The sequence below is a fragment of the Dama dama genome, chromosome 28 (assembly GCF_033118175.1).
Source record: "Dama dama isolate Ldn47 chromosome 28, ASM3311817v1, whole genome shotgun sequence".
NCBI lineage: Eukaryota > Metazoa > Chordata > Mammalia > Artiodactyla > Cervidae > Dama > Dama dama.
The window spans coordinates 34330667-34402755 of record NC_083708.1 but is presented as its reverse complement, the minus strand read 5'-3'; the positions used below and the strand labels follow the sequence as shown (position 1 = coordinate 34402755).

General features: G+C 37.0%; 1 pseudogene; it reads right to left on the bottom strand.

Annotated features, from left to right (window-relative positions):
• Positions 1 to 50008: 50008 nt before the first annotated feature.
• On the bottom strand, positions 50009 to 64941 carry LOC133047999 (ralBP1-associated Eps domain-containing protein 1-like; annotated as a pseudogene).
• Positions 64942 to 72089: the final 7148 nt, after the last annotated feature.

Sequence of the window (72089 nt, the reverse complement as noted above, 5' to 3'; positions counted from 1 at the left end):
ATTATCTATGCCTCAACTAGATTATAAATGCCATGAGTTCATAATAAATGTTCTGTAAGTACTCATTTAAATTTGATTTTGAGGTTGCAGCATATTAATACTTATACCCACCAGTCCTGTTGACCACTTATTCATCCTCTATTGCCCTACAATTATTCATCCTTTATTTAAAATTTTAAAATAATCTGAAATGAGATTAATGAAAATAATATTTGACAGACCCTCATTAATAATTAGAATGTGTAGAGCTATAAATACTGAATCAATGATCAACTGGATGTGGTTATTATGAAATATACACTATGGATAGAGATTTATTTTCTACTCTATCATGAAACACATTCGAATAATGCTGTTAGAAAAAAAATATATTGAGCTGAAACTTTAATAAAAATCAGTAATATTTATCAAACATTTTAATTACCACTTAGAAAATATTATGTAAAAATCTACCTTGAAGAGTTATAATTTTAAGTAGAAAGAGAGTAAAAGAGAGAGAGAGAAAAGAGCTGATCATGTCCCTATGTCCTTGGGTCAAATGAATTTTGAATTACTCACCATTTTAGATAATTTGTATCAGCCAAAATCTCCACCCATATCAGTAATGATATGATGTTAGACATACATGAATTTGGAGCTGCACACTGGGGTGCATGTAACTCAGGGATTAACAACCGATCTGTGTCTGTCTATTCTAGAAGTACAGGAAAAGAGGGGACCATAGTGGAAACAAAGAAGGGTCTCTAGACACTAGAGTAGCCCCTTCAGTCAAAATCAACTCCCTACGTAGCCTGCCAACAGAAATCCAGAGGAAGTAAAAGTATCTCTTTCTAAATGAAAATTAGCCCTGATAAGATTAAGCACTGGCTTAAATATATCCATGCTGACTGTGACCTGGAGCTGACGGTGGCTCAGATCATCAGCTTCTTATAGCAAAATTTCATTTCAGTCAGTTCAGTCACTCAGTCATATCCAACACTTTGTGACCCCATGGACTGCAGCATGCCAGGCTTCCCTGTCCGTCTCTAACACACAGAGCCTACTCAAACTCATGTTCATTGAGTCTGTGAAGCCATCCAACTCTCTAGTCCTCTGTCGTCCCCTTCTCCTCCTGCCTTCAATCTTTCCCAGCATCAGGGTCTTTACCAGTGAGTCAGTTCTTCACATTAGGTGGCCAAATTATTGGAGTTTCAGCTTCAGCAACAGTCCTTTCAATGAATATTCAGGACTGATTTCCTTTATAATGGACTGGTTGGATCTGCATGCAGTCGAAGGGACTCTCAACAGTCTTCTCCAACAACAGAGTAAAAAAGCGTCGTCTATGGTGCTCAGCTTTCCTTGTGGTCCAATTCTCATATCCATACGTTATGAAGTCATTTCTAATCCAGGTGAGAGATGATAGTAGCTCAGCATAGGTAATAGTGGGGCTGGTGAGAAGGTGTCAAGATAGAATTTGAAGGTGGGGTTGAAGTAGTTTACTGATGGATTGGCTAGATCTATGAGTTACACAGGTATATGCAATTTCTAAAACTCAATGAGCTGTATACTTATGATCTGTGTATTTCACCATATGAAAATTATGTCTCAATAAAAATAAAAGCAAAAGCACTGTGCAGGACAATTTTTATGATAAGCCCCCATGTGTGAAGAATAAAAGGGGGGAGCTTTCTTATTTAAACACTCTATTATGTATGAAATAATAATTTCCAGAAGAATACACAAGATACAGATAGCAATGTTAACCTGTACAAGGGCTGGTTGGATCAGGAAATGAGCAGAAATAGAGAATTATTCTCTGAAGACATTTTTATAATTTCAAAATTTCTAACAATGTAAAACATTACCTAATAACCTGATAAATATACTTAAATTATTTTATTTATTGACACATATTTTGAAAGATTCCATCATCCAGTGTAAAGAGAATACAATATTTTTAAGCACTTTTAGCAGCAAAAAATGAATGTTTAGTCTGGGGTGGCACCAGGTATTAGCAACCATGTTCTGCAGTGTTCTGACTCCATGAAATTCACAGTACCTACCCATGACAAGAGCAAAGAAAATGTTCCTTTTTAAACCATCCCTTTTGAAAAAGGAAGCAAAGAGACTTAATCAAGTATAATAAGGCACAGGGAATCAGAAAGTTGTATGCTGTCTTTGGCAAAAATTCAAAGAGGACAAATAAAGGAATAATTTCTGAAGATGGATAGAATATGGACCAAAAGAAGTATAAGGACAGTCACCACTCAAGGGAGAGAATATCTGATCTAAGTTAACAAAAGCAGACAGCATGTGCCAGGGCAGAGAATAAATGCACCATCCATTCTGCTTGGACCAAACACCTCGTGTCTCATGTGGCCAGACTGCAGCCATCTTCCCATTGCTCTTTCCAGCCTCATGCTTGCTTGCTCTGACTGTTTGCTACCACATAGAAGAACATTTTAAAAATATAAGGCAAAACATTTTGCTTTATTGCTTAAATCCCCTCCAAAGTGTAAAACAGTCAACAACGATCTAGTCAATGTCTCTCTCTCCATCCCCGACCTGTTGTCACTTTATTTTGCATCGCCTAGGAACATGGCCTTATTCATCTTTCTGTTGCCCAGGATCCTTGCACATGCTCTTTCCTCTGTATCTAATGCTCTTCTTTGTATAATGCTTTTTCCTGGTTAACTCCTAATCACACTTCAGTTCTTCAACCAATGTTCTTGCCTCATAGATGCCATCCATGACCTTCCTTTTTATTTAAATTGAGGTATAGTTAATGTACAGTATTATACAAGTTTCAAGTATATGACGTAGTGATTCACAAATATTAAAGATCATATTCCATTTATACTTATAAAATATTGGCTATATTCCCTGTGTGGTACACTATATCCTTGTAGCTTATTTGTTTTATACATAGTAGTTTGTACCTCTTAATTTCTTACTTTTATCTTACCCCAATGTGAACCACTAGTTTGTTCTCTATATCTGCGAGTCTGTTTCTTTTTCATTATATTCACTAGTTTTATATTTTAGATTCCATATATAAGTGATATCAGGTAGTATTTATTTTTCTCTGACTGACATTTCATAAGATGTTACAGAAAATCCCAAACAAATACCTTTACCTTCCATGACCAAGCAATGGAATCCAATACCTTCCATGACTTTCTGATCTAGACTGGTAGCCTCTGTTATAGTCTTTCTATTACTTTTACTTAATGATGCTTATCAAAATGTCAAATTTTACAATTATTCATTTAGCTTCTATCCCCTGAAGACACTGTTGACACTGTCAGTTCAGGAAATGTGTCTGTTTCATTCACAGTTATTTATCCAACACCTGGCTCAATGCCTGACTTAGAGAAGAAGCTCAGTTAATAGTTATGGAATGAATTATAACCCAGTGTTAACCCCAGCTCCTTCCCTTCAAAAATTTTCCTCTTTTAGATTAATATTGTCCAATATGAGCCACATGCTGTACTGTGCTAAGTCACTTCATTTGTGTCCAACCCCTTGAGACCTTATGGACTGTAGCCCGCCAGGCTCCTTTGTCCATGAGATTCTCCAGACAAGAATACTGGAGTGGATTGCCGTGCCCTGCTCTAGGGGATCTTCCCAACCCAGGGATGGAACCCCCATCTCTTAAGTCTCCATCTCCTGCATAGGCAGGCCAGTTCTTTATCACTAGTATCACCTGGGAAGCCCATTAAGTGTTCTAGTAGCCACAATTCACAAGTACAATATGACAGGTGAAATTAGTTTTTTTAATAATACATTTTACTTAACCCAGTATATCAACATACTGTCATGTTAACATGAAATCAATGACAACTATTAATGAGATAATTTTCATCTTTATTTTCATAGTAAGACTCTGAAATTCTATGTGTGTTTTACACACAAGAGCATCTCAATTTCAATTAGCCATATTTTAAGTGCCCCAAAGCCTTTGTAGCTTCCTGGCCCCCACATTGGACAGAATAGGACCTAGAACTTTCGGGATGAGTTTTGTCTCCCATCTGCCCATAGTCCTTGACTTGACAGCTCCTTTTCCAACCATGTGCTCTTCCCTACTCCTTCTGAGCCACCTCTCATTTCATGCTGGTCACCAAGCAGAATGTTGGCATATTAGTCCTCAATAACATGCAGTCAACTTCCCCTGAACCTCAGGGGAGGGGAGTATGTGGAATGAGATGCTTTTCCTTTTCTTCACTAGCTTTCCTACCCACTCTATATAAGTCTGTTATGCGTCTATCTTTAATGGCGAGGGAGAGAATTAAAATCACCAGGCTATGATTAATGAAGTCAAAGTTTGAGTTGACTAAAGAAAATAACCTATACAAAAGGGTAAATTTAATATTGCCTAACCCTGACTGCTTACCATCCCATTTCAACCCTGATGATTTAAGAGAAAATCACAGACACAAAGAGCAAATCCTTCAAAAAGGATCCTCCCTGCATGCTCCCCTGTAGAAGAGAATGGTAACCCACTCCAGTATTCTTGCCTGGAGAATCCCATGGACAGAGGAACCTTGAGGGTCACAAAGAGTCAGACACAACTAAATGACTAACACTCACTTTGCATGCTTCAGTCAGACCTTGGCTCCACTTCCCTGACCTTGGGCTCACTTTTGCCTCCGAGAGTATTTCCTTCTTAGTACTCCACAGTGTGTCCACGTGCCCTTAGGAAAATTACACCCCAATGTCCAAGTTTAAAACAATAGTTCTTGATAGAGAATACCCACTAAGGGAATTTGCAGGAGGTTTTTTGATTGTCAACTGATTGGCATTTAGTGGGCAGAAGCTGAAAGCTGGACTCCCTGCAAATGTATTGTTTGAAAATAACTGAAAGAATCGCCCCCAATCCAGCAGATTTTCTGGTGAGTAACTGGAACCGGATATTCATATAGACATGAGGGTAAAGAATGGCTGGAGAGAAGTGACATTTTTAATTAAAAGGAGGGATACTATATAAAAATGATGACTGATTATATATACCTGATTGTAGAAAACCAAAGAAAACAATTTCTAAATAATGTTTTTTTTCTTATAATCTAATTTTAAATGAGGTTTATATCTAGGTTTGGTAAACTGCCCTTTTAAAAAAATTTTTGAATAAGTTTAGATTTCTGTTTAATAAAAATTAAAAAAGCTATGAAGAATAAGGACTGTTTGATGAAATAGGCAGCTGGGTGGAGAAGAGAGTAGGGAAGACCCAAACTGGTTATTTTTTGCATCATAAACACAAACATGTACACACTTTACTACTCTCTAGATTTTCAAGTAATTATTCTCTGCCATTAGGTGAACATGCATAAAATCCCTCTGTTGTCCTCGAATGATTTGAAGCAATTATAAATAAATATAAAATTTTTTTGACACATATTGTAGTCTTCCTATTGAAAACAATGGAGAGAAGTGTTCCTGTGTGTGTGAGGTTTTAAGTGCTTTGTTAAAGCAAAGCACCTTTTCGTAAAGCGTCCTCACCCGAATCATCCTGATCTCAACTTGCATATTTAGGAGGAACATCAAATTCACTTGCTAATCCAGTGAGGGTCAAAAGGATGGGAGAGGAAAAGAAGAGGAAAAAATGAGAAGAGGCATGTGGGGACTTTCTAAGTTATTTCTCTGATATTGCCCATCAGGCAGAGTCAAGAAAGGAGCCTAATATCCTGAATTCATCACATTTCATCCTGCTCCAGCTTACGGTGACCTGTTTAAACTAGGAAGTACATTTCTAATGACCAATAAGGTCGACTAGCTCCTTTACTAGCTTTCTGCAGGCAGGTGGTCTGAGGATGGATGCAATGGCAATGTCACCTGAGTGTGTCAAGCTTCTGTTGCACACCGTGCTGCTGAGAGGGTAGAGACTGGAAAATGAAAAGAAGGACATAAAGCAGCAGGACTTCGAAGTTCTGACTCCACAGAGCCTGCCAGCCATATGGCCCTCCCCGTGCCCCAGAGCACACCCATGCATGCATGCACTAGCATATTTCATGGGACCTCATTATTTCAGTTTCTCTTCTGTTGATGTATATTGACAGAAACTGAAGTTGTCTACAACTTTTCATATTTAATAAGCTTATTAAAGAAAAGGTTGAGAACTATTAACAAACCAATGGTGTTGTTATTGTTGTTGTTTTAAAAAAATGGGTCTAGGGACCTCCCTGGTAGTCCAGTGGCTAAGACTCCACACTCCTAATGAGTTTGATCCCTGGTTAGGAAACTAGATCCCACATACCACAACTAAAGAACCTGCATGCCACAATGAAAATCAAAGATCTCACGTGCCGCAACTAAGACCTGGTGCAGCCAAATAAATAATATGTACTTTTTAAAAACTGGGTCTAAACTATCAATGAAAAGACAGTAAGTAGGAAACTCAAGAGAGTCAGAATAAAAGACCATGAAGATAATCTTTAATCATGGAAGCTTTGATGGTTAGATTTAGGAATGGACTAAATACCACCTAACCAATGCTTTCTCTTTATGACAAAATAAACCATGAAGTTCTAAGACATTGAAAGACTTTTCTGAGATCCCAGGATCATGAGAAGAGGAATGGAACTGACAGGACTAGAACTGGGACCACTTTACCCCCAATCTTGGACCCTGTCTACAGACCAGAAGATTCATGGCCACTGAAGAGAACAACTGAACTTCTTGGAAAAGGACACAGAAGACAATACAATTGCAGAGCTTGGGATAATAGTATACATACCCTGTTTATGTGAAATGTGAATGATCTTTCACCATGCCAGATGGGACTTATTAAAGTACCCTAAATGTTTTCAGAACCCATTTACTTTAAATAATGTCAAGTGATAGTAAAGAATTTCAAGAGTATTTAGGAAGTTTTTAAAATACCAACAATTATGAGAAAAATAACTCATATTTGTGTGGTTCTTAGCTCATTTAGACCATGATGTTTGCAATTCTGTTTATAAATAATGGTTCAATGTTTTGTGTGTAATATATAATTTTTTTTTACAAAACTCTTCCAATTTGTGTTTACTTCATTGCTCTTTCTTAGAGAAATTAAAAATACAAAGAATGCATATGAATATTAGGAAAGATGATAAGAAATCCTCTGTGCCCTCTCTAGCTTGACAGAACATCTGGATTAAATAAAAATGCAACCTGTCCCATTTGCAAACAAAGATCCCATACACTTTACCTGTCTCTGTAAGCTTGTATAATTCACACTGATCTAAAGTTTCCTTTATAAAATCAATATGATACATACATTCAAAGAATAAAGACAATTTTTAGATGTGTAAATCCTATACCTTTAAGATATCAATGTTAAAACTTAGACTATATATTAAATTTCTGATATAAATGCCTCGATGTCCAAAATCTCTGAAGTGCCACATCTTTGTAATTTAAATTAATAATGTAATTTGGAAGCATCTGTGCTCTGAACTCAGTCATGTCCTACTCTTTGGGACCCCATGGATTATAGCTCACCAGGCTCCTCTGTCCATGGAATTTTTCAGGCAAGAATATTGGAGTCAATTACTATTTCCTCTCCCAGGGGACCTTCCTGACCCAGGGTTTGAACTCGAGTTTCCTGTGTCTCCCGCATTGGCAGGTGGGTTCTTTATCACTGAGCTACCTGGGAAGCCCATGTAAATATCTAGGCCGTATAATCTTTGATATTATTTCTTTAAGAATTGCCAAGCAACCTTCCAAGTTTCATAGGCTAGTGATATTTTTTTTCCTCATTTCTATTTATATAAAACCTTGAGAACAAATCTCCATTTACATTTACTACAAGTCATACTTCTTTTTCATCTGGGAGGCATGGAACATAACAGAACATATGTTCAGAATTTCACAAGAGAAAAGAAATTGTAAATATGGCAATCAAACCATAAGAATGCAGCTAAAAAAACTCCTTTTCTGAATTTTAGTCTCACAGTGAGACTAGCTATTTGGATGGCTTGGAGGTTATTTTATTTTGTACCTTTAAAAAAAGTAATTTGTTCTGAGTAATCATTTCCCTCTTTGTCTATCAGCTAAAACACAAGATAGTTTTTTTTTTTTGTAGTATATGTATCTTCAAATTTTTATGATAAAAACTTTTGGATATATGTATGTAAATTTCATGCCCCAGCTAAACAAACAGTTTGACTTAGAAAAATAAATGTTGGACAAGAAAAGCGATAATCCAATTGACAATCTGCACTCAAGAGATAACTTCTGCCTGGTCCATATCTGCCAGACAGGGATCTTCTGGGCCCTATTGGACCTCTGCAGACTTAGGCCTACACTCCCTGATTCAGGGACACAGAATCAAATAGCATGATGTCCAGCCACCACAACCTAACATTGCCTTTCCTTTTTGGCTTTGGCTGTTTGCTGTATACTTGTACATTAAGTTGAAATATTTACAAGTAAAATTAGACCTCACATATTTATTGTCCTTTCATCTGCCCCCCAAAATTACTAAAGCCTTCACATTCATTCATTGACCCCTTTTGGACTTCTCTTCTTAGAATTTCCCAGTGTTTTCTCCTTCCCTCCATTCCTGCCACTGTAACTCAGAGAAGACCCTCATTGTTTCTCAGCCAGAGCAGTCAGAACTGGGCAGCTTTCTAAATGGCACACCTGCCTTTTTGTAAAAAACATTTTGGCTGCACTATGCACCATGCAAGATCTTAGTTTTCTCAATCAGAGATTGAAACTGTACCCCCTGCATTGGAAGTACAGAGTCCTAACCACTGGATGGCCAGGAAGGTCCCACACCTGCTTTTAATCTCATCTGCACCGCATCCTTTTCCCACTGCCCAGAAAGGAACATTCCTAAGATGTTAATGAAGCATAAAGCTCTGCTTGTGATTGTTCACTTTTTCCTCTGAGATTAAATTTCCTTGAGATTAAATTTCGTGTTTGATATTAAATTCCAATTCTTTAGTGTGATAAGGATTGATGCTGAAACTGAAACTCCAATCTTTTGGCCACCTGATGCGAAGAACTGATTCATTGGAAAAGACCTAGATGCTGGGAAAGATTGAAGGCAGGAGGAAAAGGGGATGACAGAGGATGAGATGGTTGGAGGGCATCACCGACACAATGGACATGAGTTTGAGTAGGCTCCGGGAGTTGGTGATGGACAGGGAAGCCTGGTGTGTTGCAGTGCATGGTATTGCAGAGAGTCAGACATGACTGAGCGACTGAACCGAACTAAGTGTGATATTCAGATCTTTTTCAGGAATCTTCCATCCCAGTTTATTTCTCCAGCATCATTGTCACCTCTCAACTTCCTCAAATTCTCAAGCCCAACTGCTCTAATTAGCAGCCCTCAGATGCATCATGTTTGTCCATTTTTGCCCTCTCACCTTCCTCTGCTTGCCATTCTTTTAGCCTGGTGCTCTTTTTTTTGTTTGTTTGCTTTCAGTACTTTATTTATTTTTCCCCCCATTTATTTTTATTAGTTGGAGGCTAATTACTTTACAATATTGTAGTGGTTTTTGTCATACATTGACATGAATCAGCCATGAATTTACATGTGTTCCCCATCCCGATCCCCCCTCCAACCTCCCTCTCTACCTGATCCCTCTGGGTCTTCCCAGTGCACCAGGCCCAAGCACTTGTCTCATGCATCCAACCTGGGCTGGTGATCTGTTTCACCCTTGATAATATACATGTTTTGATGCTGTTCTATTGAAACATCCCACCCTCGCCTTCTCCCACAGAGTCCAAAATTCTGTTCTGTACATCTGTGTCTCTTTTTCTGTTTTACATACAGGATTATCATTACCATCTTTCTAAATTCCATATATATGCATTAGTATACTGTATTGGTCTTTATCTTTCTGGCTTACCTTATACTCTGTATAATGGGCTCCAGTTTCATCCATCTCATTAGAACTCATTCAAATGAATTCTTTTCAATGGCTGAGTAATATTCCATGGTGTATATGTACCACAGCTTCCTTATCCATTCGTCTACTGATTAGCCTGGTGCTCTTAATCTACATTAAGTACTCCTGATTCCCTGAAACCCAATTTGAGTTAGAAACCCTGGTTTTGTGTCCTCAATACACATGGTGATTCACTCACATCTAGCCACTCTCTAGATTTTAAAATTATCTGTTTACTTGTTGATTTCCTCTCTATAGGCACTGATTCTTTGAATTTAGAAACTGAAACATTTTTACCTTTTCTTCTAGTTTCTGAATCCTCAATATCTAGCATAACACGTGGTGCATGATAAATAGCCAGTAAGGGCTTATTGAATGAGCAAATGAAAACATTGTTCTTCTGAACTCCCTAAAGTATTCTAAAGAAAAGCTACATTTATAAGAACATACTGCAACTATCAAGCACACCCCTTTAGCAGAGTCATAACAGTTTCTGAGAAGAAAGTCAGTGGAGAGTATGAATGGGGTTTTGGAGTCTGGGAATCAAGTGATTTAATGTGAATCTTTCAAGATGAAAGACTGACTGGAATTGGGAAAAGATTGTAATGTTATCGATTAATCAAAATAGCAAAGCAAGGGTCTAGAAGCAAGTCATATTAAGTGAATTGATGCTTGATAAGTGAGCTGTTGTCCTGGTTATCTTAAATTGATTTTCAGAAAATGACTGAATAAAACTGAAGTTGTTTATTGGTTTACAGAATTCTTAATCCTAACAACAATGTCATTTTGATGCTAGTGGTGCCAGTTTTTAGTCTTTGCATCCCTTTGCCCCTAAAACTTCATTCTTCTCTGTTAAGATGGCTCTTAAAGTCCTTCCAAGTAAGAATAGAAATGGCACCACTGAGTACTACCCCATCTGCTGTATAAACTTTGCTAACACTAGACATTCCATAATACTTTGCCATTAGGAATTCTTCCTCCCTTCATGGAGCCGATACAAATGTCACGAAGCCAAAGGTACATGAAGTACAATTGATATAGCAAAAATTAAAACAGAACAAAACAAGCTAGTTCTGATTATCCTTCCAATTCTATCCTTATAACAGCCACACATTGGTTGGTTGGTTCTGCTGCGTCATCTCTTCCTTGAGACAGTAAATCCCAATGCCCTAATGGATGCCTAACCTATGAAGACTCAGAGAATAGGAAAAAATACTAAAGATGAAGAAAAAAATATTAGCTAATATGTCAAAAAACTACCCCAGTGAGTTTTAAATTATCTGGTTCTCTCCAAAATGTCACCATAGGCAGCCAGCTCCTCCCTCTATTTCATCTTCTGCTTTGTGTCCTCTCTTCTGAATTCTGAGACTTCAACATCCTTGCCAGTGAGCTGCAAATGTTACAGCACCATCAAATTGAAGTCCACTGACTTGTGTCATTGATTTTAAGAATAAACATCTAAAATTTCACAGGTTGCAAGAAGTTCTTATGCTAAAACCATATTACCTTACATATTAAAGGTTATATCTTAGTTTCATCTTCAATTTATATGTCTTCAATGTCATACTTTTAGGGAAAAAAATAGGCATTGCTGAGGTTACCTTAAAATTAGAAAAAATGTTAGCTCTAAAAAGTTATAGTATGAAATAGAGATCCAAAACAATCACTCTCCTTGGTATGATGCAGTGATTCTTAAAATGTGGTTCCCAGACCAACCCATCAGTATCAACTGGGAACTTTCTAGAAATGCACATTTTGGGCACCTCCCCAGATTATTGAATCAGAACTGTGGGTTTCAGCAATTTGTGTTTTAATAATCCTTCTAGATGATTATACATGTTAAACTTTGACAACAATTGACCTAATATCAGTACTCTTAAAGTTGGACTCTGAGACTTGAGTAAAGCAAAACCTAGTTTGGAGTTATTTCACTGTAGATTCCTCATTGCTTGTAGAAAATCCCTCCCAATGTCAGTTCCCTTCAGATTTCCATCTATATGCTTTTCACACACAGCAAAGACTTTTAAGTTTTAATTTCAATTTTTACCTTTCTTTTCAGGCTTGTCATGCATTTCTGCCCATCTTTTTTTGCAGAAAGAGTGGGGATTTTTACTAAAGTAACCTGATGATATGAGAGAGTAATTTGTTAATCTAAGAAGTAATCTAAAACTTACTTGGGTAGTTTTTTGACATATCAGCTATATTTGTTTTTTCTTCATCTTTAGTATTTCTTCCTATTCTGTGAGTCTTCACATATTAGGCATCAGTTAGGGCACTGGGGTTTACTGGCTCAAGGAAGAGATGACACAGCAGAGCCAAATAATCAATTTGTGGCTGTTATAGAATTGGAAGGATAAAGTTATTTAATTTTGAGATGAAAGTGAGTAAAGGGCTTTGTAAATACTGGGCAACACAAGAGTTCTGAGAGGACTAACCTAGAGCTTTCTAGCGAGCAGTTGTTAGTCAACAAGCCTAAAGTATCGAAATCATTTGAGACAATTGGTAAAAACACATTTCTTTACTTCACAAAAATCAGTTTGAAGGTCAAGCTACAGAATCCTTATTATTTATAGAATACTGTCTTATTATTTTATTATCTATTCGCATTTACAGAATACCCTATGTTGCAATTACCAGGCCTACTAGTGCTGGAGAATATTAGACCAGAGCAATAATTGGGGATTTGGACACTGTGGCCAACTTGCAAAGCAACATTCTTGGGATCATTCAGTGCAAAAATTAACAAGTTAACTTGTGTAACTGTCTCACACAAAAAATATTTGCACTTCCATGCGTCTTAAAATTTCTTTTCTTTTTTTATCCTGAGATGTCACCCTCAAACAAAATGGTATGCAGTGTCTCATTAGAGACACATCAATTGTATAAAAGTGAAAAGCATGACTCAAGATTACAAAATTGTAGGAGTTGAAACAACTGCTACCCTAAGTTTCCCTATTCACAGGTACATAATGTATATATATGTTAAAAGACTTCAAACTATGCCCACTTCTGACATGCTCAGTGACAAATTCTTTATAGGTCTGTACCTGTGAAAGATGAGGTTAGATATTCAGAGCCCTAATTAAATATAGAATAATTTAATTAGGGGATGAATAAGGAAATAATAACAAAAAGATGTGGTATTTAGAGATTTTTAAAATTATAAACAGTGGATGATCAACCTAATTACACTTAATCCTAAAACAAAATATAAATACATGTTAGTGACCGTCCCGTATAAATATGTGTTTTTCTCCTATAGAGTCATCAAATCCTTGATCAACTAGCCCATTCAAAGCATGTCAGTCTAGATGACTGTTTTATAAATATCTCTTGAAATAAATTATTTAAATAGAATATTTTATAAATAATACTTCCAAAATCTATCAATGAGTATTTTACCACATTTAATTCTCAAAGTAGAAATGTATCTAAGCTTTTGCTTATTGCCAACAATCATGGATATAATGGTATTATATAGAAAGGCACAGAGTAATCTACTCAGGACATATTGAGGAATTAAGAACTATCTTCCCCAAAGCTTCCCTGTGGCTCAGATGGAAAAGCATCTGCCTGCAATGTGGGAGACCGGGGTTCAATCCCTGGGTTAAAGAACTAAACAGACATTTCTCCAAAGAAGACATACAGATGGCTAACAAACACATGAAAAGATGCTCAACATCACTCATTATCAGGGAAATGCAAATCAAAACCACAATGAGGTACCATTACACACCAGTCAGGATGGCTGCTATCCAAAAGTCTACAAGCAATAAATGCTGGAGAGGGTGTGGAGAAAAGGGAACCCTCTTACACTGTTGGTGGGAATGCAAACTAGTACAGCCACTATGGAGAACAGTGTGGAGATTCCTTAAAAAACTGGAAATAGAACTGCCATATGACCCAGCAATCCCACTTCTGGGCATACACACTGAGGAAACCAGATCTGAAAGAGACATGTGCACCCCAATGTTCATCGCAGCACTGTTTATAATTGCCAGGACACGGAAGCAACCTAGATGCCCATTAGCAGACGAATGGATAAGGAAGCTGTGGTACATATACACCATGGAATATTACTCAGCCATTAAAAAGAATTCATTTGAATCAGTTCTGATGAGATGGATGAAACTGGAGCCCACTGTACAGAGTGAAGTAAGCCAGAAAGATAAACACCAATACAGTATACTAATGCATATATATGGAATTTAGAAAGATGGTAACAACAACCCTATATGCAAAACAGAAAAAGAGACACAGATATACAGAACAGACTTTTGGACTCTGTGGGAGAAGGCGAGGGTAGGATGTTTCAAGAGAACAGCATCGAAATATATATATTATCAAGGGTGAAACAGATCACCAGCCCAGGTTGGATGCATGAGACAAGTGCTTGGGGCTGGTGCACTGGGAAGACCCAGAGGGAGGGGATGGGGAGGGAGGTTGGAGGGGGGATCGGGATGGGGAACACATGTAAATCCATGGCTGATTCATGTCAATGTATGACCTAACGCACTACAATATTGTAAAGTAATTAGCTTCCAACTAATAAAAATAAATGGGAAAAATAAAAAATAAAAATAATAAATAAATAAATAAATAAATGTGATGTGATACTGTGTAAGAGACCCTGAAACATAAAAAAGAAATTAGGCAAAAACTATGGGAATCTTAATAAATTATGAACTTTTGTTAATAAAAAAAAAAAAAAAGAAGATCCACTGGAGAAGGAAATGACAACCCACTCCAGTGTTCTTGCCTGGAGAATCCCATGGACAGAGGAGCCAGGTGGGCTACAGTCCATGGGATCACAAAGAGTCGGACACGACTAAGTGAGTTCACTTTCGTTCTTTCCCCAAAGCATATAGCTCTATTCTGCTGAGGTTCTTGTTTGGGTTGTCAATCTGTAGTACAACTCAGTATGTATAAACTGGATAACTGTAGTCTTGAGTATGTGACTAAGAAAACTGCTGGTGATCTCAGTACTAAACCTAGCATCTTCCTCCTTTCTTTCTGTGGATGTCTATGCATATGCATGAGCATAATATGTGTGAGTGTGTGTGTGTGTGTGTGTGTCCTCTGTCATAGTTCTTTATCCTGCCTGATGGATTGGCACTTCTGCTGGCAGTAGGCATATCTCTCCACAGAACCTCTTTAATCTAAAAAACTCATTAGAATTACACATAAGGTAGAAGGATAGTTCTATAGTCCTGACTTTGTGATTTTTATACAGAAGAGGAAATCAAAACTTTCAGAGCTAATTAGTGTAAGGTTGGAGTGTAACTGTAGGTTTCTACACATTTGAATTCACAACCTCTTCTACAGCAGAGGGTTGGGGTGTGGACGACAACATTTTACATGCAATTGTGATTACATCCTGAAAACAACTGAAAACCATTTCCAGAGAGGCCTGGAAAGGGTCTCCTCTGAATCATACACATCTGTTTAGTGGGTTTTTAAAAGGTGATATTTGTTTTGCTTTGTTTTTCCCTCCTGCTTGTGCCCAAATAGATTTGTTCGTGAAATGGCAACTTTGAATCTAGAAACCTGTCCACAAGTTTAAAAAACTGAAATTACAGAATACCAAGAGGCCAAAAAGAGGATGTGGTTGCACTTTCTGTGGAAACAGCCTTGCAAATAAATGTCATCCACATAGTTCATTAGAGAACTAAATAAAATCTTAAACTGATGAGTTATCAGAAGGAAAAGAAATATACTGTAAAATCATGATGTATCAGAAAACATATATTGCACTGTTCTGAAGTATATCATTTAAGTCTCTTTTCATCTCAGTTTCCTCATCCATCAACTGAGAACAGCATTTTCCACCTCAAAGAACTGTTATCAAGAGTAAATTGAAAAACATTTTTTTATTAAAAAAAAAGGGATAAATCTACCCTGAGGTCCTGCTACACTCTTTGTGAATTATTCATCAGTAGTACAGGTACTGAAAACAAACAAAAAAAAGTCTCCTCAATTCATATCTTTTCATGGGCTATTGATGTTCATGCCACATCATTCTAAATGAAGAGAAGGTATAGAATAAGTTGAAATTTGACTGATTTAAAAAATGTATTTTGGCATGGTTTCTGCATTCTATATCAAAACAAGATAAAGCAAAATCTAGGTAAAACAGTCTTTTCATTGTGATTCTCTCTATTTTGGCGTTTGGTCAGGTAGTATTAATATTCTAAAAAGCAACTGTAATTCAAAAGGCATCTTATGACAATCCATTGTACTTCTTCTTCCAACTCACAGTGAGTCATTTATCATCATGATGAGCAGTTCCAGGTACTTTCAGGAACTATAATGCTTGTCTGATCCTTCATTCAGAATTTGAGTTCATTTCCACCATCTAATACCACTAAATGTCACTGAATAAAAGGAAACATTATGTCCAACTATTGCATGAAAAGCAAGAAAAATGATAAATGTTTCCATAGCTACAGATTTGAAAGGAACAGAACATGCTGAGATGTAAACCATAATAAAGGTGGTGGACAAAGCTCATTGGGGCATCCTATTTTTTTTTTTCCTAAAGGCAAATAGGGTAAAGCACAAATGGCTAATAGGTAGTCAGGACACTATTCTCTTAACCAGTGGATTCAAGAAAGTGTTGGGGGAGGAGGCACAGAGTGATAAAAGATTGCAGGCATGCACACACACACACACACACACACACACACACACACACACACACACCTTTTCACATTCATATTTGCACCAATAAAACTCTCAGGAAATAAGTACCAAATGATACCTTAACAGGAAGAGACCATCAAAGGAGAGAAGTTAGAATCTTGCCCACGTTCTCTTGATTGTTGATGTTTTAAGACCTCTAGCAGTGTGGGAACAAAATTAACACAAGTATCATCTAGTTAGCACCAACTGCAGACCACCTTTCCTCTCTACTTGAAGAACCCATTTTTTCCCCCTCAGCATTGACTTATTAAGATCTTACCAAGTCAAAACTAGAGCACTGGACCATTTTGGGATGGTTTTGCCCATGGGATACCCTGTAGTAGCTCATACAGGTCCCTAGTAAAGAGATGAGATGAGGATGGACTGTAGGATGTACGGACTGTATGGGTGTGCGATAGGCCAGCTTAGAGCAAATGACAGTTTAACTCAGTTTGCATTTTTCTACAACTATTACATATCATATATGTGGACATATAGCATAACAAAGGAAAATGTCCTCAAATGGAAAACCTCAGTTCCAATAAGTAATGCTGAAAAAAATAAAGAAAAAATATTTGTGAGATCTAAAAAGCTTTTATAAAAAAAAAATAACAATCTTTTTAATGAGATTTAAAATAAGGGTGGAAACATAATAATAAACTGCAATAACTAAAGGTACTCGGGGTTAATCTAAGATAAAGCATTTTAAAGCCCCTATATTGTTTGTAGGTATGAGTAGGTTAAATTACTGGTTGATTCATAGTTTGCTATATTAAATATAAACATATTAAATAAACATTACAATTTCAAGGGTAAACACTAACTGTATAGTTATTTACCTTTCCACCAGACATAACTTCCTTTTCTCCACTACCTCTCTCTTAAAATCAGTGAAGTGTCAAATATGCTCATCTTTGCCAACAGAGTAAGTCAAAAATTGGGGTCTCCCTATAGTTAGTTACACCTTTCTTTTGATGAATATCATTGTTAGTATGCTTAAGAACCAACTAAATATATATATTTTTTCTCTTTTCGACAACTTACACAATCTTTACTGGGCTATAGCATTTTCTCTTATTGATTTATAAGAACTCTTTCCTATAGATGAGGCCATAAAATAAGAAAGAGTAATAAAATTCAGTAAACAAGGAATTTGCCTTAGAAGAAAGCAAGATGAAATTCCCAGAAAGGTAAAAGAAAAGGGAAGTCTTTCTGCAACTAGCCTATTGCAGAGAAAACAACACAAACTGGGTGCAGAATGTCAAGGGCAATGGGGACAGTGTTGGGAAGAAAGAAGACAGATCCGGCAGATCATCCAGTATGTTTGGTCCCAGTGAGAAATCCCTCCAGACAGCTTGTGGATCAATCAGAAACAGTTACAACAAAACTTAAACAACTGAAAAAATCAAGGCCCTTTTCTTCTCCAAGAGAAGAAAACGTATAAGAAACAATATAATGATATAATATGATTAAACTAAAAGTTAATTAACAATAAAAATGAACATAGATTTAATAAAAATGTGAAATAAACATTAAGAAGACAAAATGGAAGTATTTGTATGTGCATGCATGCATGCTAAGTCGCTTCAGTTGTGTCTGATTCTTTGCGATGCTATGGACAGTAGCCTGCTGGGCTCCTTGGTCCACATGATTCTCCAGACGAGAATACTGGAACCACTTCCTCCTCCATGGGATCTTCCTGACCCAGGGATCAAACCTGTGTCTCTCACAAATCCTGCATTGGCAGGAGGGCTCTTTACCACTAGCACCACCATTATTTATAGTAAATATATAGATATAATATTTCTCTCAATATTGTACTAATTTTCATCTCTCTTCAGCATACATATTAACACAAAGTTTAATTTTTTGTCTCCTGTTTCAGCAAGATAATTCTTGCTCATTTTATAGAATAACAAATGAGCTGGCTTCAAGTGTGATGTGCAGAAGTAAAGGCAGGAACATGTGTAAAAAGCTCTGCTAAAGTTACTGCCTCAGCCCAGTTTCTTGGCATATTTGAAGAACAACAAATGAATAATGCAATCAAGTGAGCTATTTGGATACAATCTTTAAAAGTCAACTTGAGTTCATGACCCAAGATAAAAATGTAGATTTAGCAATTCTTATAAATTTCACCATGCAGGAGATGGGAAGTTGTCTGAGTTGTCTGTATTCAATGAGCAAATATAGGAAAAATGATTGACTTTTGAAATATACTTGTTGATTCAGACCAAAAAACCTAAACATTCAACTGTGATATTACTTACTACTATCTGAAAGACTACATGACATGAAAAGATGATATCTGATTCCCTGAGTAAGCAGGAAAGAGGAGATTGTACAATGATGTCACTGTTCCAAACATAAAAGTTCTCTACACGTCTCCTTTTTCTCACATAAGTACAGGGCTGGATTTCAACTCAGATTCTTCTCTTACTGTGAAACACTTTTAGTTTCTTTTCAAGACAAATGAAAGGAAATGTGAACTCAGATTTAAGGACAAAGATTCCATTTTATAACAACTACTCATTGCAGGCCCAGCAATTGACCTCCAACTATTTATTGATATGGATGGTGGCTATAAAAGTCCTCAAGATGAACAGATGTCCTGTGAAAGGAAATTTCTAATTTTAACATTAACTCTGTTAATTAGAACTGATAATTGTTTTTACATTGCCACTGGTATCTGGTTTCTTACCTTTATTGGATCCCTCATGGATAAAGGACACTTGGAGTAGGAAATGGCAACCCACTCCAGTATACTTGCATGGAGAATTCCATGGATAGAGAAGCCTGGCAGACTAGTCCATGGAGTCACAAAGAGACATGACTGAGTATGTATGCATGGGTAGAAGGGTGAATTGGAGACCGCTTCTCATATGTGCAAAACATATAGAGCCACACAGACACTGGAAAAGGAAGTTGTTACAGATGAGAATTTAATCGATGATGATAGATGAAAAACAGGTTTAGAAAAATAAAGGGACTTTACCAGGGTTATACTATAAGCTCTCTTCACCTGACTCAGATAAATTTCAAACTAATCAGTTGAGTTCTGTGGTAGCCATTTCCTATTAGAAGTTATGTACATTCAAAGCAGCAGTTCTTGACCCTGGCTGTACACTAGAATCATACATATCATAGTGAGACCCTGACCCCACCTAGTCCAGTCAGAACCTCTGGGGGTAAAGCCCTAGGAGCTATATATTTTTCAACTCCCCAGGTAAGTCCTAGGTATATCCATGTTGAGAATGATGATTCAGAAAAATGTTTTATTAACAAAATATTTTGAATGGTGTATATTAAGACAAGCCAGAATATTACATTCTCACAGATTAGGTAAAGGTTTTAACTTGAATTAAGTTTATATTTTCACATTAACTTGAATGAAGTTTATATTACTCACATTTTACCAATAAAAAATTAACATATATGCAAAACTTGCCTTCATACAGCAGGGAGAGGATTCTGAACGGTGAGAAGCTCCTTCCTAGCCTATCTTTATCAGTCAGGATAGAAGAAATTTTGTTAAAGTAACTAACAATCCAACATTCCAAGGGCTAACACAAAACCATTGATAAACTCAGGCTACATGTTTATCATTGGCTGGCAAGAGGGGGTTGACAGAAAATCCAGACACAAGCTTTGGTGATCACAGAGGCTGAGAGAAGAGTGTGGCTGTATAGTGGATCTTAAGTTATGTTCAGAAACAGAACCACGTATCAGTCCTCCTTATGTTTCCTTGGTCTAAGTGAGTTACATGGGTGCAAGTGGTTTCAAGCACATGAAAGACTGAAGTCCTCCCATGCATTTAGAACCAGAGAACTGACATTTATAAATAGTTCTGAGCACTACTTCACTATTCTAACTAGCCCCATGTCTCCCAGCAGGTAGCAAACAGAAATGCAGAGTATAGTCACCAAAACCAGTGCTCACTTACATCAGCTAAACACCTAATAAGCACCAGGTATTGAGGACAAAAATGTATGGAAGCCATGGAGATATCAAACATAAGGGAAAGTACGTGCAAGCCTTTGGTGGCTCACAGGCAGGTAAAGAATCCCCCTGCAGCGCAGAAGACCTGGGTTCAATCGCTGGGTTGGGAAGATGCCCTGGAGAAGGCAATGGCAACCCACTCCAGTTATTCTTGCCTGGAGATTTCCATGGGTAGAGGAAAGAGTTGAACATGACCGAGCGACTGACAATTTCATTTTCACAAAAATGAGGACGGCATGGTAGTCAGGGGCTGTTATCACAGCTATGATATATTGAGCATATACCAGGTGCCAGAAATTTCTTAAGTAATCTCTATGTTTTATTTATCCTTACAATGATGCTATGAGGTTTGCACTGGTGTTATTTTCTTTTCTTTTCTTTTTTTTTTTAGGTAATGAGATTGAAGTATTGAGAAAGAAAACAACTTCTCGAGGTCGTGACCTCACAAGTAGCAGAGGTAGGATTGAATCTACATTGTCTGGATCTGTCTTAATGTTTAACCACACAGTGTGGGGTTAAGAAGGTAGGATTTTAAATCTGGAAGTAGCCTAAGATTTACCCAACTCAAGATTTTCACGTCACAGGTAACACTATTAGGCAGTAGCTAAGCTAGAACTAGACCCTGTGAAATATTTCTGGCCACATAGGTGGGCAAAAAAGTCACAATTATCAATGATTTCTAGCCTCCTAATGTGAATGCGGGAGACCTGTATTTGATCTCTTGGGTCGGGAAGATCCCCTAGAGGAGGGCATGGCAACCCACTCCAGTATTCTTGCCTGGAGAATCCCCATGAACAGAGGTGCCTGGCGGGCTACAGTCCATGGGGCCACAAAGAGTCAGGACACAACCGAGAGACTAAACACACAGCACTCACAATGTGAATGAGGGTTCCCAAAAGAGAACACAATGCCTGTGATCCAGCAGCTGCTTCCACCCCTCCAGATTGCTGAGGAGCTGGGGCGGGGGGATGCAAGAAGCAGCCATCTGCCATACCTGCCTCCCCTAAGGGTGGCAGGAAACAGGATTTGATTCTAGACAGCTCAGATGCATGTGAGAGGAATTAATCCAGTGAGCCCAGAGGCTTGCATCTTCCCATACACAGAAGAACGCTAATTTCCTTAGCTTGATATCTGGGTTTCCTTAGTTTGCTGTTGTTGTGATAGCCGCTTGGTGGAGTCCGACGCTTTGTAGACCCCACAGACTATAGCCTGCCAGGCTCCTCAGTCCATGAACTTCTCCAGCAAGAATACTGGAGTGGGTTGCCATGCCCTTCTCTAGGGGATCTTCCTGACCCAGGGATCAAATCTAGGTCCCCTGCGTTGCAGGCAGATTCCTTAACGTCTGAGCCACCAAGGAAGCCCGTTTTCCTTACTACTGAACAGTAATCTTTGATGTTCAGACTGCCCTTCCCCTTTGTTGCAAAGTGGTACAGAGCCTGACTCCCTCTCCTGCCTCCTCAAAGCATTTTTCTCAGGGGTATTGAGATGTTGCCTGCTGGGCTTAACATTCCCACCAAATAAAATAACTCTCTATTTACAGGTTGTGACTAAGATGTTTTAGTCAACAGCCCAAAGTCAACTGACAACTATTCCAGGGTTTTTCCACTGCACAGTTAGTGCCTTTACTGGTGAAGTATTTTAACTTTTTGAAGCTATTATGAAACAATTGCCTTCCTATAATTAATCTAGAAGCACAAGGTGATGAGAGCCAGTTCCCGTGCACATCTTTCAAGGTGTGCGCTATACGTGGGCACCTGTTTAAATGTGTAAACTGAGGGAGAACCCAACCAGTGTTCCACTTGCCAAGATCTGTCATCTAGGTTACTGAAGGTAGTGGAAAGGATGCCTTTTCCTAATTTTAAGAAAGCAGGGATTCTCAACTTCAGGGCTATTGACATCTCTAGCCAGAATGTTCTTTGTTGCGGAGGGCTATCCTGCACAATACAAACATCCTTAGTCTCTATATACTAGGTGTTAGTAACATCCCCTCATCCCCAATTATGATAGAACAATATCTCTAGACATTGCCAAATGTCCCTGAGGTATGTGTGTATGGGGGGGGGGGGGGGCGGGGGATAGTATAATTGCCCTGGGTTGAAAACCACTGCTAATAGAGGCTTGATCTTCTCGCTAAGTTGTATACCCCAGGGGCTCTCTCTCTCTCCCTTACTTTTTTTTCATTCCCTGAATACAAGATTTCTGTAAGAGCTGGCAAACAAATTATCTCTTTTTAAAATTTATGTTGGCTGCTTCTCAACCAGACTTGCAGCAGCAGCACTAACATTTATTTCCTGAAATAAAAATACGCATCTGGAAAATTAAATAAATTCAAAGAGAACCTTCTCCTGGTCTTAATGATGAATATTATTCTTGATAAACACTATAAGATTTACAGGATGGAATCTCTCAAGAATGTTAGCAAGAATGTTCTCTACAGCTGTGATTGCAAAATTGAAGTACTGAAAAGCGACTGACATTTCCCATCAATAAGGAAGTGGTTAGGTAAAATGTGGTGCATTGTTACTACGTAAAAAGAAATATCCATTTAAAAAGGAACATGGACATATACTGCCATTGATAGAATGTGAATTGAAGAGGCAAGTTACAGAACAATACATACAATATGATCCAATTTATGTTTAAAGTATACATTATGTTTGTGCTCATGGAAATGTAGAGGAACATGTCTGTGAAGGGAAGTGAGATTGAGAATCAAATGGGTGTGTGTGTGTGTGTGTGTGTGTGTGTGTGTGTGTGTGTGTGGTGTATGCGTGTGTGTGTGGTATGTGTGTTTTTGTATGTGTGTGTGGTGTGTGTGTGTGTATGTGTGTGTGTGTGAGTGTGTGGTGTGTGTGGTGTGTTTGTGTGTGTGTGTGAGTGTGTGGTGTGTGTGTGTGTGTATGTGTGTGTGTGGTATGTGTGTGTAGGGGTGTGTGTGGTATGTGTGTGTAGGGGTGTGTGTGTGTGTGGTATGTGTGTGTGTGTATGTGTGTGTGGTATGTGTGTGTGTGTATGTGTGTGTAGGGGTGTGTGTGTGTGTGTGTGGTGTGTGTGTGTGTGTGTGTGTGTGTGTGGTATGTGTGTGTGTGTGTGTGTGTGTGTGTGTGTAGGGGGTGTATTTTGACCCATCACACTGCTTTGTTTTTGTATTTAACAGTAACAAAATTTCACAAAACATGTGAAACAGCATCTTTGTGCGCCAGAAGGCAGTTTTACAGGTGATTTAGAAAGGCCCTATTTAGTTTCATAAAATAAGTATTTTAAAGTTTAATAAGACATAAGCTTTAACTTCTCCATCCCTTGAAGGAAATGGACAGTCATTGTAATTAACCAAAGAGTATTCTCAAAGGTTATCGTTTTCAGAAGATGGTTTATTGCAGAATGGCGTTTTAGCTTTCTTTTGCTAACAAAATGCATTTTTCTTACCAAAATTATGAGAATGTGGGAATTTTATTGTTCACTTTAGTTCAGTTCAGTCGCTGAGTCGTGTCCGACTCTTTGCGACCCCATGAACCACAGCATGCCAGGCCTCCCTGTCCATCACCAACTCCTGGAGTCCACCCAGACCCATCTCCATTGAGTCAGTGATGCCATCCAACCATCTCATCCTCTGTCGTCTCCTTCTCCTCCTGCCCTCAATCTTTCCCAGCATCAGGGTCTTTTCAAATGAGTCAGCTCTTTGCATCAGGTGGCCAAAGTATTGGAGTTTCAGCTTCCAATGAATATTCAGGACTGTATTTTATTTCAATTCCAGATATTTTTAAAATATTATTTTGACAGATATAAGGTCAGTTTCTAAGTGAAGGTAGAATTGACCAGCATAGCGTAATAGTGTATGTAGTCTTCAATACTAGACAAAGAAGATTTCAATTGAGCTTAAAAATATGATGAAAACTACATATTAAACAAAATGAATACATATGTTATTTATTTTTAGTGAATTATAATTGCCTAGGAGATAGGCATTGATAAACTAAAATGTTTATTTTAGCTCTATCATCAGGCATTATTTTTGCAGAATTTTAAAAACATGGTAATTAGTACCACAATGCTGAGACAAATGAGTATTTTTAAAATAACAAAGCAGTTTTAATAGTAAAATTTATTCAAGATTCAATTTTTTAAAGCAGGGGAATGCTTCTTTTCTTTTGGATGCATTATTTACTCTTCAACAAAAATAGCTAATCATTTTCTATTCCAACACCTTTTTACTGGATGGACACAAAATGGTTATTCATCTGAGCTTTCTCTGTACTTGATAATCAGTTGAGTCATCTGAGTTCTCCCTATTCATGGAAAGCTGTGGAAAGATCACTTGTTGAGACTGTGTCATGTTCTCTATCCCCTTTTCTCTCTTTATGGTTCTTGTTAGGTTTATTAGCCTTGAAAATGTAATACTACGGCTATGGATATGTTTGTCTTCCTGGATAACTCAAGCATACAATTGGGAAAACAAAGTTCACACATTCTTTTTCTACTTCAATTAACAACTATATTCTAAACTGACAGATAACTAATGAAAAATAAGGGGTTATGAAAACATAATGGCTTAACCGAATGGGTTGCAATTAAAAGCTTATCAATGCCCACTTTCATCATTGTGTGGTGCTCTGAAACCTCTAGAATATAATTAATATTTCATACAATTCACAGCTTCTAAATGAATTTTTGCATTACATCAATGGGTAAAAATTAATTAAAAATCAACGACAGACTGCAAAGGAATGTCTTGTTTACACAAAGATTATTGTCCAACTCAACTTTAGAAAAATAATTACCTGCTACACACCAGGGAGAATTTTACATTGTTATAGAGACCTTCACATGAATGACTTTTTGAGTGAATTATTGTTAAACAACTGTTGGAGAGTTGAAAACCCTTGTCCTACATGTTATAGCAATTAGGAGAGTTAATGGATATTCTGCTTAGAATTCTGAGAGGAATACAGTTTATATGGTTTTACTGCTGCAATGAAGAATGTGTTGAAGTTTTGCTGTAACAGTTCAGCATAGTGTTATCACTCTATTTGTTAAATAACATTTTTTTCTCTAGAGAGAAGCAAAGAACTGTTATAATTATTTATTGCTTCTAAACCTCTTAATTACTCAATATCTGATTTTTCTTTTAAAATATTGCCTCTTTAAGGTGGAACTGTTCTAATGACAGGCAAATACAACCTATTCAAATATAACCTATTACCACTAGTGCCATCTGGGAAGCCCCAAGATCAGTGTTTAAGAAAATACAGATATTAGTTTCCAGTTTTAAAGTTCCTACTGGAGACACCCGCCATAGGATATTAAGTTCAAATTTATAGGCTGCCGAATTGTATGTTATTTCCCCAAGTATGCATCAAAGACCCAAACTAAATTGAGTATGGCAAAAGTCAATAGATAGAGACAAATATTAATAGATAGTGATATTAATTCCATTACTAGAATGCTGAAAGGTAGATTATAGACTCTTCCCACTTTCCTCAAGACAGCATCTTTGATCTAAGATGCAAAATTAAAGATGCAATCCAAAAAGAAAAAAATCACAAGTTTATAACTGCATGGCTGTATAACTTCTCTTCCTGCTATATCTAGAGAAATAAAATTAATTAAGCTCTGTATCATTGACATATGTATGTAAAAGAATACACTCTACTGTAGTTAATTCTTCAGTACTGTTAATCTTTTAATCTAGTTCAAAGCATTTGGCAATTGATTATTTCTGTTTGAATTTATGAACTTAGTATCCTATGGCTAATGTCTCCACTAAAAACTTTAAAACTGAAAAACAGTATCTGTATTTTCTTAAACATTGATCTTTGAAGTAGTTGGGTGTAAATCTGATTCCCATGTGAATTTGAGGTATTCCATTTCAAGAATTTATAAAATCTCAAAACTGTACTTACTCTTGTTTGAACAACTATTATGGGACCCACAAGACTTTACCTTTGAACTTGTAGGATACTGTGCTCCATGTGTATCTCACAACTGACTCTCAAAGTTGTAGTCAGAATTAATAAAGTTTTTCCCCTGAGCCTTGGCATATGTGGAAATATTAATACATGTATAGCATTCATGGCACCTTTCAGGCCCTGTCTAGATGCTCTGTGGCAGAAGTATTAGAAAATAATTCTCTCCTTGAGTCCAACCAATCAGCCACAACTAATTTACATGACAGTATAATTACAGGCATCCATAAGTATTAGTTGTTTCAATTACAACCCCATGTAGATACGCTAAGGCTGACTAGTTTGATAAAAGCATACAGAGGAAAACATTGTAAAACTTCTGCCTCTAAACAGGAAGACAGTTTCACTCACTTAACTTCCTACTTGGCTTTTTGCTTTGTATCAAATTCTCACACCTAATTTATAATTTTGTCATAGATTATAAAATCAAATTCTTCACTAAGACCAAGTGAAATTGTAGCCAGCACTTGTCTTGATCTACACGGCTTGTCACTCCATCATTGGAGATTAATTTAAATTTATCTGATTCACTGTGTTCTCTAAAACGTCATGCAGATTTTAACCAGGAACCCACTTGTCTTTAAGATGTTGGTAAATGGATTTCTCTAAGCCATAGCTATCACTTTTTCTTATTTAAATGGTAAATAAATCAAATGCATAAGCCTCTCTCTCTTTCATTCTCTCCTTCTGTCTCTCTCAATATAGGACATTAAGTGATAATGAATAAAGAGTGTGGCTAAATCCATGTATCTGCCTAGATTTAACTGTGAAATACATTAAAATCTTATTTCCTTTTCTTAGGTACCCTAGAAAAATCCCCATTAGGCCAACAAGCTACAGGTTTAACAATTCCATTATCATCAAAAGTTGATTACTTATTGAGTGTTTACTATGTGCTAAATACTTTTAAGCTTTCCTGATTATATATAAGAAGTAAGGTTATTAAAGCTTTTATGAAGGAAATGACACTCTAAATAGGAAGCCACTATAGATATCTTCTGTTTTCTAGAAAAGGAGTTCTCCCAACCTTATGTTAATCTTATGCTTTTTCATTTTTATGTCATATGGTATCAACAGAACTAGCCTCCCCAGGGGCATCAGGCACTGGCTGGGTTGTGGGAAAGCACAGCCTTGAGCCTTATTTAAACCTGTAAGGAAACTGCCATGTCTTCTAACTTTAGGTACCCTAGGCATGGACCTGAAAGAGTCCTACTGTCTTTTTTCTGGCTCTTGTTAACAGTAGTTCTATATTTTTGATGTTTCTGAGAGATTTCCCTTTAAGGTACCCATTTTTTTTATTGATTGAGTTCTTATTCTTTGACATGGAGGTTTTCAAACTTTAGCAAATATACACATCCCTGAAGAGCTTTTGTTCAAAACAATGACTGACAGTCTCTACCCAGAAAGATTCAACCGTGACCTGAAGGAGCAGGAATCTGCATTTTAAACAAATATTGATAAATGTTACAGACAAAGTGGAATGGACTTTTTGGCCAAACCAATGTTTCTTGTGATTCTTATGTAGGTGTCTTTCAGATCATGCTTAGAGACATACAGCTTTGGAACCTTTGATACAGAATTTTTAATCTAATATTTCTACTTTGAGGAGCCATTGTTGACTGCTTCTCTATCAATGGCTTTATCATGTCCCACCTCAAATCCTATTACCTGTTTGGGCAACTACCCACATTCATACCATAAGAATAGAAACTTAAATGACACTTAGACTGAAAGGACTAAGGATGCCCAGTACCCAGTGATCTGAGGGAGATGGTCTGGGACAAGCACCTAGGGATGGATTCAATGGTGGGTTGGAGGGAGACAGTGCAGACATTCAGACAGAGCCCATCGGGCCAGTCGGTGAATAAAACAGTTCTCACAGCAGTGGTGAGCACCTGTCCATCAAAAACACTCCTCAGAGTGATATTTCACACCTTATCCTACTGTCCTGTTCTTATTATATATAGACTTGTTTACTGTTAATCTGTACCCACCAACTCCTCCCAAACAGGGTAAACTTTAATGGAGCCTTAACTTATTCATTGCTATATCTTCAAATGCTTAGAAATTTACATAAAATATAGTATTTGATTAGCAAAATAGCAGAATGGATTTATATTAATAAGTAGTAAGGATTCCAAATGCTGTCCAAAATAACAGATGTTTAGTCTTATAATGGACCTTATAATCACTTACTATGACTAGCAACTAGACTGCAACTTGTAGTCACTTACTACAACTATTCACTAGAGATGATTCAGAGGTTGAATGATCTATCACCAATGTTTTCCTATTGTCATTTCTCCAAGGATATGAACCCGTTATTTGCTGATGAAACATTTAATGTTTGGAATTTCTGAGTACTAGATAGATCTTTCTTCTAGTTAGTAATTCTCTGTCTCCTGGTACATGGTACACTTTGGCCCTAGTTCAGCCTCTTAGATCAACACTCCTGGCATGTCTCTCTATAAGCATCTGTTCACATCTTGGAAGCTGACTATTAAGTTCTATCATCCCTTACCTTCAAAAGTAAACCTCCCAATTATTTTATTCATTCTTTATAAAATGTGATTAACATTTTGAAATCACCCTTATGACTTGCTTCTAGAAAGGCTCAATTTTTGATATTTATATAAACTCCAGGCATCCAGAATTTGACTCAGTTATTCAAGTATGGTCTGAGAATTACCCTGAGTAAAACGGGATTCTCACTAACTACTTCAGACAGCCTGCTTATGTTAATGCAGCTTACATTTGCATTAGTTTCATTTGTTTAACTTTTTCTCCATGAAAATCATAACATAGAATTGTATTTAGCTAATTGTTAATTAAAATTAAATTTTCACCCCTCTTTTAGATTATAAATGTTTTTAAGCATTTGTGAGATAATATTATATATAGATATATTTAAAATATGTAAGTCTTTGCCTGTAAGAGCAATCAAAAGAAATTTAAGGAAGCCTGGCATGCTGCAGTCCATGGGGTCACAAAGATTTGGACACAACTGAGCAACTGAACAATAATCCAAGGGCTATTCAAGCCATCCATTTCTTCAGATACTCCAAAGATTATCCCCAGATGAATTGTGATTATCAGTAAACTATATTCGTGGAGTTCTTATCCTGAATTTATTTTTTTTAATGCAGTACCATTGTTTCATACAAGAAACTCTGTATATAACTCAAGGATATATTTTTTTAAAGACATTATTGAGAATATCATCTATTACATTGCACACTCCCTTCTTTTAGATGTGACTTGAATTTATCTGGAAGGGGAGTACTTGATTCTTAGAATAGTAATTCTGCTTATTAATTATCTTCAGCTTGCCTTATAATAGAGTTCTGTCATTGTAGAACTGATTATATTTCCATTTTCCCATTGGCTGTTAGAAGGTGTATTACCAAATTTATAGTCCAATTTTAACAAATAAAGGCAATTTCATCACATGCATTTGTAATGCTGGCCTAATTCCTGGTGCCATTTCCTGTCCTTATCTTTTTTCTCCAATTCCCCCCTATTATTAGAGCAAACTGCCTCCGGAACCCTGTGTCTCATCACCTCAACTTATCTCTGATTTCTGCTGGAGCTTCAGTAGACACTTGCTAAGAAATTTAGAATCTCCTGGTGTCACACATCTTTCTCCTTGCTGCCCTGAGGTCTTCATGCGGACTAGAGATTGACTTGAAGGTAGATACGATTGACCCAAGTCAGTTGAATCAAAGTGAATTTTGGGATTTTGATGGGAAGGCTGGGATGAAGATACTCCCTCTTCTCTGCTGGATACAAAGCATGGAAGATTAGAGATCCTGGCAGTTCTCTTTGATCTCCAGGTGAGTCAGGATTAGAATGAAGCCAATAATACAGAAGAATAATAGAATGAGACAAAGAAATAATGATCTTTGTCACTCTTCTGAGATACTGTATCTCTCCCATGTAAAGCTGTATCTACACTTTTATATTTTCTATGTAGCTTATCCTGTTGGAATTCGATTTTCTGACATTTTTATGAGAAAGTATCTTAAATGTCTCCTTTAAAACTAGGTATTATCACTGTCACAATGGAGACAGAAATTGAGCAAATATGATAAAATTATGAGAATTTTGTAAAGGTCATAAATATAATGAATGTAACACAGTGTTTGGCACAGACTAATTCTTCATAAATATTAAATTTATCAATTAGTATAAAAGAGTCCCATTACTTGAAACACCATATAAGATTCATAATTTTCAAACTGATCTCTATCCAGACCTCTTTCCCAAATTGCTGACATACATATTTAATTGTCTATCATATATTCTTCCTCAGAAAAACAAAACTAAGATTTTAAATTTAGATAGTCCAGAACTATTCTAATTACTTCACCTACTAAGTTTCTCTGACCTTTATAATTATCCAGTTCAGTAAACAGCAGTAATATACACATGTGACAATGATGAAACTTAGGATCATCATTTCATCCATATATATCTTTATTCAAGTCCAATTTCTCAGCAAGCTCTCACATTCCCATAGATGAAATCTACCTCAGTACTCACTTCTATTTATCTTTTTAGACATCTTCCTACTCCATAAGTTACCAGAAATTTTTGCCCAGACTATGGCAATAGCTATCTGCCTACTTAGTCTTTTTAAGCAGTTGAAGGAATCTCTTAAGAACATGACTTCATGATACAGACCTGCTTAAAAAGCCATCAACAGTTTCCCACAACTGATGTGGAATTCAAACAGAAGCAGAGATGGCAGTGACTTCTCTACAAGCCAAGAATCACCAAAGATTGCCAGTAACCACTGACAAAGACAGCTTTAACATTTCCCTCACCTTAGCTAAACTTTAGATAAGTTTCTTCCTGACTATAAACCCTGGACCTCTTTTTTTTTGAGCATTTACTTTAGTCTCAGTCTCTATGGAATAGTAGGAGCCTATCTTTGATATGCCAGTTAACAAGCACAGATGGTCTCATGATATTGACCAACCTCTTAACCCAGTATATTCAAATATAGCTCCACTAGCTCACCCCAGGGCTTAAAAGCTAGTCTGCCTTTTGTCTCAGCAGAGTTACAATCTTTTTTTTTTTTTTTTTTTTTTGGTTCATTCACTCATTCATTCAACCATTTTCCACCTGATCAATGGCAGGTGCTATGCTGGGCACTAGAGATAGGAAAATAGACATAAAATGAAACATAATAATTGCTATAAAAATACAGGCAGGAGACTTAGTGGTGACTCACTACTAAGGTTATCCCTATAATAATGTTACTCTTACTAATTTGGGAGAGGAAGAGGTAGGCTCACAGCCAGTACTCAGGAACTCAGCAGAGTTACATTCATTCTATCACTTCTATTGAAATAGTCCTGACTTCTATTGCAAGTCTTGAAGAAAGACTTCTTACCTAGCCAACTGTCCAGTGTGTGCATGAAAAATATTGTCTGTCATATCAGTAAACAAAGGATGAAACCATCAAGCCGTTACATCCATCCCCAGTGGTGCACCCTTAGGAGACTCAGGGTGGGAAAGCACAGGATACTGGCCCCAGATGGCTAAGGTGCTTATCAAAAGAGTGCTTGCAGTAAGCTCAAACTCTTGCATCTTTCCATACATAGAAAAGTGCTAAATTAATTAACTTGAGATACCTGGTATTCTTTAAGTGACAGTAATCTTTTGAAGTCTGACAACCTGGTCTTTCTGATGCAAAAACTCCTCTATATCATGTCTCCTCCCTTACCTCTTCAGAGCAGTTCCTCAGAGCTATCTGAGAGACTGTGTCTCTGGCTTAAGTCCTCGGTTCTGTCCACCAAATAAAACGTAACTCTCAACTTTTAGGCTGTGTGTTTTTTCTCTTTCATTCACCAGGTGCAATTTGTCTTTGATACCACCATAAAGGTAGGAAGGAAAAGTCCTCACTTAGAGACTTTAGAGACAGCATGGCCCAGATGACACATTTGATTTCAGATTTCTAGCCTCCACAATTGTGAGATACTGAGCTTCTGTGTTTTAAGCCACTGTTTGTCATTCTGTTTTGTGGCAGACATAGAAAATAAACCCCTGGAGAAGGGAAAGACTACCCACTCCAGTATTCTGGCCTGGAGAATTCCATGAACTGTATAGTCCATGGGGTCGCAAAGAGTTGGACACAACTGAGCGATTTTCACTCACTGGGAAATAAATGCAACATGTACATGTGCAGCCTTTTTCTAATGATAAACTATTTTCTAAGTTGATTATAAGAAGACTTCACAATATATTATATATATATTTAGTATTTATTTCCTTATGTATGTCTTTGTTGCAGCATGTGGGGATCTTTAGTTGCAGCATGTGGGATCTAGTTCCCTGACCAAGGATTGAACCAGGGTGCCCTACATTGGGAGTGCAGAGTCTCAGCCACTAGACCACCAGAGAAGTCCTCACAATATCTTACACTGATTAAGTAATTACTTCCTGTTTTCATCACCGTCAAATATATGTGACATTTGAAATCTCCAAGAATTTTTATTAAGGAAATTGTATTTTTCCAATATTTAAAATGGCACTCAACTATAGATCAACAATTCAAAGGAAACATTTGAAGACTCAACCCTTTTTAATTAAAGTTTTAAAATAAGACTTTAATACTGACATGATATTGAGACATTTAAGAAATGATTCACCACATGACTTATCCACATTACAACTATACTATAGTTTCTAAATTTTCTGTGATCATTTGGTAAATCCCTTAGAAATAGCTTGATATTATATTATGTTCATATTATCCTTCTAACAAAACTTTTAAAAATGTTTCTTAAAGTTCACTGATGATCAAAGATAAATTTGAATTATTTGAACCCCCAAAGAAGGTCTGACTTATTATTCAGACCCCAAACCAAGGTTCTCAAGAAATATTCCATTTTAATATTTTTCTTTAAATTATTTATAGTCCATTTTGTAGTCACTGTTGAGTTCTGTTGCACACTGTTGCACCGTGTTGTGAGCAATTTTAGAGACTATGGGAAAGTAGAAAATGGACCTATACTCTCCATTGGGAAGTGGTAATTTGACCTCCAGTACATCATTGTTAGCCTTCCCTGGTGCCTCAGTGGTAAAGAATCTGCCTTCCATTGCAGGAGATGTGGGTTCGATCCCTGTGTCAGGAAGATCCCCTGGAGAAGGAAACGGCAACCCACACCAGTATCCTTGCCTAGAAAACCCCATGGATAGCGGAGCCTGGCAGGCTACAGCCCATGGGGTAACAAGAGTCAGATACGATTTAGCAACTAAACAACCCCAACAGCATCATTGTTAGCACTGACATGTTTCAAGCTTACAGCGGTCCGTTGGACTCCTGTGCTTTCCTATATCTCTGATTTAGATGGCACTTTTCTTCTCTGCTTTCTCTTATTCCATCTTCCCAAATTGTTCCATGGGGTATCATATAGTTCCTAAAATTCCTATTGATAACATAATCAATATCTTACCAATATCTCTGAATCACTTCTTTTTTTCTTAAAATGTACCCTTCTTTTCCTTCCTTTTCTGAAACATCTCAGCATTATATTTTTTTAGTTACTCCACATTTTAAAATGCAAGAAACCAAGAAAGAAAAGTTTATATAAAATTCTCATTATGTCTTTGCCTTAAGGAAAATTTCCTTAAAATGTCCTGAGAAACTTCTTAAAATGAGAGAAGAGAGAAAAATAAAGAAAATATCATAAATTAATATTCCAATAATTATCCTATCTCAAAGTTTTTATGAAGAATGATAATATCCAACAACAGAATGAGGAAAAGAGAATATATGACAAGAGGCTGAGGAAGGAGAGTGCAAGTTTCAAAAATTATTTATTTATTTGGGTCTCTGTTGGAGCACACAGACTCTCTCATTGTAGTCCACAGGCATAGTTAGTCTGCAGCATATGGGATCTTAATTCTCTGACCAGGGATCAAACCTGTGTCCCCTGCACCACAAGGCAGATTCTTAACCACTAGACCACCAGGGAAGTCCTAAGAGCAGTGTTATAGAAAGAAGAGATAATCTTGTACCTAAACCTCAAAATGTTCTCTATACGCTCGACACACATAGTGAATGTATTTAAATAATTAGGATGGATAGATGGTTTTAAAAGATAAAAGTAGGTACCTGGATAGCTTAGAAACCAAATATATACACATAAATACACATTAGCACAACACACACATTTGTGCATCCCATTAAATATTCTTTTAAATATTTGGATAAGAGAGGGAATTGTAAGTAATTGATGAATAATGATGTGTTCTGTTGGAGCTTGTAGATCTGGCTGTTCTAATAAAAATTGGAGAAAATTCATCTTAAGCTAAATTTCATATATTTGCATTTTCACTTAAACAAAGTTCCACCCTAATTTGACTACCTTAAAAATACTGTAAGAGGAAAACAAAAATCTTTTCTAACCAACAACATATAGAGAAATAGAATATTATTCCATTTGGCCTTATTAAAGTTGCCATATTACATTGACTAATTTTCTCTGATTTGATAAAGCATATAATCTAATTTTGTCAAAGCTTTATTATTATAATCACTATGATTAGATTTGCGAAAGTTAGTAATTCTTGAGCATAAAATTTAGAATGTAGGAAATAAGCTTGACCAGGTCAAGGGATTTACAACTCAGGAATTCTATTACTTTATAATGAGCAATTTGGTTTTATAGATAGAATATTAGATATGAAGAGAGTCAAGAGTCATACTTCTGTTATTTTAAACACTATAATCATTAAATCAATTGATAATTAGATCATTGCTGACCTTATTCAAATTATAATAATTTGTTGGGGACTGAAATTTTGACACAAATGCATGTAAATAATAACTATTACCTGGGTTTTTCATAATATGAACACATCAGACAGTGTCAGAAGTCTACTCCCAAATCTTTCACTTCCTTTTAACTCCTTCTGCTGAATGTGGGTTTATCAAAACTACCCTGATCACTTAGTGAATCTCTGTGTAGACTAAGCATCATTCCATTTCACCAAGCTTACAACTCCTGGGCCTCCCTGGGTTTGTTCCTCCCACTAAAGAAAGTTATCCCCTTTCCTCTTCATTCATCTACAATCTATTAATTTTCTAGTGCCCCTTGAAATGTCATTGTTAACAGGGTATGCTTCCATCTCTAATATTTTTTGCATTGCATCCATACTGCACAAGGAATGCTCTGCTACTCCAGATATTCCCTGGGCTCACTCTTTGACTGTATTCAGATTTCTACTCAGATGTTTTTGGTCTTTCCCTACTTACAGTTTCAACCCCTCAACTCTCCTCCTGTCTTTACCCTTCTTTATTTTTCTTTATAGTACATTCACATGCACACATATCAAAACTGACAAAGGAAGATACTCATCACCAGCAAAGACAGAGACTAGGACAGTAAATATTTAATGAGTGCTTAAATGGATTCTAGAAAATTCCTAATTGCACAGCACAATGTTGTTATCTATCACTTTGTGTTTTAGTTACTAATTTTTTTGTGTTATGTGTTGCAGTTAAGCAGACTTTAAATTTATTATTAAATCATTTACTGAGGTGTTATTTTCTGGGTTAGTTAAAATATTTTCCACGTACCACCATTAATTCATCTGGCAATATTTTCCTTTAATGTATAATTAACAATAAGTCTACTGGTTAAATCTATGAACTTTTTTAAACTTTTTAAAACAATGGAGGTCTTGTGAGCTCTTGACCAGTGAAAAATATATCCCTTGCCTACACTTAAACAGAAGTGATTTGAATAAAACCTAAAATTGTGTTTGAATCAATCATATGCTTAAAATCATAACAAAAGGTTGAAGGAGTTCAGAGAAAGCTAATACTAACATGATACACGGTTATATAATTGTATAATACATAATAGGTGATTTTAGGAAACTTAGAGTGGTCTAAAAATCAAGATTTATGTGGAACAATATTGCAAGCAGTGGAACCACAATAAGATAATTATTTTTTCTTACAGGCATTTTATTTCCTATTACTATTTACTTGGTTTTTATCTTTCAATTTTTCTGGACAATACATTTCCTTTGTTTTACTATGTAACTTCTTGATTATATGTTTTCTACCAAAGCCATTTAAATAACTCTATTTATAAGACATAATTAAAATTCTTATTTTTCCATAAACAGTAAAATCAAACTCTAACAATTCCAAATAATAATTGTAGTTCAAACAACTCAGGATTAGTCTAGTCATACAGAAGTTGAAACAAATTAATTGAGAATCAAGAAGAACAGTTTAATTTCTTGAAGATCTCCAAATTAGAAAATAGGCAAACAACTTGGTATAAGAAGAAAAAACAGGGTAAAATTCTCTGCATAGCCTTCAGCATTTCTATAGACATTTTGAAAATAAAGGATGCTCTGATATATGCTCTTGTAGCAAATATTCTTTGTAGCACTGGTATCTTTAAATTGCACTGATAGTTTTAATTTAAATTAAGCTCATTGTTATCAGTCCCTGCAGATGTGTGAAAAGTTTACTGTTTAAATGGCACCATAAAGTGAAACTGAATAATACCACAATAAAAATGAAGGCAGGTTAATTAAAATGAAACCCATGAAGATTTGTCTATGAGAGACATCCTATTTCATAATGTAAGTCAAATTCTTTCTCCCCTTCCCCATATTTCCAAATTTTAAAGCTTACAACTTGCAACTACATTTTATAGTAAATTTGAGTAAAGAGTTCCCTTTCAAGACATACCAATGTGTGTGAGCTTTTAAAAAAATCCCACTTATCTTTTTTTTCTGTTTTAAGACAGTGAATTTAAATCATTCCAAACAGTATATTATGAAGGCGAGCAATCAGGCAGCCAAGCTGAAAAGAGGAATGAATTTGCCTGAGAAATAAAAGGAGGAGTGCAGCTAAAAATGAAATATTTCATGTTATTTAAATTGCAAATGTAGTTATTTTTTATCAATGTCTCCAATACCATTTTGGCAGCTTTGAATAAATGATGAAAGTAGCATCTTTTTCTTGCCACTGTTATCAACAATTTAGACAGAGCAATTAATTTCTTCTAGGTACATAAGGATTTTTTTTCTTCAAAATTCTGGCAGCTATTTTTTTTAAGTGTTCAGGGTTTCTTTCCATCTACTTGGTGGTATATCTGATAATTTCATAAAAATTATGGGGGGTTGGGTAGGAAGAAAGCAAGATTAGTACCAGAAGAATAATGACTTTCTTAAAGAATTAATAAACATGTCATTTTCTACCATTTCCTTCATTTTATATTGAAAGTTTGAGTTTGTATTCAGTATTTCAGCTTCTTGAAAAGAAGATTTATAAATATTGTAACGTTTGAAGTACCTTCTAAAATAAACTATTACTAAATATTTCTACATTGCTTGTAATCCAGATCCCCCTCTATTTAGTCCTCTTAACTGGTAGGCTTCCTGGTGGCTCAGATGCTGAAGAATCTGCTTGCAATGCAGGAGACCCAGGTTCGATCCCTGGGTTGGGAAGATCCCCTGGAGAAGGGAATGGCAACCCACTCCAGTATTTTTGCCTGGAAAATCCTATGGACAGAGGAGCCTGGTGGGTTACAGTTCATGGGGTTGCAAAGAGTTGGACACAACTGAGTGAATAGGAGCCTCTGAGTCAGTTTTACCCAAACGCAGCATGCCATAAATATGCCCTTCACTGTCATTTGAACTAGGTACTATAAACTTGGAATTGTTTGGCTCAAAGCTATTTCTATATTTCCACTAGGTAAATAAAGTTGAGTTTGTACCTCTTGCCCTCATGAGAAAGTGAGTTTTGTTATTTTACTGCCCATCTTATTAGGGCAAAATACTTCTCAGCGGAAGGCTCCTCTACTTAATTCCACCCATGGACCCTAAGGACAAGTCCTGACAGACTGATTAAATTCTAGAGACAGGATTAGCTGGGGAGCCAATCTTCTGTGTCTGGGGAGATATTTTCAAAGAAAGAAAAGACCTCTCTCCCAACAGGAGATTCCCCTGACACTAAGAATCTAGGCTAGCCTGTGAGATTTCTCCTCACATTTCTCCCGTGGAGGGGCAGCTAGAGTTGGGATGTTCAGACAGAAGAAAGCTCACAGCAGGCAGTTTGGACTGGTTAACCCACAGACCATGAAGCAAATGCTTTCTCTCAGGTTCTGGCCCTGATCTTTGCCCAGACTCCAGGGAGTGTCACTTCTGAGATTTAGGGTGGAACATCTGAGCACAATTGAACAGATTCCACTGGTAATCAAATGTCATGCTGGGTTTTTTGTCTCCATTGTGCATGTCTTTAGGAGATCTTCTGGGGTGTGCGACAACAATAATGCAGTATTTGTAGTGGCTCCAGAGAAAAGGCCTTAGACATCCCCCAGAAAAAAATGGCATTTGACTTTTTTTGGTAACAGCTTATTAAGAATATTCCTTTAGAGTGTATTTTCACAATATTTTTGATATATGCTCATATCTATTCATGTAATTGCCCCAATATTTTCAGAGCAAGGCTTGATGCAAGCTACAATAAGTTTTAAGCAAGTATTTGCCAGAATTTTCTAACATAAAAGCAGTATATTGACTAATTTCATGAGCTCGAGCCAAAACTGATCTTCTCTGAAAAAAAAAAAAGTCCATAGATCCCCACCCTGATTGGTCTCTCTCCATCCATCCTCTGCTCTCCTATAACAATCTTTAAAAGTCAATTTATTTGGCAATTAATTGTATGTGCCTTGTGACAGTTCTTAAATTTACATATTAACTGTTATTTAGAAATTGTCAAATAATGTCCAAGCTACAGTATAATGCACTCATTTCACATGCTAGCAGAATAATGCTCAAAATTCTCCATGCTAGGCTTCAACAGTATGTGGACTGAGAAATTCCAGATGTACAAGCTGGATTGGGCTTCCCAGGTAGCTCCATGGTAAAGAATCCGCCTGTCAATGTACGAGACACGAGAGACTTGGGTTCAATCCCTAGGTTGGGAAGATCCTCTGAAGAAGGAAAATGGCAACCCATTTGAATATTCTTGCCTGGAAATTCCATGGACAGACGAGCAAGGAGGGCTACAGTCCATGCTTTTGTGGGGTCACAAAAGAGTGGGACACAACTGAGAACAGCACAGCACAAGCTGGATTGAGAAAAGGCAGAAGAACCAGAGATCAAATTGCCAACATCTGTTGGATCATAGAAAAAGTTAGAAAACTACAGAAAAAACATCTGCTTCTGCTTCATTGACTACCGTAAAGGCTTTGACTGTATATATCACAACAAACTATGGAAAATTCTTCAAGAGATGGGAATGCCAGACTACCTTACCTACCTCCTGTGAAACCTGTATGCAGATCAAGAAGCAACAGTTAGAACCAGACATGGAACAACAGACTGGTTCCAAATTGGGAAAGGACTATGACAAAGCTTATATTGTCACCCTGCATATTTAACTTATGTTCAGAATACATCATGTGAAATGCCAGGCTGGATGAGGCACAGCTGGAATCAAGATTGCTGGGAGAAATATCAATAACCTCAGATATGCATATGATAACACCCTTGTGGCAAAAAGCAAGGAAGAATTAAAGAGCCTCTTGATAAAGGTGAAAGAGGAGAGTGAAAAATATGGCTTAAAACTCAACATTCAAAAAACTAAGATCATCACATCTGGTCCCATCACTTCATGACAAATAGATGGGGAAGCAACGGAAACAGTGACAGACTTTATTTTCTTGGGCTCCAAAATCACTGCAGATGGTGACTGCAGCCATGAAATTAAAAGACACTTGCTCCTTGGAAGAAAAGTTATGACCAACCTAGATAGCATATTAAAAAGCAGAGACATTACTTTGCCAACAAAAGTCCATCTAGTCAAGCTATGGTTTTTCTAGTGGTCATGTATGGATGTGAGAACTGGACAATAAAAATGGCTGAGCATGGAAGAATTGATGCCTGTGAACTGTGGTGTTGAAGAAGACTCTTGAGAGTCCCTTGGACTGCAAGGAGATCAAACCAATCAATCCTAAAGAAAATCAACGCTGAATATTCTCATTGGAAGGATTGATGCTGAAGCTGAAGCTCCAATACTTTGGCCACCTGATACAAAGAACTGACTCATTTGAAAAGACCCTGATGTTGGAAAATATTTGAAGGCAGGAGAAGGGGACGGCAGAGGATGGGATGGTCGGATGTTATCCAACGCAATCTGACATGATGTTTGACTCAATGGACATCAGTTTGAGCAAACTCCAGGAGACAGTGAAGCTAAGCTGCAGTCCATGTGTTCGCAGAGGTGGACACAACAGAGCAACTGAATGACTGAACTATAACAACAGGAACTGTCATTTTCCGTGTGTTTTTAAAAATATATCTTAATATATTGTGAGATTTTAGAGGGCACATATTTTTTTATGAATTCTATGATAGTAATGATCATGGTTAAAGTGTGTTGAGCTCTGACTACATACCAGGTATTGTTCCATGTGCTCTATATATGTCAGCACATGGAATTCTCACCACAAATCCATGGGGTTAGTACCATTATTATAAATTTGTTGTGGATGTGAAAGCCAAGTGATAGCCAGTTAAGTGGTTGAGTTGTATTTGATCTAACCTCTAATATTATGCCCAAAAAATTATTTTATTTGTAGGTATTTAATGTTTTTATTGAAGTATAGGTGCTTTACAATGTCGTTAATCTCTGTTGCACAGTGAACTGCCATCTATATGCACACATATATCCCCTCTTTCTGGGACCTCCCCTCCCCCTTCTCACCCATCTAGGTCATCACTGAGCCCCCAGTGCTATATAGCAGGTTCCCACTAGCTACCTATTCACACATGGTAGTGTTATATGTCAGTCCTAATCTCCCAATTCATTCCACCCTCCCCTTCCTCCCCCTGTGTCCACCTGTTTGTCCTCTCTGTCTGCATCTAAATAGCTTTATACACAGAATATGCTGAATTTAAACCCACTGAGAGGATGATGAGGCTATCAACCACCCCAAATATGATGCTATTTATGAGTCTGCAATCCAAAGATCTTTCACATCTCTACCTATATATGGAAGAGAAAAACATGCTTCCGTCGAAAACAACCATACATGTGGAACATAAGAGCTGCAATACCCATTTTCTAGGCTTTGGACCCTTCTCATTTCCTCAGCTACAGTCACTGATAGGAGAGCAGGACTCTGGTCAGAGTCTTTTCAATTTAGTCTAGTCTAAGCTGGATTCCCAGGAAATATTTTTATTGTGTTAACCTACCAGGGCAGGCTGTTAGTAAATGTATTTACAAAAGAAAGTTTTGTTCACAAAGGTCTCAGTAGCAAGAATTTAACAAGATTTGCTGAGTACACCATGAGTAATGGATTTAAGAAGGTCAACAAAACTGAAAATTTTATTGTGTACTATATGGCATTATATTTCATCAATTCTTTGGTCTCCATGTGGTAACCTTTCAAAAACTTTTTAGAGCTATTACTTAAAACCATTTATTGAATTTTGATATAATTTCACAGAGTTATGTATTATTTTTTTTCTTCATGATGAAATCCAAAATATTCTTTGATTAGCATTGTTTTCTAAAGCATAACTCAAATAATGACAGGGTAAAGAGCCCTTGACATTTCAGTATAGTTTATTCTTCATTTTCCAGTTATTTATTAAAAAGTACTTTTAATTTTAATCATATATATTTGACTTGAGACCATCTGTTTGGATGAGCCTGAAAAAAATCTATTTTCAGGAAATTTTGGCATATATTGAAATCTTTTGCTTACCTTATTCCCTCTAACTGGTCATTAATTCATCCATTCATTCAATTGTCAAACATTCATTAAAATAAAATATTAAACACTAAACATTGTATCAGAAACTAAAGATATTTTGCTGAGCAAAACAGACATAGTATCTTGCCCTCAGCCCAGTTAGAAAGCTAGACATTAATAGGGAAATTATACCAATATATAAATTCTGTGATAACTTCTATGAATCAAAATATATTGGTAACTATGAGTCCTTATAGGAGACATGTACTATCTCGATAGAGGGGTGGGAATAAGGTGTTGGAAGAGTCCTACCTAATGCATTAATGTTTGAAGTAGTTGCAGGTGAGAAGAGCAATGTTAGGCAGAGGAAATAGCATAAGCAAATGTCCTGAAGGGAGAGGGCATATAATCTGAAGAAATTGAAATATACCCAGTTTAGCAGAGGAATACAAAGAAAAGGTAGAGAGACATTAGAAGAGGCAAGAGAGTAATCTGAAAAGGGCCAGATTACATACAATGTTAAAGATTAAGGATGCCAGTGTTTATTATAAAATAATAGAGTCACTAAACGTTTCCAGTTGAAAGACGCTAACAAATCAGAATTGCATTTTGAAAAGATTATAGAGATTGGATTGGGAGTGGACTAAGAGTGGATAGAAAAAAAATGAATTGAGAATATTATGTGATAACCCAGGTGAGAGACAGTGGAGCCCTAGATTAGAGTCCAAGAGGCGATAAGAACATGAAGACACAGTGGATATCCTAGGACAAAGCAAGAATGATATTTCAAAGTCACTTTTGGTTTCCAGCTTAAAAAACCAGTCAGGTAAATGGAGCTACATTTTATGATAATGGACACAGTAAAAGAATAATAGAGATTCCCTGGAGATGCCTTTGAAACATGTAAATGAATGCAATAGAAGGTGTTTATAAGTCCTAGAGCACAGAAGAGAGATTGAGGTTAGAGACAGAATTTGAGTCATCAGTGTGTGAATAAAATTTTAAAAAAGAAGAAGAACCAAGGACCAAGATTAGAGAGATGTTAATTCTCCAAAGGGCTTCCCTCATAGCTCAGGTGGTAAAGAATCCACCTGCAATGCAGGAGACCCCAGTTCGATTCCTGGGTCAGGAAGATCTCCTGGAGAAGGGATAGGCTACCCACTCCAGTATTCTGGCCTGGAAAATTCCATGAACTGTAGAGTCCATGGGGTCGCAAAAGTCAGACACGACTGAGGTGGGTAAAGGAGGATGGTTATCCAATCTTGTCATTTCTTTTTCAAGTATATCTCAAATACATCTCCTCACCACTCTCACTTTGGCTACTCTTGTTCAGAATCATTACTTCTACCAAAACAATGCCTATGTCTCCTAATGTATATTCCTACATTAGAAATGATACTTGGCATTCCATTTTTCACACAGTGAGTGTCAGCATATTCACTTAAAATCCTTCCATATTCTCTAACTTCTAAAGAATACAGTCTCTAAGTTAAGCACACAAACCATTCCTTTAAAATAAGAGCCTTGCCTCTATCTTACCTTTTATCTTTTCACCAGGTCTGTTTAAATTTGGGGAGTACAAAAGTGAATTAGCCAAGTGTGTGCCCTCATGCAGTTCACAGATTAGCAGATCTAGATCTTTCCAGATCAGGATCTAGATTTCCAGATCTAGATCTTTCCAGATCAGGTTGACTGAATGAATGAAGGATTCTGCAGCTATCGCCCCCAAAGTATGGAGTTGAACACATCACTATTATTTTTTCAAAATACATTCAGCCATTTCTCAGGCACTGTTGTCTGCCAGTTGAGTATGAGTGGGAATGGAAGTTTTTGAACCTAAAATTCACATACAGTCAGAAATTCACTTAATATATTTCATTTTCCTTTCCAGAATTTTGTAATGTGGATAAAATAACATTAGCAGAAGGATTTTTTTCAGCATCTCTCAAGTTCTGACCTCCCAGGCTCCTAAAGGTAACCTGGAGCCAATAGTATGAAAGTGGCCACATGAAGAGATATTCCTTCATTTACCTCACTGAAAGATGACAACTGTCAACAAAGGCATTTGAGTGTGTTTTTACTTTTTGAATGAAACAAATCCTCAAGGGTCATTCCCTTATCAAAAATATTATTCAGGAATAATATTCGTGTCTTTGTAGGTGAAGTGTTTCCAGGTGAAAAATTGGCTGCAAATACAAATACAGTTAACTTTAAAAAGATGCCTCTTCTAAGTTGATCAAAGTTAAATCACATGTAGATAAAAGTCACTGTTATGATCGTGTTCCCTAGCAACTTAGGGCTCCAGATTTCTTTTTCAGAATGCATTCCCAGCTGTTTCAAGCTGGTTTATGATTGTTGTATCTGTTGATATCGTTGACATTCTGTTTTATATTTTATCTTTACTTTGTGTTAAAAAAAATGATAACCTGAATTTTTGTGTGCTATTTAACTTCCTACTTTTCAATTCAAGACTTTGAGGGCAGCTGGCAGTTTCAGTGAAAAACAGTACAGTCTAACTGACTTATTCCTTCTCATTTGTCCAACTGAAATGAAATCACCAGTCTAACAGTATGCACATTTTTAAAAAATGTATATTTTTATACACTTGCATAAAGAGTCATCTACATTTGCATAAAGAAAGTAGTTTATCACCTAAGAATAAGACTGTCCAAAAAAGACAATTACATTTTAAACATCTCCCCTACCATCCTCATTTCATCTCCTTCAACTATACCAAATTCTTCATTTCTAAACAAATGCCTTTCTTTTCTTATTCTTTTAGAAATTAGAAGTTACTTTTTATTAGTAGGTTCTACTGTTTCAACTTGTTCTTTAACTGCATATCCTGGACCATCTGCCCTTTTAGCGCAGTAGGCAGCGCATCAGTCTCATAACTGCATATCCTGTTAATTATCAGGACTGGGTAACTTCACCCTGCCCCCAACCCTTGACTAATTTCTTAGACAAATTTTGCTGCCAGGACCTTTGATCCTTGTTTGATTGGTGACCTGAGAGACTAGCATCTAATCAAGCTTCGCTTCTGGCATGTAAACTGGAGGGCTGGAACAAGAATTCGTTTTTGTAAACTGATATTCAATCAAAAATATTATGTTCCTAACTGTTATATTAAAATTATGGTAACATTATCTATACAATTTGAAACATAAATAATATAACAGTGGCAAAGAAAATATTTTGAAGGTAAGACATAACTTTATTTATCTCATTATCTTCCCATAGTATATCTTAAAACAACTTCTTTCACAAAAATTTCCAAATTCCCTGTTCAAATCATAATGGGAAATCATTGCTTTAGTTGACTGTTATCACTATCGTTGGGCAAGTGTATTAAATACATGGGATATCTTATATGCACATATAATGAGAATTCAGAAATATCCCATTAATAAAACATTATTAAGATAGATATAAAATGCACTAATTTATTGTCATTTTAGATATTTATGAAGACGAATTAATTCCACATAGCTAATAATATGTATGGTTTATCCCAGAGTTTTGCATGAACATGTAGTCATCAATATATTCTTTAGTTCAGTTCAGTTCAGTTGCTCAATCATGTCTGACTCTTTGCGACCCCATAGACTGCAGCACACCAGGCCTCCCTGTCCATCACCAACTCCCGGAGTTTACCCAAACTCATATCCGTTGAGTCAGTGATGCCATCCAACCATCTCATCCTCTGTCGTCCCCTTCTTCTCCTGCCCTCAATCTTTCCCAGCATCAGGGTCTTTTCCAATGAGTCAGCTCTTCACATCAGGTGACCAAAGTATTGGAGTTTCAGTTTCAACATCAGTCCTTTCAGTGAACACTCAGGACTGATCTCCTTTAGGATTGACTGGTTGGATCTCCTTGCAGTCGAAGGGACTCTCAAGCTTCTTCTCCAACACCACAGTTCAAAAGCATAAATTATTTTGTGCTCAGCTTTCTTTATGGTCCAACTCTCACATCCATACATGACCACTGGAAAAACCACAGCCTTGACTAGAAGGACCTCTGTTGGGAAAGTAATGTCTCTACTTTTTAACATGCTGTCTAGGTTGGTCATAACTTTTCTTCCAAGGAGTAAGTGTCTTTTAATTTCTTGGCTGTATTTTAAATATATATTTTCTTAAAATATTTTAACTGTCTGTTTATACAGATGAAGCATAAAAATGCATTTGACCACTGTGAACTTCCTAACATAGACGTGACTAATAATTTTAAAATCCAGATGGCAAAAATACCTTAACATTTAATTTCACAATATTGTTGCAATAAATTTAAATTTACATAGTACTAAATTATATTTATGGAAAGAATACAATAATTAAATATAATTTAGAACATATTTCTTTTTTATAACTTATTTCTAATTTATATTAAAATTATTTGAATGAGTGCTTAAAATTATGTACTGATAGAACAGCATCCAGAGTTTAAGAAATATCATAATCATTTATCCAAATCAAAATTAATCAGAAATATAATTTACACATCTGATTTATGAACTTAAGAAGATTATTTCTAACATTTAGTTTTTTCTCAGAATATTTATATGAATTAGAATAATCACCAACTAACAGGTTAATTACAACACAGCATGAAGTATCATGTTGTTCTTAAGCAGAAGTGATGTTTAAAAAAAAAAATAATGTGAAGTCGGGTATTCAAAGATAAACAAATATAGAGATATTCAAATTATAGGAAATGTGCAATGTCGATCTGAATTAGCAAGTTGAAGTGGGTGTCTTTTCTAAATGTCCATTAATGCTAATAAGGAGAGAAGTGAAAAGTATTGGAGCTCCACTAATCAGGAGTTGCCAATGGTAGGTCAAAAGAAATAAGTGATGAAGGCAAATTTTATACACTTAGTAATAAGTAGGAGATTATTATGTATGATTTTATCTTAATTGGTTTTGAGAATTAATTGGGTGGTAACAAAAGCTGGCATAAAGCTTTTCATTTGAATAGAACAATTAAAAACGCTAAAAGGCTTGGAGTTGATGATAACCACTCTACTGGATTACTCTTAGCTATAAAATCAGAAGAGATTTATTATTTATCTCAAAATTGAGTTAATGTTAATGATTAATGTATATTGCTTAGCTGGAAACATTTCTACTTTTCAAAGCTTGTTGTTTTGGTCAAGGTCAAGTCTGTGTAAAATTGATATAATAGTAAGTGACTTCCATGACTACATTTTTTCTCTCATTTACATCAAAATTGGAAAATATATAATGAAAGTAACAGGGCATAGTATTTATTACCCTATACCCCAAAAACTGGACTCTTTTTCTTTGTCATCTATAATAACTGCCATGCTACAAATAATAATGGGCTTAAATTAGAAATAACAATCACTGCTCTATTTACATTTTAATAAGTTTAAAATTATATATCTCAGTCTTTCTAAGTTTAATTTCTGAAAATTTCAAATCACCTTTAAATGTAGTAGTTAAATCAGAAATATAAGTCCAACCTTGGCATTTGTTATAAATAAAATATTTTGAGATGATTCCTAATTTGTCAGTAAATGAGGGATAGAGTTCATTTTCAATCACACTAACATTTAACCTGATCATGTATCTAGAATCTTGTTAAAAAAATATTATGGCTGTAGAATAATATTAATTCATAAATTATATATATATATATATTTATAGTACTGATGCTATAATACATATATTTTAGATTTTTGCATAACTGGTTAATATTCAACAGGAACCATTAACTCTTCTCCTAACTTCTATCAACTAATTTCTTACCCTATATTACAAACTCACTTTTCCCACATTTTATCTTAATATTATTTAAAAAGTGGCAACATTTTTGTATGTCACCAGAGTGTTAAGCAGATTATTTAGAACAAATGCTAACTGCCTTGGGTACTTACATAAATGAAATGAAACAATTACTTTAGATTTTATTTTGATATACAATGTAGATTCTGTTTTTAATAAAGATATGAAATAAAAATCAAGATATTCTATAGTGCAAAATGTTTGCTTTAAATTGAGTGTAGATTTTTTCCCCTTTAAAATATATTTGCAAAAAAATGTCATATAAGATTTACATGCCTCAATTATATTTGTAATGAATTAATTATTCAGGTAAGTAAGATTTATTTTATACTCACATTAACAAATATTGGAATCCAATGGAAATTTAGAGTATATCTAAATAGACAGACATAATAAATAAAACAAGAGAATGAATGAACATAATGAAGCAACAGAAAATGTATTATCTCAACAAGAAATGTTGAATTTTGTATTTTGAAGCCTGTTCCAAAGTGGTATGCTTTTTGTATTCATCAGGAGTCTTTGTTTTCACATTTTCATGTCATTCAGCAGTCTTTGACAAGTTCTTTGTGGCTAAGGAAATTTAAAACTGCTTTGAAATTCTCTGAGCAACTCACAGATCCCATCAAACTATACTGCCATAGTATCAAGAAATGTTGAAGAATTATACCTTTAAAGCTGTGCCAAGAAACCTAGCCAGCATCTTTCTCTCTCTTTCATTATCAAACAGAGTTCTACACCGCCTGCCTTTGGGCTAGGCAATCCCATAGATATTTCCCATACAACTGCATACTGCCAAAGTTTTTAGACCAGAAAACACTTTTCTCACTCTGGGGAAGAAACATGGTGTAAGCAGAAAAAGTAGTATGCAAAAGCAAAACTGTCTCTGCCATTAACCAACAAATGATGAAACTCTCCAGCATTTGGTCTTTATATCCAGAAAATGATGAGAGTGCATTGTGGCATCTCTGGTGTCTCATAGAGCTGAGTGCTCTAGGAGTCTTCCTTTCTAGTCAGTACAATGTCCAGTTCTCACATATGACCAGAATTTGACTATATTACACAAGTCTCATACAACTGTTATCTAAGCTATACGGTCTGTTAAAAGAAACAAATTTTGGGGTGGCTGAGTAGTAAGGAAGGGAAGAACGGGGGGTTCATAGGAAGCTGCTTCTGGACATCTTGAATTGTCCAGGTCCCTCAAATTAAGCACTCCTATCTCTTATAGATCTGATCCTTTTCCAGTGTTTTCCTGTCAATGAATAATAAACACTATTCAGAAACTTTGAAAACCAAAATCTCTCCTTTGGTTCCCAAATTTAATCCATCACTAAATCCAGTCTGTTTTACCTGCTAAAATCATACAATTCTGTCCACTTCTTGCATCTCTCATCTATTATAACCTCTTTCTTAGAAGACTGTAATAGCTTAAAAAAAAATTATTTGACGAGCCATGTCTTAGTTGCAGCACATGGGATCTTTGATCTTCGATGCCACATGTGGAATCTTTCACTGTGGCATGTTGGATATAGTTCCCAGACCAGGGATTTAACATGAGCCCTCTACAGTGGGAGCTCGAAGTCCTAGCCGCTGTACCACCAGCGAAGTCCCTACATAGCTTTTTAAATTACCTGTGTGCATGAATGCTCAGTCGCTTCAGTCCTGTCTGACTCTTTGCAACCCTATGGACTGTAGCCAACCAGGCTCCTCTGTCCTTGGGATTCTCCAGGCAAGAATACTGGAGTGGGTAGCTCTTCTTTTTTTTAAGTCATCCTGACCCTTTTATTGTTGAAATTAACAAAATAAAAGATACTTAAATACAATGGTGAATATATAGGACAAAACAGAATCATAAAATTTAATGTTGAATTAAGCAGTGAGCTGAATGTCTGGATCTCCAAATTGGCTTTGAACCCAAAACCGCTTAAAAATGGGTATGCTCACAGTTAATGGCCACTGGCTTATAGGTGAGAGAATGGTCAAAGCTGTTGCAGTTGAACGTCCAGGGAAATGCTCTCTTCAGGACCATACTTTAACTGTTGCTGCAATTCACTATTCAATCTGGCCAAAACCGTGTTGGTTTCGTTATTGCGTCTAATTGATACTTGAATAGCTTTCTTATCTTTCCCAACAGAGCAAGGGATAGAAGGTTGTGATGCAAGAATAGCAGCTAGGACACCTGTCTTCTGCTCATGGTCATCAGCTTCTGGCCTTAATTCATCTTCTGATTTTTATCTCCTTCAAACAGGTTTAGGTGGTGGAGCAACAGGTGTCGTGCCTTTGCTCATATTGGCGGGAGCACTAGCAGCTGTCCTTTCTTTAATTTTACTGTTTTGGCAACTCAAAGAAAACTTGCGGGATCAGAAGCTTTTTCAAACAGCAAGGCCTCTGGATGTTTCTCGGCTTCATCATCTGTTCTTCATTTGCAGCAAATATTTTCAATTGGCTGAAATCTGCAAAATTTGGTTGTTCTGGTATCTGCTGAGGTGAGTAGCAGTGTGAGTTATGAGGCCATTGGCATCCACTGGCCGATGCACAACAGGATGAGGAGCCTGTGAGGGCTGTGGTCTTGAAGGCACTACAGGAGGTTGGGCAACAGCTCCAGCCTGTTGCTGTCTTGTGATGGAAAAGGTCTGATTCAAACCTAAAGATGATGATCTAGAATGAGAAGGCTGAGGTCTTGGAGGTGGAGATGGTGGTGCAGTGTTTTCAGGCGAGGTTCCTGAATGAGACCTTGGACGAGTTACATTGTTTCCAACCTGTTCTGGATCTGAAGTAAAAGAGTCTGAAGTCCTGTAACTATCTGCTACAGTATTTCCAGAAGCAAATTTCACTGATGAACTTATCTTATTTTCTTCTGAAAGGTCAGATGTTTTCACAAGCAACGGGCTTAGTAGGATTAGTATGATCACTACCAGTTCTTCTAAGTTCCATTTCCTGCATGTGGATTTTGCTTGGAGTCATACGAATGGGAACTGGACGAACAATAGCAGTATCAGGATCAGCTGGTGCAGCGTTAGAATCAAATTGGGTCAGAGTTTGTGAGCTTGAAGAGCATTCACTAAATGTGTCCCACTGCTCACTGCTCTGATCAGCTGGGGCCAACTCTGGTTTAGTGATGGCATTGACAGAGATTTGCTTGGAGGAGCTTCTGCAGGACAGCCTGAATAACCTACCTCACCTGGCTGATCACAAACGTCTGCTGAATCTTCCAAATCAATCAGTTTGGGCATTAAGCTTTCAGGGAGCTTTTTCTGTAAGTCATAGCCATTCTTCCTAGCAACTATCAGATGACATGCAGCACAAAACTCAACTAGTGTCAAGGCTCTATCTTTATCAAAATCTAAGAGTCTCCAAATATGAGAAAGTTCAAGAATAGGAAGTTTCAATTTTGCAAAAAAACTCTTTAGCTATAGATCCTGCAGCTAAACAGGAATAAATCTGTTTAGATCAGGCTGAATGGTTTTAAACTGATTTACATAGTACTGTCTTTGTTCATCTGTTATTTCCCAAGGATCGTCATAACTACTGGATTGTCTCCGAATTTCACTGGCAGTTGTAGTTGAGGCTACAGTTCGTACTGTTGTCTGGTCCTGGACAGAAGCAGGATGCATGGTTAAAAGAGTACTGGTTGGTGGAATATCTGCAAAACTGACCCAGTTTTCTTGAGGTGGAAGTGGAGAATGTCCTAACCACACTGTATCACCAGCAGAAGAACCTGATTGTGCTTTACCAAAGGGAGACCAGAATGGCCCAGGTTCTGCAAGAGGCCTCTCACTGTTTCCTCCACTGGGATGACGGTTTTGCTTCCTCTATGTGTTTGGAGAAGTTGGTGGAGACCGCTGTAGTGGAACTACTGGGAACGCAGGTTCCTGCTGATCTACAGATGCATGAGGCTGGACAGTATCATGGTTTGTGGACTCCTTTTTCACTTGTCCCCTGCCAGGTGGTAGGGGGGTTATACCAGCCTAAGACTCTTGATTTTCAGAATCTGAAGAATATGAGGTTGCATGATGACATTACTGTTCATCCTTTGAAGCCACAAATTTTGGCAAAGGAAGGTCCTTTACTGTATTTATACTTTCTTCTCCAGGGCATCTTCCTGACCCAGGGTTCAAACCCACAATTGCAGCCCCTTCATTGCAGGTGGATTCGTTACTTCTGAGCCACCAGGGAAGCCCTTTAAATTGCCTACTTAAATACAATTCACTTTTCCCCAGCCAAACTTGCCTCCACTCTATAATTATCAAGTTCTTTTCAAAATGTGCCTTCTGGTCACATCACTCCACTCTTCAACTTTAAAGAAAATCTGTCTGTGACTTCCTATTGCTCTTAAGGTAAAGCTAAATCTAACACAGTGCTATCCAGTAGAACTTTCTGCAATAATGGAAATGTTCCCTGAACCCTCCAATATGGTGTCTACTAGCTGCAAAAGGGCAATTGAGACCTGAAATGTAGCAAGTTCAACTGAGGAATTCAATTCTTAATTCTCATTAGTTTTAATTACTTTAAATCCAAATTTAAATAACATCAGCCAGTAGCATCCATGTGGAGCTCAAAAGATGGCCCCTGCATTGTCTAATCCCGACCTATTCTCTAAACTTTTCCTATTCCAAGCTCCCCACCTCTTGGTCTCTCTGACTCACTCCTTTAAGTTTCACACCTTCATTTTGCTTCTAGTTGACTCAAGAAAGCTTTGTAAATATTATGCCTCTGTTGGGGGAACTCTTCCCATTTTTTTTTTTTTTTTTTTCTAGTTAAAACCTACTCCTCTTTCAGAGGACTTCCCAGGCGGCTAAATGGTAAAGAATCCACCTTCCAACGCAGGAAATGCAGGGGATGCAGTTTCGATCCCTGGCTCAGAAAGATCCCCTGGAAAAGGAAATGGCAACCCACTCCAGTATCCTTGACTGGGAAATCTCGTGGACAGAGGAGCCTGGAAAGCTATAATCCATGGGGTTGCAAAGAGTCAGACATAGTGATTAAACAACATCTTTCAGAAGATTCAAGAATGAAAATTGTGTCCTTAGGGAAGCCTTCTCAGCACATGAGGAGGCCAATTTCAAATGTGCTAAATGCATCATCATCGTCCTTGCCATAGTTGCAGTCTGATATTTATCTTTGTTGTTGCTTCCCTAAAACTAGACTGTTAGATCAATGAAGGCATGAACCATGGTCACCCAGTAATTACGATTAGCATAGAGTAAGTTCTCTATAAATATTAATTGCATCAAAGAGTGATTATTTTTTATTACTCTGTAGCTCCCAAAATTCAGTTTGATTTGGACTTTTCTGGTACTATCTTTGACCAATTTTTGTGTAAATATTAAGCATACAAAATAACAACTAAAGAAAGTTTACCCAATTGCCAACCTCTTTCCAGACCAACAAAGGAATGGAAAGCGAGAGCTTCCTTGGTATTTACTGATGCAGAAGTAATAGAATATCTGAGCTTAAAGCTCAAACAGTGATTATTAGTATCCAATTTACCCATAACAGTCTAAATGACATTCAGGTTGACAAATTAGTGAAGAAAACTTTCATAACTTTCACCAATAATCTGAGCTGCACAAATCCCTCTGCTCTTTATATCTTAATTTAATCTTTTGTGAAGTCTTTTGTTCCTGTAACTGACATTTTAATCTCTTATGTGCTTCTGGTTGTCCCCGTTTCTCACTTGTTATCAGCATACTCTTCTGCAGCTTAATGCTTTCAAAGAGCCTTTTGGAGTTTTACCTGACTTAAGATTCTTAAGTTCTCTTTCAAGGATCTTTGAGTTTTAATCTTTTTCTTCATAGTGACAGGCTCAATCCTAATTCCATGAATACATCTTGAACTTTTGAGGGGGACAGGTTTATAGGGCAATCTGTGTATTCATCTAGTCTGCCTCCCACCTTGAAGACAAAGATGTCATCTCTCTGAATTCTTTAAAGGGCATGTAATAGAGACTAGTGTACTCTGCAACTAGGTGATAGTCCATACAAGATGGTTCCATAATCTACTCATTATATTTCCATAAAGCAAGGGTCCTCAACCTATGGGCCACAGACTGATATCTCCTGTCAGATCAGCAGCAGCATTAATGTGTACAATAAATTTAATGCACTTGAGTCATCCTATGACCAACCTAGACAGCATATTAAAAAGCAGAGACATTACTTTCCCAACAAAGGTCCATGTAGTCAAAGCTATGGTTTTTCCAGTGGTCATGTATGGATGTGAGAGTTGGATTATAAAGAAAGCTGAGCACTGAAGAATTGATGCTTTTGAACTATGGTGTTGGAGAAGACTCTTGAGAGTCCCCTTGACTGCAAGGAGATTGAACCAGTCCATCCTTAAGGAAATCAGTCCTGAATATTCACTGGAAGGACTGATGCTGAAGCTGAAGCTCCAATATTTTGGCCACCTGATGCAAAGAACTGACTCACTGATACTGGGAAAGATTGGAGGCAGGAGGAGAAAAGTACAACAGAGGATGTGATGGCTGGATGGCATCACCGACTCAATGAACATGAGTTTGAGCAAGCTCCAGGAGTTGGTGATGGACAGGGAATCCTGGCATGCTGCAGTCCATGGGGTTGCAAGAGTCAGACATGAATGAGTGACTGAACTGAACTGAATCATCAAGAAACCAACCCCTACCCTAATCCATGGAAAACCTGTCTTCCATGAAATCAGTCCCTTGTGACAAAAAGGTTGGGGACTGCTGCCATAACACACAAAATATTTTCTGATAAATTTTATACCTGATCTCTTAAGTTAAATGACATGTATGTGAAAGTATGCTGAGAATGTCTGCTTTTGGCCCCTCTCAATATAACATGGGCCATGAATATGGATACATCATGGTATGGGACCCAAAGTATGCATTCAAAGCCATGACATACTGAGCTGCAAATAGTAAACCAAGGTCTAACATTCTGAATCTCATCACATCAATAATGTGAAGATAAAAAAATAATAATAATAATGTGAGGAAAATAATACTCAGAATTTACTAATAGTCAATGAACTAATGCAGTTTAAGTGCCTACTGATAGTATATTGGGCAAATGTTAAACAGTTCCCCTTCCTAATCCCTCTTACTGTTAGTATTTATCAAGACCTTCCTTCTAGGAATTCTTGAGGCCATATGCACGGGTTCAGGCTCATCATTACTATCATTGAATACAATGTTGACTTAGTCATTCAGTATCTTCAATCCACCAGCTCTTATTATCTAGTATCATTTTTGTTGAATAAATCCAAGTGCTCAGGGGAGCTGCATTTTGGACAACAAGCCTGTTGGGTTAACCATGTACTCTCCAAGGTCTTTGGGCTAGGACTCTACTATTCTACATGACCTTCCCTGTCATTCCAATTCCTTATTGTCTTGGAAGCACCAATGCCTACATGGCAATAACCACTAAATATCTCTTTCAATCCTTGTCCTTAGGAGGCAGATCCTATTCTGTCTGTCCCCAAACACTGGTCTTTCAAAGGAAGGGTGGCCTGGAACCTCATTCCTGGCCTCCACTGAATTTCAAGTCTTGTGTATCATTTCTACTTCCTCCACTATATTACATCTTCATTGAAAACAGCAGCTGACCCTCAGCTAAGTTTGCCATTGCATGCTAGATAGCCTGGCTGCCATTACAAAGGTCAGTCAGCACAGCTGGTAAATTCATCTGTCACTTTCATTCTTGTCTTTTTCTCCTCAATTGCAAGGATCCATGCTTCTGACATCAGTGCCTATCTCTCCAATCTAAAGGAAGTATCTTGTTAGGATGAAATCCTTTATGCAGCCACTAAGAAATCAGAAGAAAACAGGTTCTATTTGAGAAAATCTGAGGAAAAAATTGTTTTCCAGTAAAACATAACCATTGGGCATAACATAGATGAAATCATGATAGAAAAATAATAATGATAAAGCAATAAGAATTGTTGAAACCTCAATTCTGAAGCTAAGAAAAACAAATTTAACTTGCAGACAGATCTTTATAAAAGAAACCAAAACTGCATAGGTTTCCCACTTCCCCCTAATTCCCAGCTCAGACTCCCAACTCAAAATCCTTATCAAAGGCAAAGTTTCTATTTTCTGCATTAATCTAATGACATCTGAACAACAACTGACCCTGAAAATCTGGAGAAAACAGTTTCCTTCGTCTCATATCTTTTTTAGCTTAAGGGTCTGTCGTCTTTAGTGGCAGGCAACACAGGCTCAGCAGCAGGCATCTGCCATCCTGGCTCCCTCTAGAATGCTAAGAGTACTCTGGCAGTAACGCAAAATGTAAGATGGGGGCTCCCAGCTGGTTCTGTGTCCACCTAATTTCTCCTGCTCTACATTTAAATTCTCAAAACCTTAAGCAATTCATTGTAAAACCTGCTCTATCTTCCTCTTATATTCAAATCTGTTATCCTTCAGACCATCAATTTGATGAGAGCAAAGAACTCTACTACCTTTGTAGATGTTCCTTAATTTTATGTAACAGCCCAAATGGGGGAAGAATTTGGAAAAGAATAGATACATGTATATGTATAACTCAATCACTTTGCTATACACCTGAAAGTATCACTGCATTGTTAACCAACTATACTCCAATATAAAATAAAAAGTGATAAAAAAAATAATTTCCTGAGAAGCTTGACCTAAAACCAATGGAAGTTTTATAGATCCATTTTCAAGCAACTCGGGAACTGAAGGATAGATGCTAATGATTGTCTGTCTCTAGTTGGTTTGGCCTTTTCTAATTAGATTCTCAAAAAAAGCATAATATACTGACGTATAGATCAAATTTCATTATAGTGATTACAATGATAAGCAACCTAAAGATAAATGTACCCTTCAATATAACCGAATGTTAGAACAACCACGTGTTTATCCCCATTCCTCTCCCCACCCCTGATAACTACCGTCTGATCTTGTGCTACTACTGACTAAAGTGTTCTCTCTTTGGACATATTGGGGCCAACTCTATATCTTTTTTTATTTTATTTTATTTTTATTAGTTGGAGGCTAATTACTTTACAATATTGTAGTGGTTTTTGCCATACATTGACATGAATCAGCCATGGATTTACATGTGTTCCCCATCCCGATCCCTCTTCCTGCCTCCCTCTCCATCCCATCCCTCTGGGTCTTCCCAGTGCACCAGCCCCGAGCACTTGTCTCATGCATCCGACCTGGGCTTACAGTAAACTGCAAAGGGTGTCTCTCTTCAGCACATTTCATGGTTGGAATAATCTACCTATACCCATAACACATATGTACTCTCTTTCAAACACACATATGTAAATCTTGGTCTTCATGTAAATAATATCATTGAGGGTAAGCACTTGGTTGTGGTTTAGCACTAAGTCATATCTGACTGGCTTCCCTATGGACGGTAGCCTGCCAGGCTCCTCGCTTCATGGGATTTCCCAGCCTAGAATACTGGAGTGGGTTGCCATTCTCTTCTCCGTGGGTCTTTTCCTGACCCATGGACTGAATCTGCATCTCGTCCACTGCAGACAGATGCTTTACTGATGAGCCACCAGGCAAGCCAAAGTAAGCACTTATTATTTACTAAATATTATCTAGCAAATACATGCTAAGCATTGTATACTGGCACTGTGTATTTGTTTTACATAATAAATATACTTGTATAATGCTCAAAATTCTCCAAGCCAGGCTTCAACAGTACGTAAACCATGAACTTCCAGATGTTTAAGCTGGGTATAGAAAAGGCAAAGGAAACAGAGATCAAGTTGCCAACATCCTTTGGATCATCAAAAAAGCAAGAGAGTTCCAGAAAAATATCTACTTTTGCTTTATTGACTATGCCAAAGTCTTTGCCTGTATGGACCACAACAAACTCTGGAAAATTCTTAAAGAGATGGGAATAGCAGACCAGCTAACCTGCCTCTTGAGAAATATGTATGCAGGTCGGGAAGCAACAGTTAGAACTGGACAAGGAACAACAGACTGGTTCCAAATTGGGAAAGGAGTACATCAAGGCTGTATATTGTCACCCTGCTTATTTAACTTATATGCAGAGTACATCATGAGAAACGCTGGGCTGGATGAAGCACAAGCAGGGATCAAGATTGCCTGGAGAAATAACAATAACCTCAGATATGCAGAGGACACCACCCTTATGGCAGAAGTGAAGAAGAACTAAAGAGCCTCTTGATGAAAGTGAAAGAGGAGAATGGAAAAGTTGGCTTAAAACTCAACATTCAGAAAACTAAGATCATGGCATCTGGTCCCATCACTTCATGGGAAATAGATGGGGAAACAGTGAAAACAGTGGCAGACTTAACTTTGGGGGGCTCCAAAATCACTGCAGATGGTGACTGCAGCCATGAAATGAAAAGATGCTTATGCCTTGGAAGAAAAGTTATAACCAACCTAGAGAGCATATTAAAAAGCAGAGACATTACTTTCCCAACAAAGGTCCGTCTAGTCAAAGCTTTGGTTTTTCCAGTAGTCATTTATGGATGTGAGAGTTGGACTACAAAGAAAGTTGGGCACCAAAGAATGGATGCTTTTGAACTGTGATGTTGCAGAAGACTCTTGAGAGTCCCTTGACTGCAACGAGATCCAACCAGTCCATCCTAAAGGAAATCAGTCCTGAATATTCATTGGAAGGACTGATGCTGAGGCTGAAACTCCAATACTTTGACCACCTGACGCAAAGAGCTGACTCATTTGAAAAGACCCTGATGCCGGGAAAGATTGAAGGCAGGAGGAGAAGGGGATGACAGAGGATGAGATGGTTGGATGGCATCATTGACTTAATGGATATGAGTCTGAGCAAGCTCTGGGAGTTGGTGATGGTAGGGAGGCCTGGCATGCTGCAGTCCATGAGGTCACAAAGAGTTGGACACAACTGAGCAACTGAACTGAATTGAACTGATACTGGTAATGTAGTATAAATATGCACTTATTACAATTGACTTGAATGTAATAATGATCAAGCTCTCACAGCCTTATGAGGTAGGCATTATTTACAGTCTGCAATCAAACATCTAAAATCCAGAGCAGCTGAGTAATTATTCAAGGTAATATAGATGGTGAGTGGCTAAACCATGCTTCACACACAGTGTGATCCCGAAACTAAGTCTCTTAACCCTGATCTCATACTGCCTCTTGTCAGGGTGGAAAGTTTCTGTACCACATTTGGACCTTTCTTTATTTAAGAGCTGGTTTTCTTTGTAGAAGCCGTTTTTCCCATCTCAGATTATAATCCTTATGAAGATTAAATAATTGTTGAATGAATGAGTAAATAAATATTAAACTTACCTCTGAGAAAGATTGTTAACTTGGGATGTGAACTGTATTTCTTCATTAAATGTATGTATCCTGACAACAGGAAAAGAAGTAAGGAGAAAGGAGAAATCTAAAACTAGGTTATTGAATCATTCTCTACTTCTGGAAACATCATTATAGGGGTGATACTATTATTTCTGTGTCTATAGATTATACAGATGTGAAGAAACTAGGGCTCTGAGAATTTAAGTAATTTATCAGATAATGGCCCTAGTAATCAGCAAAGTCAATGTTTAAAAGCTAGGTTGCCTGGTTCCAAAGCTCATGCTCTTAAACTAATTTACCATATAAATGTCACCAGGGGATCTGACATAACCTCTTGAGGTTTTAACTCTGTACATGTGTAATTAAGAGAACTTTGGTTAAGTTCTAGTTTTGCTATTAATGAATGCTATAATTCTAAATAATCATTCAAGTTTGCGGTGAATTACTTACTGAGAAAATGATGGTGCTAGAGGTAATGCTATTTAAAATCTATAAGCATAGATCTAATGGATCATTAGCCTGAAATTTACCAGCTCATTTTTGCAATCATAATTTATTCCAACCTTGATTCTTCAGTTTAAAAATGTGTATATACTAACTGGATGTAAACAATAGCTATTGTTGACACTGAAAATTTGACAAAATATATCATTAATTGAAAGAGATGCTGAGTTATAGAGAAAGTCACTACAGTCCACCTAAGTATGTCATGTTTTCATGAGTTTTATGCTAAAACCTTGAAAAAACCCTAAATGTTCTAGCTGAATGACCTCATCTATAGCAATAGTTTTCCTGATACAGAAGTTACTTTATGTTTTAAAATGGTATCACATCTTCTGTTCTTTGAATCTAATCTGTCAATGACAGTGGCCAAGAATTGATGGATGATCCAGTAGAGAATTACATGGTATTTAGCTTTTCTGGAGAGATATGACATTTCAGGTTTAGGATGATTCATCTCATGGTTAACATGTCAAGTTTTCCTGTGAGATGTTAGTTGTTGCAAGAAATATAATGGAGCTATTACTGGTACATCTGGAGGTGGGCTAGAGTCTGCCAGCCACTCTGGAGTGGCTATGTGAAAGGACTGGCATGGGTCCAAACCATCTATTGGGCAAAGTCTTCTGAATTTTAGGCAACTGCTGATTTGAAACACCCTGTTGTACTCCGCATGCAGTCAGTACTTCCCTGCTGTCCTGGAAAGCCCTATGTCCTGAAAATCAGTGAAATCATTAAAGGGTTTTATTGACCAACAAACCCTTGGGTGTTTTCAAAATTTATGCTCAATCCCATCAACATCTGTCAAGGTTAAATCCCTACTATTTAGGATTCACAGCCTACACAAGATACTTTTCTTTTCTTTTTTTTTTTTTTTTTAATATTTATTTATTTATTTGACTACAACAGGTCTTCATTGTAGATGCAGCTTCTTTAGTTGTGGCATGCAACTTCTTGGTTGCAGTATTTGGAGTCTAGTTCCCTGACCAGGGATCAAACTCTGGCCTCCTGCATTGAGGGCATGGAGTCTTAGCCACTGGACCACCAGGGAAGTCCGATACTTTGCTTTTCTTGTAGGCTTCCCATCTATTTAGCTCTTTAAAAGAGGTTACTAAAAAGAAAAGACTCTGTACACTTTAGGGTTTACCCATCTAATTGGAAAAGGCTTACCCACGCAGGAGACCCCTGGCATTGCACCGAGGTAATGGGTGGTGGTCACTGCTAGGAGGAAAGATTGGGTTTGTATCCATTATTGTTAGGTGCTCACCACAGCCAACCTCAAATGGTTAAATCAAGGAACTATAAAATGGTCAAAAATGAGCACAGACTCAATTCTAAATTCTGGCTATGATTCGTGAGTGATGCTAATTTCTGAAAAGATTATCTCTGTGATTTAATTTCACATGGAAAACATCCTCCCTTTGCAAAGCTGAACCTGTGGCTTCCTGGGTTTCAGAGAAATCTTTCAAGAAGAACTCATCCAGGAGGAGATAGGTTATTGCTTAAATGGTCTTGACATTCCCATGACCTTCAGTTCCCTTCTGACCTTCTCACTCCCTTTCACATAGCCTGTCCTAAGCCAGATGCTGGATGGGTACTCATCCCCCAGGCCTGGTTTCTCTTCTCAAAGATGAAACAGGCAGTATTTTTCAAAAATGACTTCAATAAGAACTGAGAGAAAACAAAATCCCCAGCTAATAAAAAACATGTTGCTCTTTATAGTATAGTTATTTCATACCATTTACTAGTTTTGAAATCAGGTACAGAGTTCCTTCAATAATTCAGATTGACACTACAATGTGAACCCAATAATGAGTTCTTTTGAGTATAAATTAAAAGGTATTTATTTTTACATATGATTACTTGTCCCAGCCTTGATTATAATTTATAATTTTTTATTGAAACCTTATTATATATTTTTATCTAAAGAGTCATTCTAAGGATAAGCAGGATAGTTATACCTGAGAAATATGGTTAAAGAGTGCTGCATATCATTCCAATCCCAAAGAAAGGCAATGCCAAGGAATGACCAAACTACCACACAACTGCACTCATCTCACAAACTAGAAAAGCAATGCTGTAAATTCTCCAAGCAAGGCTTCAACAGTACGTGAACTGAGAACTTCAAGCTGGATTTAGGAAAGGAAGAGGAACCAGAGATCAAATTGCCAACATCGTTTGGATTATCAAAAAAACAAGAGAGTTCCAGAAAAACATCTACTTCTGCTTTATTGACTAAGTCAAAGCCTTTGACTGTGTGGATCACACCAAACTGTGGAAAATTCTTAAATAGATGGGAATACCAGACCACCTGACCTGCCTCCTGAGAAATCAGTATGCAGGTCAAGAAGCAACAGTTAAAACCAGACATGGAACAACAGACTGGTTCCAAATTGGGAAAGGAATATGTCAAGGCTCTATATTGTCACCCTGCTTATTTAACTTATATGTAGATTACATCATGCAAAATGCTGGACTGGATGAAGCACAAGCTGGAATCAAGATTGTCAGGAGAAATATCAATAACCTCAGATACGCAGACGACTCTACCTTTGTGGCAGAAAGCAAAGAGAAACTGAGAAGGCTTTTGATGAAAGTGAAAGAGCAGAGTGAAAAAGCTGGCTTAAAATTCAACCTTCAAAAAACTAAGATCTTGGCATCTAGTCACATTACTTCATGGCAAATAGATGGGGAAACAATGGAAACAGTAAGAGATTTTATTTGGGGGGGGGGGCTCTAAAATCACTGCAGATGGTGACTGCAGCCATCAAATTAAGACTCTTTCTCCTTGGAAGAAAAGCTATGACCAACTTAAACAGCACATTAAAAAGCAGAGACATTACTTTGCCAACAAAGGTCTGTCTAGTCTAAGGTATGGTTTTTCCAGTAGTCATGTATGGATGTGAGAGTTAAACCATAAAGAAAGCTGAGTGCTGAAGAATTGATGCTTTTGAACTGTGGTGTTGGAGAAGACTCTTGAGAGTCCATTGGACTGCAAGGAGATCCAATGAGTCCATGCTAAAGGAAATCAGTCCTGAATATTAATTGGAAGGACTGATGCTGAAGCTGAAGCTCCAATACTTTGGCCACCTGATGAGAAGAGCTGACTCATTTGAAAAGACCCTGATGCTGGGCAAGATCGAAGGCAGGAGGAGAAGGGGACAACAGAGGATGAGATGGTTGGATGGCATAACCTACTGGACGGACATGAGTTTTAGCAAGCTCCGGGAGTTGGTGATGGACAGGGAAGACTGGCATGCTGCAGTCAATGGGATCACAAAGAGTCGCACATGACTCAGTGACTGATCTGAACAAAATCCATCTCTGTCACTGGCTACTTGTATTGTCTTAAATTTTCTAATTTTCGATTCAGTATAAGGTACTGAAAGTTCTTGATAAATAAAACACATCATTTGTTCTTGTTCACTGAGATCTTCCTGAGAATACATAATAAATATGAGAGACCACTGCAAGCCACTGGAAAATGCTCTGTTAGATGTCAGATAAAAAGCCTGTCATTTCAGTTGTGTCATAAACTTAGGACATGGAACCAAATTTTTAAAAATCTGGACATATTGGTAGTATTAATGAAGTATTTGGTAGAAATTAATATTTCAAAATTAATTGTAAAATAGCAAAAAGAAGTCATGAATTGTTTATAATCTCAGGAGAGCAAACTAAGTTAATTATAAGTTCAGGATGGGTCAACAGTGTGAAGGGAGGCTCAGGAAGGGATTGTGGCCTTGAAGTGACTAAACAATGTCACTCTCAGTTTAGACAGGGTAGAGGATCACCTCACTAAATTCTGCACTGGACAGGTCATGCCTAAGTGTTTGATTTTGTAAGCCTTGCCATTAGAAAATAAGCATGGTAAATATCACCGAGGAATTGGCAATATTTGTCACCATCTGTCACCATGAATGAAGGTTCATGTCACTGAGAGTGACATCGTTTAGTCACCTCAAGGCCACAATCCCTTCCTGAGCCTCCCTTCACACTGTTGACCCATCCTGAACTTATAATTAACTTAAAGTTTGCTCTCCTGAGATTATAAACAATTCATTACTTCTTTTTGCTATTGTACAATTAATTTTGAAATATTTATTTCTACCAAATACTTCATTGGAACCTTCCATTGTTATGAATAGAATAGAGCTGAAAAAGTGGTCAGAAAGATGAGGTTTGAACTCCTATTGTTTTATGTGAGAGTTGAGTAGTTTGGAGCAAGTAATTTTACACCTTTAATGCTCAGTTCCTCAGCTATAAAACTGGCATAATGATGTCATCTTCTTTATAAGGTCATTGTGCAGGTCAAATGAGATCATTTAAGTCAATGCATTATCTAAGTTGTACATGCTATGCAAATACATGAGAAATCATTAATCCAGTTCTGAACACAAAATAACATACTGTGTAAGAGGTAGAAGCTCATTATTTATGATTTTCTTAGGGTTAGAGGCAGGAGTCAGAGAAGGCAATGGCACCCCACTCCAGTACTCTTGCCTGGAAAATCCCATGGACGGAGGAGCCTGGTAGGCTGCAGTCCATGGGGTCACTAAGAGTTGGACACAACTGAGCGACTTCACTTTCATTTTCCACTTTCATGCATTGGAGAAGGAAATGGCAACCCACTCCAGTATTCTTGCCTGGAGAATCCCAGGGACGGGGGAGCCTGGTGGGCTGCCGTCTATGGGGCTGCACAGAGTTGGACACGACTGAAGTGACTTAGCAGCAGCAGAGGCAGGAGTAGAAGTGAAAATGAAGCAGATTTGCCTTAAAGGATGAAAGAAGCTAATAATAATTGATAATGTGTCAACAGCATCATTGGTTGCCTCAAGAAAGTAGTAAGCTTCCTCTCTTAGGAGGAATTCAGGGAGAAACTGGATGAAACCTGGATAGGGAGGTTGTGAAATAATTTACTGAAAGGTCTATAAAAACTTTTCCTGTTGCAAGAGTTTACCACTCTGTTGAAGTTTTGCTGCAACCCTAACATGCATTTCCAGATCACTCAGTTAAGTACAGTTATTTGACAATAATTACAACGTCAGTTGGAGGCCTAGCACACACTAAGCACCAACCATATTCCAGTGAGCCTAGAACATTTATATACATACCTTCCATGTTAAACCATGGATTGCAAAGGAAGGAACAATTCCTTCTTAAGACCTGTCCCCCCTACCCCCAATAAAATATAGCTGTTAACAGGACAAGAAGTAGAAAGATTGTTATCCAAAATGCTGCTTCTCACTTCTTGTGCCAACACTTTCTAATCTAGCCCCCAAGACAGTGCTGAGAAAAGCAAGATTATATGGATCAATAGTGTAGATTGCAACATAAAGCAAGATTATATGGACCAATAGTGTAGATCGCAACATATATGCAACAGCAAGCAAAAAAATTCTATGCCACCCAGCAAATTATTACCTTGCAAAATTCATAGTTTTAAAAAATCTTGCCTGGCTCTTTAAACAGAAAAGAGCTCAACTCCTTTTCTGACAAACAGTATCAGTGATTCTACCTGGAGAAATGAGTAATCAAATCTCAACGCTTCAGAAAATAAGCTCAACACTATAGGGATCAGGAAGATATATTTTCCCTTCACAGCCCTATAGTGTTTGACAAACTGGCTCAGAGCAAAGGCAACAGCAATTGGGGCATCTTCGCTTTATTTTAATACATAAGCATCAGTTTGGCCAAGGGCCTTGAAAGGTGAGGGCCCAAAAGGGGAAGGACAAATGCCCACTTCCTTAATCTGAAGGTACCATGCAAAATGCAAAGACTTTATTCTTCTTGTTGGTTGGGGCTCTCTCATTTATGGAATATGTGAGAATAGATAAATACATTCTCTGCATTCTCTAAACAATGCATGGATTGTCACTGGGGGCAAAGAATGATATGTGCACACGACATAATATTTTACTAACCCAGGTTTCTCTTTCTGAGGACTCATTTCTAAGTTCAGTTGAGAGAAATGAGGAAAATGCTACCAAGGATAAATCTTTATTCATCTCTGGGTCTATTTGGAAGTCAACTTGTGAGCCCACTAACAGCAGGTTGAAAATTGTTGAGGAAAGCACCTGTCCTACCCTCAGTGATGGCTTGCAGGGGATGAATGTGCCAAATGGGACATCCATGCAACCCTGTGAGTTACAGCCTCATTTTTAATGGTACAGGACAAAGAAATAGCAACAGACGGTCATTGTAAATCCTTCTATTTTTCAGAGTCAGCTTTCAAAGGATGAAAATTATTAGATAATTTAAAGCTGTTCGAGTTCAAATGAGAGAAGTGGCAAGATGAGTGCTTTTACGATTCTTAGAGCCTTCTCTTGTGAAAGAAAAGGTGACTTGCAAGAATCCTCTGGTGAGTAGGCACAAGTAAATATGACTATTAGAGGTGAATGGGAGAATTTTTCAAATTTGCTGGTATAGATCTACAAGGTTATGTATGCTTCTGTATATTTGAAAGAAAGCAAGGCTTGGTACACAGGCATCCATCCATAAATACATTAAGAAAGATTAAGGAGACAGGGAACAAATGACTGGAAGGCTTAAAAAAACATCTTTCTTGATAGCTGTCACATGGCCACATATCCCCAGGACTAGCAAGACCCACATGGGCACAGGTGGAACTGTTTCTGAAAACTATGAAAACTATACAGGATGTACTGTATTTAATCAAACCTCCTCCTGTTTAAGGCTATTTCCTATTCCAAATATTATAGATGGAGGCTGATCTCTTGACTAGGAAAAAAAAAAAAGGGAAAGCATTTATAAAACATTCCTATCCTCTGATTTATTAAAGAAGACGAAAAATCCTTAAACCAGATGGAAGAAATACTCCAGGAAGATGGATGAGGAGAAAGAGTGTCTAAGGAGGGGAGGAAGAGTTAAAAATGTCACTGAGAAGTTGACAGATCAAAGAGGATATTGGAAGAGTAGATAAATATAAAAGAGTAGGCAGCATTTCCAAGACACACATATGAAGATTTTCTCCTAGAGAAAAATCAGGGCACTCTACAAAGCAGCAATAAACAATAATAAAATCCATGAGCAATAACAGATGTATGCACACTGTTAAAATTCTGGGAAGAAAGGATGGTGTATTTGTGTCTGGTGACTTTCTGCTGAGGCATATGGTGACAGCCATGTGCAGAGATGGCGTGGCTAATTGGCTCTTAGGCTGTCTTTCTGGAGTGTGAATCCAAGACATGACAGAAAGGCTGCCCAGAGTCATCAACCTCACTCCCCTCCACTTCCACTGGTCCACATGGGGATGGAGAATTGAGTCACAAAAAGACACATTTATCCTCTCAACATATATTTACTGAAAGGCACTGAGGAAGAGGAGAGAACAAACACAGCACAACTTTATTCTCCTCGGGTCCCAAAGTTTGTGTTAAGACAAGCATTTATAAAAGAACTACCAAGTGTGATTATTGCTATGATAGAGAAGTAAAGGATGCTATAAGGTGAGTCTTTCTCTGAAGAAAGAACAGCAGGTGCCAAGCCCTGGAGACAAGAAGGAAATAAAAATGGTCAACTGAGAGTGGTGCATCTCTAATAATCCTGGCAATCTTGACTTCAAAATCACTCGGAAATTTCAAGGAAAATAAGAAACAAAATCACTAACTTCCATAAAATGGGGAAACATTTTAAATCCAAATCATGGTATGATGAGGAAAAAGATTAAATTATTGTGATGGACTCATCAGAAATAAAAGGGAAGTCAAACTTCAGTTTCCCTAGAGGAAGGATCAAATGAGCTGTCAGACAGTTTACCCTGGAGAAACTAGGCAAACATACAGGAATCTATGAATGTGAGGTAGAGTAGAGTAAAAATGGGGCTCATGTAGGTGTACCTGTGTGAGAATCATTTAAACCCCCAGGTAAGCTCCAAGACACTAGGCAGTCAAGTGACGTGTGCGTGCGTGCGTGCGTGCGTGCGTGTTACGTGTGTTACTTGCGCAGTGATGTCTGACACTGCGGCCCCATGAACTGTATCCCACCAGGTTCCTCTGACCATGGAATTCTCCAGGCAGGAATACTGGAGTGTTTCCATGCCCTTTTCTAGGTGATCTTCCCGACCCAGGGACTAAACCCTGATCTCCTGCATTGCAGGCAGATTCTTTACCCTCTGAGGTACCCGGGAAGCCCCAAGTGACCTCTCCTCCAGTGTATATCTCGAAAAAAAAGAAAAAAAAACAAACAAACCATAAACCATAGTTTCCCACATCCCAGGACATCTACTAAAAGCAAGAGAAAGAAATAACAGATGGTTATTTACTCGGGATAACAACATTTGACTAATAAGAATTTCAAAAAGGGAGAGCAAAAGAGATTGGGGGTGATGACAGTATTGCTGAGAAAGGAAATTTTCCCTCGCCTGAAGGAAAGGAGTTCCTGATTGTATAGACTCACTGAAAGCTCTGTACAATGAACAAAATATAACCCACAGAAAATCACATCTTGATATACCTGAGATAGAGGGAAGACTTTAAAAACTTCCGGAATGAAATGTAAGACATAGTTCTGGATATTGGCAAATGTTTATCTCAAATTAGATTTCAAAGTATAGAAATAATCCTGTAACAAGTGTCACTATAAAGGAAACGTGACTCACCATGGTAGAAAGCACTGAGTTTTTATTATATAATTCATTGTGAAGAGAGAAGGAAAATAAAATTTAAAAAACCAATGTGAATGGACAATAATTATACAAATATGCTTGAGTTATAAAGGGAAATAAGTCATACAAAAAGAAAAAGAGTAAATGCAAGGACTATTACAAGATACTAAGAATGTCAGAAATGGCCACAAATTAAGTAAGATGTTTAAAAATGCTACGAAAAATTAAAAGCGCAGTGTAACCCATGTCGGATTAGAATAAGCAGAAAGGATATTCACATACTAAGGTGATTTTGGAAACACTTGGCTCTCTTCGAATGGAGAAGTTTCAACAAATCAAAGACAGAAGCCTAGTTTTAAAATACATGTAAATCCATGGCTGATTCATATCAATGTATGACAAAACCCACTGGAAAAAAAAAAAAATAATAATAAAAAAAAAAAAACACACACACACAAAAAAAGGAGAAATTTACTCCATGCATCAATTAATTTCCTCATTTGAAAAATAAGGATAGTTCATGTTGTTGTTGTGAGAATTAAATGAATTAATACATGCAAAACATTTCAAAAAATACCCAATGTGTAGTAAACATTCAGTGAGACTAATTATTTGTTTTTAATATTTTATTATTTTCTTATATATTTTTTCTGTGAATCCCCAAATCTATTCACATGTGACAGGGATTCACCACAAGATACTCAGTGGTTCAGTAGTGACCTAACAAGAAAGGGGAAAATGTGTACAATGGGGATTAGGAAAAAGTTAGTTTTCAGAGAATGGAAGAGACTGGATGGTAGTATTTCAATTTACTATACCCAGTGTAATTTGGCAAATTCAGGTTTGACTGATACTGAGAAAGATTGAAGGCAGGAGGAGAAGGGGACAGCAGAGGACAAGATGGTTGAATGGCATCATCGACTCAATGGACATGAGTTTGAGCAAGCTCCAGGAGATGGTGAAGAACAGGGAAGCCTGGTGTGCCTCTGTGCATGGGGTCACCAAGAGTCGGACACAACTGAGCGACTAAACAGCAAGTTCAACTTAAACCATGACTACTTATAGGGGAATATTGGTGATGATGCATAGGGCCAAGCATGGATGGTGGACATGTTCTTCTGTATTTAGAGTTAGATGTCAGGCATATAGCTGCTGGAAAGCAGGATGGACCCACAGTATGGTTTAGGTTGAAGCAGCCAGGTAAGCTCTGCACATCTGGCAGAAACAGGGAAAAAGGACACCAAGGCAGAAGTCCTGGGTTTTCACACAGAACACAGTTCTTATCCTAACATTAATCATCATTGTATATAAAACATAGACTATATGTTTATCAGTGCAATGAATAACAGAAAACCTAGAGTGATACACAGTATATTAGTTGTGTAACAATGGAAAGTATTTCTATCACCAAATTTAGTTCATTTCAGTTCAGTTCAGTCCCTCAGGTGTGTCCGACTCTTTGCGACCCCATTGCCAATTATGGAGGCCCTAATTGTTACATATAAAGCTCCAGGTACAGATGTATAGAATTAAATTCATACGTCTAAAGGAGAAGAAATCTAACCTAAACACAGTTACTAAGAGAAAAAACAACTCAGATCTTTAATTGATAATTTGAATAAATTAACTTTCAAAGTCTGAAACTAGACAGCATGTAAAACATACCATGGTTAAATGTGACTTTCTTGGCATGTCATCCAATAAAAACAGTGCTGACTGAAGAGGAAATTTCAAGTTGTACCACTTGTCCAATTCTAGTCTTGAATAACTCTTGTTTGCTTAGATTATCCATATTCAAATCCATTTTTTTTTTAAATCAAATTTAGTGGCTCTACATTTCTGGTTTAATAGTACTGCATGATCTTGTTTCCCCTGTCTACCCAGATCCTGAATATCCTGACCAGGTACCAAACCTGGAAAACTCTATGTAGGAAGCTCAAAAACACAAATGGAAGCAAAATATTTGCTCATTGGTGTCAGTGAAAGCAGTAGTCCCAGAAGAATCACTAATGAGATTATACTTGGAATATTATTTTTTTATTCTGAGAACTATACTAGAGTAAATACATAATAGAAATAGGTAAACAGAAAGATACAGTATCTGGAAACCAAATCATTTAAGAAATGATAGAAAGAATCAGAGTGAAATTTTATAAGAAAATCAACCAAAAAATTGGTAAGTGTCCTACGATCAAAAGAATTCAAACATCTTTTTGGGTAACCATTCCACAAAATATAGTATGAAATGTTACTGTTCTGTATGGCTTATACTTTGTTCCAGTCTAATATTTTTTTTTCTGTTTTCTCTTTGTTACAACAATCAAGGACAAAAATTAACATTTACTTATCATTTTCACAGTTTTCTTAACAGTGTATTGAAGGAAGCAATGACAACTCATCAGAATTGTCTTTCTGGGCTTAAGCCAGGGTGCTGTATAGCTGACTGAGTTCTCCTATTACAGAGGCTTTCGTTATAAAAGAAATGTTATCAGGCATCCATTGTGAATCCTAAAAATGTATTACTATATTACCCACTACACTGCCTAACACATAGCGAGTAACAGAAACCCAATTCAAACTTGCTTAAGAGGGAAAGAGGGAGAATTATGCTCATTTTACCATTTTTCATTGAAAGTGGTATAATAGTGACATTCCATTTTGTTATTCCTTCTTTGTTAAAATGCAATTTTTACATACAAAAAGAATTCTTATCAGCTTTTGTCTCTCCTGAGGTATATTTACACTGAAAAGGTGGAATAAATCCTTACTCTTTATTTATAAGTTTTGTAGTTTTCTTCATAGATTTTGTCCATACTTCATTATAGCTAAGTATTTCATGTTTTGGGTTGCTAATGTAAATGATACTGTGTTTTTAATTTCAAATTCCACTTGTTTATTACTAGTAGAAAAGTAAATGATTGACACACATTAACCTTGCATCCTGCAACTTTGTTATAAATACTTACTAGGTTCAGGAGGGTTGTATGTGTCTCTTTCAGACTTTCTTATAGAAGATCATGCCTTCTGTTAACAAACTCAGTTTACTTCTTACATCACAATCTGTATATCTATTTTCCCCCTTTTGGTGTCTTATTGCATTAGCTAGGATTTCCAGTATGATAATAAAAGGCAGTGGTGAGAAGGGACATCTTTGCCCTGTTCCCCATCTTAACAGAAGAACTAGCAGGGTTTCAATTCATTGTGGTAGGCGTAGATTTTTTTTGTTTTTAACTGATGTTCATTATCAAACTGAGGAAGTTCCCTTCTATTCCAAGTTTACTGATAATCTCTATCATAGATGGGTGTTCTATTTGTCAAGTAAATATGTAATAAAATAGGTAAACAGAAAGTAATTATGTAATAGAAATAGGTAAACAGAAAGATACAATATCTGGGAACCAAATCATTTAAGGAATGATAGAATCAAAGAGTGAAATTTTATAAGAAAATCACCAAAAAAAATGGTAAGTGTCCTACAATCAAAAGAATTCAAACACCTTTTTGGGTAACCATTACACAAAATATAGTATGAAATGTCACTGTTCTGTGTAGGTTTGTATCTGTGTATTGTATCTTTCTGTTTACCTATTTCTATTACATATTTACTCTATCAATCTATTGATATTATCATGTGATTTTTCTT